This window comes from Pelobates fuscus, chromosome 7, assembly GCF_036172605.1.
Source record: "Pelobates fuscus isolate aPelFus1 chromosome 7, aPelFus1.pri, whole genome shotgun sequence".
NCBI lineage: Eukaryota > Metazoa > Chordata > Amphibia > Anura > Pelobatidae > Pelobates > Pelobates fuscus.
Genome location: NC_086323.1, coordinates 129411799 through 129483887, shown reverse-complemented (window position 1 = coordinate 129483887; position 72089 = coordinate 129411799). Strand labels below are relative to the sequence as shown.

The window sequence follows — 72089 nt, the reverse complement described above, 5'->3', positions numbered from 1 at the left end:
CCACAGACACGCATGAATTGAGGAAAGTCTCCAAGCAATAAGTCTCTGGAACCAATAAGTATTGCAGTTAGCATGTTAATCTCCTATGTTAAAATTAGTGTAGGACCCACCGATATTGGGGTACTGTGATGTAGTGATGGGCTTAACACAATATGGCCATATGATGTAACTGAATCCCCATATTTGATTGCTAAGAAAGGGAATTTTAAGTAGTCTTGTAAAATTTAAAGCTAGATTTTATTTATTTTATTTTATTTTTTGTGTGTGTACTCTTTCTTAAACTGTATATGAAATAGTGGTAGAAGGAGAATAATGTGGATGTATGTGAAGTGGGGAAAATGTGGTAGAATACAGGGAACATATACTTAACACTGCTATACATAACTAGTGGAATGGTAGAACTAATACAACAAACAAGTAGAAAACTACATGTGACAAATAAGTGAATGTAAATCCAATACTCAGATGCATTGTGTCACTACTGTCTGGTATCCCTGATATCAGTCAGATAACAATGCCATAGATTATATATAACTTTATAAACCATAGATTTATATATAACACCTGTACGAGGTGATTCTCGTACAGTGAAGGGTAAACAGTGTAGTGGATTGGGTTTGGATCTCAAATTTAGAGTCTATCCCCTTTTAACCCATTATAGGTATGTTTTGATTGGAAGTGAAGTATTCAAGAGAACAGAGGATCTGGAGTATGTAGTTTTCATCACATTAACTAAGTTATATGACCATTTGGTCAAATAATCAAAAATATTGGCCTAATATCTTAATATGGGCAGCTAGGTAAGCCAAGTCATTATTGTTGGCCATCACAATATATGCTTCTTGTCTTCTCTGCCACTAATAGGATTCCAATTATCCAGTGACATTATGTTGTGAATGATATCCTATGTGTCTTAATTGAAAAATATGCTAACTTCCATAAAAATGTCTTGTCACCTGTTAACACAACTCAAAAAGTACAATCGCTTCAATTTTTTTAGTGAGAACCACGTCCTACACTAGCGCGCTTTTTAATCTTTAAAAACATTTTTTTATATATATATTTAGAGTGTATACATGTTTAAAAGAAATGGCAATCTACCATACTCCTAAAGAGTTAGCCGGGCTCTTTAAGTATAATGTGCCATCCTGGCCTAAACGGCACTGTTTTCTGCTCCTGACTCTGTATGCGTTAGCACCACCTCAGGAGTGAAATTCTTTGGATTCTTCTCACTTGCAACTCACCACCTATGTGCACTACTGTATAATGAATTTTACCTTGTAACTCAATACAATTTTGCAGGACAACCTAGAGTTTGCTTACTTACAGATTGCCTTTAAATAAATGTTTATCAAAATTATTTGCAGGACATTCATTGGGAAACTGGGAGAAAAACCTAATATTTTTGTCCCTCCCTGTGCTTCAATTGCCTGTCTGTATGTGTGTCTTTTCCTTTCTGTGTCTGTCTGTGATTGTCTGTGCTTGTAAGTCAGCGAATGGCCCTGTTCTCTTGAACGCAATGATGATAATAAATGCCTGAGATTATTTAAAACAAAGTTAGAACAAAGGCTAGTTAAAAATATATTTTTCACTTTATTTGAAACCTAAAAAAAAATGTGAACGTATAATCAGGCAACAAAAATGGTATGTTGTTTTTATCAGCAACATCATAATTTGGGGTATTTTTCGTATTAATTGGAATCGATGAACAACCATCCTGCAATGACAGGGGGAAGGTTTAACAGTTAGTTAATACTAGTTTCCAGGTGTTACAAAATATTGTAAACATGTTTTTTGTATTTTAGCTATAATTTACCGGTAATCTTCACATTGCACATGCATGCACATGATTTCGTAACACTAATTAAACTATACTGTTGGAAACTGTTACCTTGTTGATTACGCAACGCATTATAAAATGTCAGGTAATGTATATGATTACTGAGACCACATGTCCATTAGAATGTTTTTTAGATTGCATGTCTTGGCTCTGGCATGAATGCAGACCTCAGTTCATGGAACATTTGTACAGTAAATTCTTTCTCTTCCTTAAGGAGTACAAAATGAAAAAAAAAATGGCAAAATTACTTCTCACTTTCATGTGGTTTAAGGCTTTGCTCATTTCAGGACAACATAGGCACATGAAAGCAGACTGCTTTTATTTAAACATCATACTTTAAGAGGATGTTAAATTCATAGGAAATAAACTCAACAACTATTGCACAACAGTTCTTTGTAAAAGTGCCAAGGATTTGGCAACATATGTTTTATTTACTTGTATTTTATTTAAAATATGTGCATATATAAATATATAAATATTGTAACAGAATGCAGTAGTATAGTCCACGATCTCCGTTGGTATCACAGGTAATCCACAGTCAGAGTTAGAAAGCAAGGCAATATTCCCAATCCTCCCAATAACCGGACAAAACACAGTTTGGGAGTCAACTAACTTGCTTTATTCACAGACTTCCATATTTATGCAGTTCCCCTTGCAAGGGGTTTCCTTACAGATGTTACAGGGGATTTCTCCCATCAGGCAGTTTAATTATCCCAACAGGCATTGCTGCACGAGAGGGATACTCCCACTAAAATGGACGATTAAGTGGATTATCCCCTCGTGCAGCAAAACTGACAATTCACATAAAAATCTGTATTTCGCATAATATTACTCACTTTCATACGAACAACCGTTCGGTAGATAGCTGGGGTCTGCGGGCACATTTAGTGAGAATACCGCTCAGATCCCAGCTAAACTAACCGAACGCCGCACAAAATACACTTAAACATCGAGTTCGGTCTGAAACTACCGAACATCGATGGGGAACCGAATGTGGTGAGAGCGGAACTCCCGAAAGCTCTGGAAGTCCAGCGGTGTTCGGATCATTGAGTAGCCGTTTTCAGTTCCAGGCTCTCGACGACCGAACACCGCTGCAGAGACAAAGGATCCAAGATGGCCGACCGCCGCATGGTCGGTAGTCGAACGACGGCCACCTAGGAGAGCCTTTAATTACCGATTGCAACATTGTTGCAATCGGTTAATGAGTGCCACACGACTCTAAGTGTGTGGTCCACCTGGGGAGCCCGTATTCGTTTGGCGAACGGCCCGGATAGCCGCGGTTCGTCAAACGAAGTGTTTGCATGCTGGTAGCTTACGGCTGCCAGCATGCGAACGGCCATAATATAATACATACACACAAAATATACACAGTACCACATGCAGCCTACGGACAACCTTTATATAATATAGTCCAGAAGTGGCTAGGTTTGCCACAATGCTCCCCCAGAACAAAGCCGGCATACACAGTCTGATCCCAATGGATCGGCTTGGGGATGTCCGGGAGAGTACTCACAGATCACTTTTCAAGTTCAGTTTGACTGGATAACCCGTCGGCGTTACCATTTTGTTTCCCTGGGCGGTAGTGTATGGTGAAGTCGAAGGGCTGCAGCGCCAAGCTCCAGCGCAGCAGCCTGGCATTGTCCCCAGCCACACGGTTCAGCCACACCAACGGGTTGTGATCTGTGAGTAAGGAAAAAGGTTGTCCATACAAATACGGCTGTAGCTTTTTAAGGGACCACACCACGGCCAGGCATTCTTTCTCAATGGCGGCGTAGCTCACTTCACGGGGCAACAACTTTCGGCTCAAGTAAGCTACGGGATGTTCTCCGCCATCTGCTCCCACTTGGCTCAGTACTGCCCCCAATCCAAACATTGAAGCGTCTGTGTGGACAAGAAATCTTTTAGTTGGATCAGGAGCAGTTAGTACAGGAGCCTTAGTCAAAGCAGTCTTGAGTTGTTGGAATGCCTGCTCACACTCTGGGGCCCAGACAACCAGTCGGGGGAGGTTCTTGCGGGTCAAGTCCGTCAGGGGTTTGGCCAGGGCACTGTAGTTAGGTACGAACTTTCTATAATACCCTGCAGTACCTAGAAAAGCTAACACCTGGGTTTTGGTCCTTGGGGTGGGCCACTTTGCCACGGCCTCAATCTTGGCTGGCTCGGGTTTTTGTTGCCCACACCCCACTGGGTGCCCCAAATACTGCACTTCGGCCATCCCTATGTGGCACTTACTGGGCTTTAAGGTTAACCCTGCCTCCCCAATACGATCTAAAATGGCCCCGATATGGCGTAGGTGTTCCTCCCAGGTCTGGCTAAATATGGCTATGTCATCTAAGTACGCACAGGCATATTCTTGAAAGCCGTCCAGTAGCCGATCTACCATCCGCTGAAAGGTAGCCGGAGCGTTTTTCATTCCGAATGGCATGACTCTGAACTGATACAGGCCAAACGGAGTGACAAACGGCGACTTGGGGATGGCATCATCGGCTAGGGGAATTTGCCAGTATCCCTTACACAAATCAATGGTAGTGAGATACTGGCCCCGTGCCATCTTATCCAACAGCTCGTCTATTCGGGGCATCGGGTAGGCATCCGACACCGTTTTGTCGTTTAGCCTCCGGTAGTCGACACAGAACCGGGTCGTGCCGTCCTTTTTAGGTACCAATACTACCGGCGATGCCCAGGGGCTATCGGAGGGTTCGATAACCCCTAGCTGTAACATCTCGTCTAACTCTGCCTTCATATGGCTCCTGACTGCCTCGGGGACCCGATATGGGGCCTGTCGCATAGGTAGCTGTCCCGGGGTTTCAACTCGGTGAGTGGCCAGCGGAGTGTACCCAGGCAAATTGGAGAAGGTAGCCCCTTTGGCTACAATCAGCTCTTGTACCTGTGCACGCTCCTGAGAGCTTAGCCGCTCCCCCAGCTGAACCCCCCGGGAGGGCTCTATCGGCTCTTCTGGTTCTAACAGGTCAGGTAGGGTAAATTCTCCTGATCCTCCGAGGCTGAGGCGCAGATCGCCGTCACATCCTCTATCCTCTCATGGTAGGGTTTGAGCATGTTCACGTGGAGCATGCGTCTCTTCCCTACCCCTGAGCAGGGGCCAATCACATAGGTGGTGTCGCATCTCTGCTCCACTACCTGGTATGGGCCTTGCCAGATGGCCTGCAGCTTGTCTGTGCGGACGGGTTTTAAAATCAAAACCTTCTGTCCCACCTGAAAGCTGCGGTCTCTGGCTCCCCTATCGTACCAGTGGCGCTGGCGTTGCTGGGCCGCCTGAAGGTTGGTGCGCACGGTCTGAGTCAGCGCCTCCAGACGGTCCCGGAACTCCAGTACGTATGATACAATAGGGGTCCCCTCGGTGCTACTCTCTCCTTCCCAGTGTTCCCTAATTAGATTCAAGGGTCCCCGCACCCTCCTCCCAAACAGTAATTCAAACGGGGAGAATCCTGTCGATTCCTGGGGAACCTCTCTATATGCAAAGAGCAGGTGAGGTAGAAACCTCTCCCAGTCTTTGTGGGTTTCCCCAAACGTCCGAAGCATCTGCTTCAGTGTACCGTTGAACCTCTCGCATAGTCCATTGGACTGGGGGTGGTAGGCGGAATTGACTATTGGCTTAATGCCACATACTTTCCACATATGTTGGGTGACTTCGGCAGTGAATTGGGTGCCCCGGTCAGATATTATTTCTTGGGGAAACCCCACCCTGGAAAATACCTTCATTAAGGCCTCAGCTACGGTTTCAGCGTGAATGTTAGTGAGAGCTACAGCCTCGGGGTACCTGGTGGCGTAGTCTACTATAGTTAAGATATACTTTTTCCCATAGGGGCTGGGCTTTGGCAGGGGCCCCACTATGTCTACGGCTACCCTGCTGAAGGGCTCTGCAATAATGGGTAGGGGACATAGCTTGGCCTTGTGGCGGTCACCTCGTTTACCTACTCGCTGGCAAACGTCACAGGAGGTGCAATACTGTCGCACGTCCTTAGAAATTCCGGGCCAGAAGAAAGCATGCGTTAGGCGATATCTGGTACGGGTCATCCCTAGGTGTCCGGACAAGGGAATATCATGAGCAATCCTAAGTAGCTCCTGCCTATATTTCTGGGGTACCACTAACTGTTTTGTTGTCATTGTGACGGACCCTCCCACTTCCCTCTCCGCGATGCGGTATAATAACCCTTTCTCCCACGTGTACCGCTCCCCCTCTAGCCCTGTCTGGTCAGTGTGTACCCGGTCCCGATATACTTGTAGGGTGGGGTCTGTCTTTACCTCTGCCGCAAAGGTAGTCAGGGTATCCCAGGACATGTGAGTCGAGTGGGGGGTATGGTCTCTTACCTGAGCCTCAGAGTGTATTGGTGGAGCCGTGGTGCGAGCCTGCTGCCGGGTAGTCACTGGATGGGCTTCCTGGTATGGAGCCTGGGGTACAAAAGCAGAAGTCATCTGGCCCAAGTCATTCCCCAGTACAACGGGTAAATTTTGCATAAGCCCCACTTCCACAGTTCCCTCTCCCACACCCCAATCCAAATGTACCTTGGCAGTGGGTAGCCGGTATACTGCTCCCCCTGCCACTCGTACTGCCACTGATCCGCCAGTGTGGGTTGAACCTGGGACTAAATGCGGTGCAACCAAAGTTAGAGTGGCCCCTGAATCTCGGAGCCCTTGTACCTCCTTCCCTTCCAGGGTCACTAGCTGGCGATGATGTTGCCGGTTGTCGGTGGCTCGGACCGACATCACCTCGTGGAGTACTCCTAGAGGCTCTTCGGTCTGGGCGCTCAACATTTCCTGGGTGGCCGGTGCTACTTGATAGTGATGAGCAGTAGCCCTTGGTGCCAAATTTTGTCGCACCTGGTTCCACGCTTGTCTGCTCCGGTTTTGCGTGCACTCTCGGGAGATATGTCCCCACTGTTTGCAGGTGTGACATTGGATATTAGCCCGGCCCATCGGGAGGGGGGTGGTGGATTACTTGGTGTGGACCTGGACAGGGGTTCTGTGGGGCCGGCAGGAGAAAAATTACTGGGTGGCCCGGTGAGTCGAGGGTAAGTTTTACTTTGGAGTCCGTGATGCCTCCTGGCATCAAAATGCTGATCAGCTAGTCGAGCCGCTTCGGTTAGGGTGAGTGGTTTTCGATCTCTCACCCATTCTTGTGCCTCTGGGGACAAGCCATTAAAGAATTGCTCCAGCAGCATTAACTGCCGCAATTCTTCCATAGTGGTAGCGTTGCTGGCTTGTATCCAGCCTTGTGATGCTTGATCCAGCTTGTGCGCCCACTCTGCATGGGAATCTTTTTCGGGTTTGCGCAAGCCTCTGAACTTGCGCCGGTACGCCTCTGGGGTGATGGCATACCTCTCTAAGATCGCCCTTTTTACTTTTGGGTAAGCTTTGCTGTCCTCTCGGGGCACAGCGCGGTAGGCTTCGGCCGCCCTACCCGATGATTTGCCTGCCAGTAGGGGTACCCATACTGCGGGTTCCAAGTCGTGTAAGTCACACAGCCTCTCGAAATCTTGTAAATACCCGTCAATCTCATCTTTTTCTTCACAAAACACTTTAAATGCGTGATGTGGGATTTTGGGTTTTACCTGTCCGTATATGGAGGCAGTAACAGACTCTGCCCTGGGCGGTGTCTCCGGGGTGCGGTTCGCCATCAGATAATCATGCACATCCGACATCAGCACAGTCAATATATCCAAGGGTACTGGTTGTGGTAAAAACTCCACCCTGGTTCTCAGCTCTCTCTGGTATGGGGTCTCTTCCATGGCTGGTGGAGGTGTAGCGCTGCGGGCTCTGTCTCCCTCCATCAGTTCAGCGATCAGCACAGCTTTGGATTTGTTGCTGGCTATCTGTCAGGGTACCTGAAGTCTCTACCTCTGAGAGAGGTAGAGACTTAGAAGTTTATCCGTCCGGACGGCATGTCTCCTCGGCCTCCCGCGGTTCACTCGGTCTTGCTAACGCCGGCCGCGAGGGAGTCACTTCCTTTTATAACAGGAGGACCGGAGGTAGACGTCATGACGCCAACCCGGAACGTCCTGTCACTCAAATCTCGGGAGACGAATCAGGACTCGCCGGAGGCGTGTCTTCTCTCCCTAGCCAGGATACTTAACAGTGGCTTTCTCATTCACTCATTGCCCTGTCGTGGTTCTAGTCCGCCTAGTCACACAGTGCTTTGTTATTCACTTGTCTTTTGGTTCTGACCCGGCTCTGTTGTTTACTCTCCTGCCTTTCTGTTATCCTTGACCCGGCTTGTCTCTCGCTTACCTGTCCTCTCGTTCCCTCGACCTCGGCTTGTCTCTGACCATTCTATTGTAGTTATACGTTAAGTCCGGCCATTCTAAGGACCGGTATACGTATCTGCTACTCTTTGTACTCTGCGTGTTGGATCCCTGACCCGATCCTGACATTACGACAGGGCCATGGATCCTGCAGGTACAAATTGTCAGCTTGGTTCTCCTGATCCTAGGTTTGACGCCATGGATCATAGGATGGATCAGATGGCTCTAGCACTACAGGCGCTGCTGTCTCGCCCTATTAATCCACCTGAGGAGATGCGTAATACGTCTGCTTCTTCTGTGGGTTCGGGGTTAGAGGTAGCTACTGTAGGTGCTTCTTCCCGAGTTACTCCACCTGTACGTTATGCTGGTTCTCCTGAGAGGTGTCGTGGCTTTTTGAACCAGATCAGTATTCATTTCGAGCTACAGCCCCGTTCATACCCTACTGATAGGGCAAAAGTGGGATTTATTATTACCTTACTCATTGAGAAAGCTCTGAGATGGGCTAATCCGTTGTGGGAGAATGATAATCCATTAGTCTATAACTATAATTCCTTTGTAGCTGCTTTTAAAAGAACTTTTGATCCTCCTGGCAGGAGGGCCAATGCAGCCAGATTACTGTTGCGCCTTAGACAAGACAACCAAACACTTGTGGATTATGCACTAGAGTTCAGGTCTTTGGCGGCAGAGGTAAAATGGAATGAACAGGCCTATATAGACGTATTCTTAAATGGATTATCTGATGTAATACTTGATGAGGTAGCGACCAGAGAGCTTCCCGAGAACCTGGAGGACTTAATTTCCTTTATCTCTCGTATTGACGAACGTCTAAGGGAGAGACAGAATACTCGAGATAGAACCGCTAAATCTTCCTCTAGACTAGCACCATCATTTCAAATTTCTGAAACCAAAAATCCACAGGTTTCAGAACCTATGCAGTTAGGCCTTACTCGTCTCTCAGAGGAGGAGAGACAGTACAGGAGAAGAGAGGGACTGTGTATGTATTGTGGGGCCAGAGGTCATGTACGTTTGAGCTGTCCCAGCCGTCCGGGAAACGCTTGCACCTAAGTTTCTCTAGAGGACAGACCTTGGGTGTTTCGATTTTGTCCTCTACTCATAACTACAAAGAACATAGACTCCTATTACCGGTCTCTTTAACTTGGGAGAAGGGAACTTTAGAGACTATGGCATTGATAGACTCCGGCGCTGCTGAGAGTTTTATCGACCAAAAGTCTCTCACCAAACACACTATCCCATCCCAGTTAAGGAAGACACCCTTGGCTGTTGAAGCCATTGATGGTAGACCTTTAGTTGAGCCTGTGATTTTCCGGGAGACCACACCTCTTTACTTAACTACTGGTATTCTACACAAGGAGGAAATATCCCTACTACTCATTTCATCCCCTTCTGTTCCCATAGTCCTGGGATACTCCTGGCTTAAGAGACATAACCCCGTTATAGATTGGAGATCAGGGGAAATAGTTTCGTGGGGTCAGAATTGTCAAGAGAATTGTTTAAAGAAAGTGTCACCTCTTTGTAGTGTCAACTCACTTAATAACGCTACCGACTCTACCAAAGTACAGATACCGTCCTTGTATCAAGATTTAAAGGCAGTATTTGACAAAAGAAAGGCTGATACCTTACCACCACATAGGCCTTTTGATTGCAAAATTAATTTACTTTCTGGTACCATGCCCCCCAGGGGTCATGTATACCCTTTGTCTACGAATGAAAACTTAGTTCTAGAAGAGTATATTCGTGAAAACCTAGACAAGGGGTTCATTAGAAGATCCTCCTCTCCTGCTGGGGCTGGATTCTTTTTTGTTAAAAAGAAGGATGGTTCTTTAAGACCTTGCATTGACTACCGAGGCCTTAACAAGATAACCATCAGAAATGTATATCCGATTCCCTTGATCACCGAGCTTTTTGATCGATTAAAAAGTTCTAAAATTTTCACTAAGTTAGACCTTAGAGGTGCTTATAATTTGGTGAGAATCCACGACGGTGACGAGTGGAAAACTGCATTCAATACTCGATATGGGCACTATGAGTATACTGTAATGCCTTTTGGTCTCTGCAATGCTCCGGCGGTATTTCAGGACCTTATTAATGAGGTTCTTAGGGAGTTTCAAGATGACTGTGTGATTGTATACCTTGATGATATACTTATACATTCCAGGGATATTGAGACTCACCACGGGCAAGTCAGAAGGGTTTTGCACAAACTTCTTCAGCATGGCTTATACTGCAAACTAGAGAAATGCAGCTTTGACCAATCCCAAACTACCTTTCTTGGTTATGTGATTTCTGGGGAAGGGTTTGAAATGGACCCGGAGAAGCTCCAATCCATATTAGAGTGGCCTTTACCTAAGGGTCTCAAGGCTATCCAGAGATTCATTGGTTTCTCTAATTACTACAGACGTTTCATTAAGGGATACTCCTCTATCATTGCTCCCATCACCAATATGACCAAACAAGGGGCTGAGACTAAGAATTGGTCTACTGAAGCACTTCTGGCTTTTAAGACACTCAAGGAGCTGTTTGCTTCCGCACCAATTTTAGTTCACCCTGATACTACTCTACCTTTCCTACTCGAAGTTGACGCTTCTGAGACAGGTATAGGTGCTGTTCTGTCCCAAAGGTTGGGTGTAGATAAACCATTACATCCTTGTGGATACTTTTCCAAAAAATTGTCAGGTACTGAAAGCAGATATGACATTGGTGACAGGGAACTACTAGCGGTTATAATGGCCTTGAAGGAGTGGAGACATTTATTGGAGGGTACTTTGCATCCTGTTACTATTTTGACAGATCATAAAAACTTATCCTATATTGGAGAGGCTAAACGACTATCATCTAGACAGGTTCGTTGGTCCATATTTCTCACTCACTTCAACTACGTACTCACATATAGGCCAGGTTCTAAGAATTCTAAAGCCGACGCCTTATCCCGCCAATATGAACCTGCTGCCGTATCTGAGCCGGTTTTGTCCTCTATAGTACCCAAGTGTAACATTATCGCTAACACTACTCTCAAGGTTCATTCTCCGCTACTTGATCAGATAAGGAACTTGCAGCATCTGGCACCTAGACTGACTCCGGCTTCCAGACTTTTCGTCCCTCCTGAACTCCAATTGGAGCTCTTACAGTGTCTTCACGAGAGTAAGGTGGCTGGTCATCCGGGTGTTCGCAAGACGTATTCTTTGATCTCCAAGGATTTCTGGTGGCCGTCGTTACGGAAGGATATTAAGGATTTTATCGGGGTTTGTGTGGTCTGTACTAAAACTAAACTACCGCATTCGCTTCCTTGTGGCCTTCTACAACCTCTGGAAATTCCTGACAAACCTTGGTCCTGTGTGGCAATGGACTTTATTGTGGATCTGCCTGTTTCTAAAAAGCACACTGTTATCCTCACCGTAGTCGATAGGTTTACCAAGATGGCACATTTCGTACCTTTGCCTAAACTCCCGACTTCCCCTGAATTGGCGGAGGTCTTTGCTAAAGAGATTTTTCGCTTGCATGGGATTCCTTCGGAGATCACTTCTGATAGAGGCTCCCAATTTGTTTCACGTTTTTGGAGGTCGTTCTGTTCTCAATTAGGCATCAAATTGAATTTTTCGTCCGCCTATCATCCTCAGTCTAACGGAGCTGCTGAACGAACCAACCAGAAGATTGAGCAATACTTACGTTGTTTTGTTTCCGAACACCAGGACGATTGGGTCGGTTTGATTCCTTGGGCGGAGTTTGCGCACAACAATCTCGTTTGTGACTCTACGCATTCAAGCCCCTTCTTCATGAACTATGGCTTTCATCCATCTATTCTTCCCCCGGTTTCTCCTTCCCAAGGAGTGCCGTCGGTTGATGTCCATGTGGCCAATTTGAGGAAGTTGTGGGATCAGACTCGACAGATTCTTCTACACAATTCTGTACTGGTTAAGAAACATGCTGACAAACGTAGAAGGGCGGCTCCGAATTTTGTTCCAGGCGATAGAGTGTGGTTGAGTACTAGGAATATTCGTCTTAAAGTTCCTTCCATGAAATTCGCTCCTCGTTATATTGGTCCCTACAGGATCTTGACTCGAATTAACCCAGTGGCATATCGTCTAGCTCTCCCAGCTACTTTACGCATCCCGAATTCCTTTCACGTGTCATTGCTGAAACCTCTAATCTGTAACAGATTCTCCTCCACAATCGCCCCTCCGCGCCCTGTTCAGGTGGAGGGTCAGGAGGAATATGAGGTTAACTCCATTATTGATTCTCGTGTCTCCCGGGGGCGAGTACAATATTTAGTTGACTGGAAGGGATATGGTCCTGAGGAGAGGAGTTGGGTACCACAAGAGGATGTTCATGCTCCTCGTCTTCGCAGGGCATTTCACTCCCGCTTTCCATCTCGCCCCGGCTCCTTCCGCCCGGTGGGCGTATCTGAGAGGGGGGGTACTGTCAGGGTACCTGAAGTCTCTACCTCTGAGAGAGGTAGAGACTTAGAAGTTTATCCGTCCGGACGGCATGTCTCCTCGGCCTCCCGCGGTTCACTCGGTCTTGCTAACGCCGGCCGCGAGGGAGTCACTTCCTTTTATAACAGGAGGACCGGAGGTAGACGTCATGACGCCAACCCGGAACGTCCTGTCACTCAAATCTCGGGAGACGAATCAGGACTCGCCGGAGGCGTGTCTTCTCTCCCTAGCCAGGATACTTAACAGTGGCTTTCTCATTCACTCATTGCCCTGTCGTGGTTCTAGTCCGCCTAGTCACACAGTGCTTTGTTATTCACTTGTCTTTTGGTTCTGACCCGGCTCTGTTGTTTACTCTCCTGCCTTTCTGTTATCCTTGACCCGGCTTGTCTCTCGCTTACCTGTCCTCTCGTTCCCTCGACCTCGGCTTGTCTCTGACCATTCTATTGTAGTTATACGTTAAGTCCGGCCATTCTAAGGACCGGTATACGTATCTGCTACTCTTTGTACTCTGCGTGTTGGATCCCTGACCCGATCCTGACACTATCTTACCCCTGGCTTCCAGTAGCTCCTTTAAAGTCTGCCGTTTCAGTACGGTATAATCAATCTCCATACGAATTGCCCTTACTTTCCTTGTTCGGTAGTTTCAGTTTACACGAAAACTGCTTTTCGGCTGTAAGGTTGGATCCCGTCGCTTGCCACCAATTGTAACGGAATGCAGTAGTATAGTCCACGATCTCCGTTGGTATCACAGGTAATCCACAGTCAGAGTTAGAAAGCAAGGCAATATTCCCAATCCTCCCAATAACCGGACGAAACACAGTTTGGGAGTCAACTAACTTGCTTTATTCACAGACTTCCATATTTATGCAGTTCCCCTTGCAAGGGGTTTCCTTACAGATGTTACAGGGGATTTCTCCCATCAGGCAGTGTAATTATCCCAACAGGCATTGCTGCACGAGAGGGATACTCCCACTAAAATGGACGATTAAGTGGATTATCCCCTCGTGCAGCAAAACTGACAATTCACATAAAAATCTGTATTTTGCATAATATTACTCACTTTCATACGAACAACCGTTCGGTAGATAGCTGGGGTCTGCGGGCACATTTAGTGAGAATACCGCTCAGATCCCAGCTAAACTAACCGAACGCCGCACAAAATACACTTAAACATCGAGTTCGGTCTGAAACTACCGAACATCGATGGGGAACCGAATGTGGTGAGAGCGGAACTCCCGAACGCTCTGGAAGTCCAGCGGTGTTCGGATCATTGAGTAGCCGTTTTCAGTTCCAGGCTCTCGACGACCGAACACCGCTGCAGAGACAAAGGATCCAAGATGGCCGACCGCCGCATGGTCGGTAGTCGAACGACGGACACCTAGGAGAGCCTTTAATTACCGATTGCAACATTGTTGCAATCGGTTAATGAGTGCCACACGACTCTAAGTGTGTGGTCCACCTGGGGAGCCTGTATTCGTTTGGCGAACGGCCCGGATAGCCGCGGTTCGTCAAACGAAGTGTTTGCATGCTGGTAGCTTACGGCTGCCAGCATGTGAACGGCCATAATATAATACATACACACAAAATATACACAGTACCACATACAGCCTACGGACAACCTTTATATAATATAGTCCAGAAGTGGCTAGGTTTGCCACACATATATATATATATATATATATATATGAAACCAGGGGGCTGCACTCACCTGAACATGACATGCATAAATAGGGTGCTGTTGAGGCCAATTCATACAATACAAGATCCAGCACACTCACCCATCCACTAAACAGCAACTTCAAAGCTCACAGGTTTTTTAAAAAATTTGTAACGCTTAATCTAGGCACAAATAATGGGGGCTTAGTTACAGTATATGATCATAAATTGCATAAGCCTGCCACAACGTCAATGTACCCAGGGCTGGCCTTAGGGGTGTGCGAGCTGTACGGCCGCCCAGGGCGCCATGGAGCATGGGGCGGCTACTCACACATTGCCAGCTACCCGGGTGGAGAATTTCATTATTCTCCACCCAGGATAAAAAAAAAACATTGCTGCGGGGGCGGTGCTTAGCGTGCGGTGGGCGGGGTGGGGCTAGACATGCCGGGTAATTGCTGCATGGGAAGCAGGAAGGAGTCCCTGCTTTCCCAACAACCAGAATCCAGGAGTTGCACTACTTCCACCTCCATAATGAACAGAGGTAACTATGTGTGACTGTCTGCCTGTGTGTGTGTGTGACTGTCTGCCTGTGTGTGTGTGTGACTGTCTGCCTGTGTGTGTGTGTGTCTGTCTGTCTGTGTGTGTGTCTGTGTCTCTGTGTGTGTGTGTGTGTGTGTGTGTGTGAGAGACTGTCTGCCTGTGTGTGTCTGCCTGTGTGTGACTGTGTATGTGTGTGTTTGACTGTCTGCCTGTGTGTGTGTCTTTGTGTGTGTGTGTGTGTGTGTGTGTGACTGTCTGCCTATGTGTGTGTGTGTGTGACTGTCTGCCTCTGTGTGTGCCTCTGTGTGTGTGACTGTCTGCCTGTGTGTGTGTGACTGTCTGTCCGTGTGTGTGTGGCTGTCTGCATGTAATGGTGTGTGTGACACTGTATGTGTGGCTGTATGTACATGACTGTCCATCTGTACTTGTGTGTGTGTTTGTAATTGTCTGCCTGTAACTCTGTGTGTTATGAATTAATCATTATTAATTTAATAAATCCCCTATACAATCACTACACTTCTATACACACATTATACATGGATGACAGGGGAGAGGGGGGCGCTGCGAAGAATGTACCCTACTCGGACAGCCTAATGTCTGCTCTTATGAGATTTTCTAAGTAAAAAAAAAAAAACTAATAACATCTGTGAGCTTTGAAGTTGCTGTTTAGTGGTTGAGTGAGTGCGCTGTATCTTGTGTATTGTATAAATTGGCCCCAGCAGCACCCCATTTATGCATGTTTAGGTGAGTGAAGCTCCCTGGTTTTATATGTATATATATATATATATATATATATATATATGTCTATATATATATATATATATATATATATATATCAGAAATAGAGTCTGCTGCCAAGCAAATGTTGTTGAGGCAAAGTTAGGCAAAGAAACCCACGGACGACAGCAGGCCTGAACTGGTACACCTTTAGTGCCAGAGATGCTAGGGCCATATCGTCACACACATATATATATAAATATATGCGAGTCTAGGCCAACTCCTTGGTTTTGCACCCCTCCCTACAACAGGTGCCTCATTCCAGGTCCCTATTTAGCCTTGTACTGCAGAGAGCCCTAGATGGAAATGTGTTCCCCAAGTAAGTGGGTTAATCTCATAGGAGCAGACATCAGGCTGATAGAGTAGGACCTACCAAAGATGGGGTACATTGATGTTGTTTTGTGTAAGACTTATGCAATGATATTCATATACTGTAACTAAACCACCATTTATAAAAAAATAAATAAAATAAAAAACTCATAAAATCTGTGACTTTTAAAGTTGCTGTTTAGTGGATGAGTGAGTGGGTGAGTGTGCTAGATATTGTGTAATATATATAAAGCAATTGAAAATGTTAGGATATACAAAACTGGAGAGAGAAAATCTCCCACCAAATTTGTAGTGGTTGTGGGGTAATACAGGGCCTAACCCAGAGAAAGGAGATAATAGAGAGGGCTTGAAAACAGGTCTGCAAGGAGGCACACCTGGTTCCAGTCCTATTACCCTAATGGAAATTACTAAGTAAAGGTAATTGGCATATAGTGCCTAATTTACATAAGCATAGAATATAAAAAAAACTTTATTGTCCAATATTGGATAAACACATCTAAATATCCCAGACACCAAAAAAATGTTTCGACCCAGGAGGGTCGAAACGTTGATTTTGGCGATCATGGCGAGGCCTGTTCTGAGTGGAACCTGTCCCGTGAAACTGCTGTATGGTCTTGCCCACTGTGCTGCAGCTTAGTTTCAGGGTCTTGGCAATCTTCTTATGGCTTAGGCCATCTTTATGTAGAGCAACAATTCTTTTTTTCAGATCCTCAGAGAATTCTTTGCCATGAGGTGCCATGTTGAACTTCCAGTGACCAGTATAAGAGAGTGTGAGAGCGATAACATCAAATTTAACACACCTGCTCCCCATTTACACCTGAGACCTTGTAACACTAACGAGTCACATGACACCAGGCAGGAAAAATTACTAATTGGGTCCAATTTGGACATTTCCACTTAGGGGTGTACTCACTTTTGTTGCCAACGATTTAGACATTAATGGCTGTGTGTTGAGTTATTTTGAGGGGGACAGTAAATTTACAGTGTTATACAGGCTGTACACTTACTACTTTACATTGTATCAGAGTGTCAGTATTGTCACATGAAAAGATATAAAAATATTTAATAAATTATAAATATGAATTATAATAAAATATTTACAAAAATATGAGGGGTGTACTCACTTTTGTGAGATACTGTATATGTCATTATAAATGTATATTTATGCTTTTTTATATGATTATGAGCTTGTATTATCTATATATTTGGGAATCTGCCTGACCAAAGCAACCCCCTGCAGTGAATCTGTAAATCCTGTGATTGCAGTGTTATCGTGATCACATGACTCGAATTGGCGGGATTGGCTGCACTGCCTCGGTTGTCAGGCAGTCCCCGCGATCACACTTGCCGTAGAGGGCAAGTATCCTGGCTGCTGGGAGAGAAAGCTGAACATTAGGGTGTGCACTGCCATCCTAACAGTGTTAAAGCCCTCCTTTTTGTAGGATGGCATAGTATGTCCTTCGTTGGGAAGGGGTTCATGTGAAGGACTGAAGTAGGTATGGTTATTTATGTGGGGAGGTGGTGGCTAGGGGCTTGAGAACACCTTGCCATTTGACATAAATATAAAGGGGTTAATGGAGCCATCATCAAGGTTAGGTGACTGGGCATCTTCTAAACCCAGTGTCTGAAAGAGTGAACCCCCTTAGGGGGAATCAACAAGATGAGGAGATAGGAGATTTCCAGGCACTATGTGTGTTAGATTATGAGGGGCTTATAATCTCTTCTTAATTATACCTCAGAACATTCAGCAGAACTGTATAGATTGAGAAGTGGGATGAGAACATGTACAATGCAGTGGTACTGGCTACAGCTCAGATGACGCAATTTATATCTCCACTGTATGGAATTTACACCATTAAATAAAACATTGAGAATCACCTATAAACTGTGTTAACCTTCTTGCAATGTTCTGTTTTCTTTTCAATTTATTTAAAAGATTTAGCAAATTAACCCCTTAACACCGCAGCCAAATGTACAAGTTGTGAACGAAACAAAACGTAAACAAAACCTGGCATTTGCGCTATATGTCTGTCCAACCGTAATTCACCTCTTTCATATTAAATGCACCCCCCCTTATTATATATCATTTTATTCAGGGGAAACAGGGCTTTCATTTAATATCAAATATTTAGCTATGAAACATAATTTAATATGAAAAAAATGGGAGAAAATAAGATTTTTTTTTTATTTTTTTCGTTCTACATGACATTTTAACTGTCAATGTCATAATACTGTTTGCTTTTACTGCAATAAAATACACATATTTGTATTCAGCAAAGTCTCACATGTAAAACAGTACCCCCTATGTACAGGTTTTATGGTGTTTTGGGAAGTTACAGGGTCAAATATAGCGTGTTACATTTGAAATTGAAATTCGCCAGATTGGTTACGTTGCCTTTGAGACTGTATAGTAGCCCAGGAAATAAATTTACACCCATAATGGCATGCCATTTGCAATAGTAGACGACCCAAGGTATTGCAAATAAGCGATGTCCAGTCTTTTTAAGTTCAGATTTGAATGTGCTTTTGAGGTCTATGAGCAGATTGTGCAGAGTGTCGTTAGTGACAGGCGTTTGCATATTGCCTGTAGTGAGGGTAGGCTCACCTGCATCTGCACATGAGGCTGGGGACTCCGGCCTGTCGGCGCCATCTTGGATGTCTGCTCCGGTGTTCGGCATCGAAGTTAGCTGCATCTGGAGCGTTTTCTGCTTGTATTTTTTGAGCTGCTTGGTGGACATCGCTGTTCTGCGTTGAAATATCGTTTCAGCCGGGTTTGAGGGTAGGAAAGTCGCTGTAAATCACGCTGTGTGCACTTGCTGGCGGGAGAGCTCCGGGTTCAGGCGACCTCTCTCATCCGTCGCTCGGCCACGCCCCCCGTCCAGTCTTTTTTAGTAGCCATTTGGTCACAAACACTGGCCAAAGTTAGCGTTCGTATTTGTTTGTGTGTGAAAAATGCAAAAAACGCCAATTTTGGCCAGTGTTTGTGACTAAGTGGCTACTAAAAAAGACTGGACATACCCCATTTGCAATACCTTTGGTTGTCTACTATTGCAAATGGTATGCCATCATAGGGGTATTTTTCATTCTTGGGCTACCATAGGGTCATAAAGGCAACGTAAGCAATCTGGCGAATTTTAATGTGAAAAAAATTAAACACAAGCCTTATATTTGACGCTGTAATTTTTGAAAACACCATAAAACCTGTACATGAGGGGTACTGTTGTACTCAGGAGACTTCGCTGAACACAAATATTTGTGATTCAAAACAGTAAAAAGTATTGCAGCAATAATATCGTCCGTGTAAGTGCTGTTTGTGCGTGAAAAATGCAAAAACGTCACTTTTACTGGCGATATCATGGTTGTAATACATTTTACTGTTTTGAAACACTAATATTTGTGTTCAGCGAAGTCTCCCGAGTAAAACAGTACCCCCCATGTACAGGTTTTATGGTGTCTTGGAAAGTTATAGGGTTAAATATAGTGCTAGCAAATTAAATTCCCTATACTTTCGGCATGGGTGGTCAGGCAGGTCCCGCTAATTGTAATTAATTAGGATACCTAATTATGTAAAATTATTACATAAATATATGTGTAGAATTAATATATGTATATATATACATATGTGTATATATACGTATATATATATATTTTTTTTTTTAATATTTTTATTTATATATAGGTATATATATAGTGATATATACGTATATATTTATGTATATAGATATATATATTATTTCGTTCTACGTGTATTTTGATATAAATATATATATATATTAATATCACAATACAGTTAGAACGAAATAAAACACATCTATATATTTTTTAATATTTAATTTTTAATTTTTTTTTTTTTTACGTATTTACATATTTATTTTTTTATATTATTTATAAATATATATATAACAATAATTATATATATATTTAATCAGTATCAGTCTACGTGTAATTTGATATTAATATATATATATAATTATATATATATTAATATTAAAATACACCTAGACGGTGTATGTGTGTGTATGTATATGTGTATATATATACTTAGATCATATATATATAATATATATATATATATGATCTAAGTATAAATTTTTTTTTTTACACTTTTAACATTATTTTTATTTGATTTTCAGCCAGCAGGGGGACCAACTGTCATTACAGTTGGTCCCCCTGCTGGCAATACAGAAGCCAGCTATACCAGCCATGTGATTGTGAGGTCCTCGCAAGGACCTCACTCTCACATGACCGGGAGGGACCGGAGGAGGAAGATGTGCCGCGGGGGGGGCTCCCTGGGAGTCCCCCCAACCGCGATCGCCGGCGACCGGGTAAGTTACTAAAAACCGGAGGGCGTACTATTACGCCCTGCGGCGTTTAGAGCCGCTTTTAAAAGGACGTAATAGTACGCCCTCCGGTCTTAAGGGGTTAAATAATAATCCAGTTCAGACAAGGCAAACCAGAACAAACATTTCAAATGAGTAGGAAAAATAACAAATAGATTTATTTCTTCTTTTATCTGCACGCTTTTTGCCAGGACAGAGTTCCTGGCCCCCGCTCCACTGCACTCTTGCTTCGCACACCCACGCCGCGCTCCCTCTCTCTGCATTGAGTGCCAGCTCGGAGCACATCCCCCTGTTCCACGTGGCAGACCTGCTCACCGCCGCTGACTAGCCGCAGTGATGTGCCAGTATGCCAGACGGAACAGGAGCGTCCTATGGCACACCCTCTTCCAAAACAACCCTTTCTTAAAGGAATAGAAGGCGGAACTGACAAAAGGGTGTATTCAGGAGGTGGAGAGGAAGTAAGTAACATACCTCCCTTTTCCTATTTAAACTCCACTTCTGCGAAGACTCATTGCTCAGTTATACTGTGCTCCTGCGGTGCTCATAGCTCCAGTGCCTGTCCTGCTGTTTTTCCTGATTCTGACCCATGCCTTATTCCTGACTACGATACTGTGCGGCCTGTCCTGACCTTTTAGCTTACCTGACCACTCTTCGTCTGAACCTGTTGTACTGCGAACCTGCCTTTTTCTGCATTGTGAGCTTCATCTACTAAACAACGCCCATTACAGCTTATGACAAAGAGCAAAAGGATGATAGAGCTGCCGCCAAGTTGAAGGATTAATAGGACTGGACTTTTACATTTAAAAAAAAAAAAAAATTTCATACCTTGGAAATACATATTTGTTAAATATAGTGATAAGTACACATAAATGTATCTTCGGAAGAGACATTACCCCATTAAGGGAAGAAGGGTACGATAAGTTTGGGTTTACTTTTTTTATTTTATTTTCCATTATTTGAAAATGGCCACATATAAGGGTCTTTTTGTGTTTTGTTTTGTGTTTGCTTTTTAACTTTCTAATCTATTTAATACACATATAAATACACATCTAAAGACATAAATGAACATCCCAGCATAGAAGTATAGAAACAGCTTGACAAGGTTAACAAAATATATTAAACACTCAACAGAATTCTTACTAAATCTGATGAAAACTCGTACATGGTGTACACTAGACTCAGTAAAGATACTTTTCAGCGTGATAATTTCCCTATAAGATTTGCACAAAGGAATATTATGTTTAAACACACTGCACTGGTATAAACACCAGCCAACAGATTTGCATTTCAGCAGTTTCTGAGACAAGGTAAACAGGTTCTCTCTTTTCATATTGCTTCTAATTTGTTCCATGTGAACCTTCCACTTCAATATCCTTGTCCAAGAAGGGAGGGAGGCGGAGGAGTGCCTCATATTTGTTATACGAATTATAAGGAGACCATTCTGTTGAGTGCTGTCAGTGACCCCCCAAGACCCAGTGCCTGTGCCAGAAATGGATAGGAGTCATCCAATTTGAAGCACAGGAACAGACTCTTGGACATGTTTTCCTCAAAGTGGAGGCACAAGGAAAGTGGGTGATGTATAAATCATGCGAGATTAATAAATAAATACAGATCTTACTTACAACCAGGGGATGTGACAAATGTGCGGTGAGATGACTCAGAGCCATAAGCCAGAGAAGATGCTCACTTACAGTACTGTTGCAAATACATCAACCTTTGAACAAAGTTCAGGTCTATTAAAGGGGACCTACCCCTCTCATGCACTATCTATCTATCTATCTATCTATCGTACACAATTCTAAGTGGAGCAGTCCTCATTGGAAACCATTGGAAAGTTTCTACATCCACTTTTAGAACTTTATTCTCTTCAAGGAGAAGACCAAAAGCACAGGCTTGGGTCACCCTGGGTGACCCAGATACATTTAATATTTTTTTTGACATGTTTTGACTATTTAGTGTTTGATGCTGCTCCTCTACTATTGGATATTTTTTTATTGATATCCTGGCTCACATAATTGTTAGGGTTTGTGTAGATAGGCAAGGATATGGATTCAAGAGTGAAGCCAAAAGCCTTCATTTTGCTTTGGGCTCAAACTACAGATTTTTTTTTTGATTTTTTTTTAGATTTTTTTTTTTAAGCTAACAACATCCCTGTGAATGTAATGTTTTTATTGCATTCACTAGGAATGCGATTTAGGGTTGACCTAGATACGTACTGAGAAACTAATGTAAGATGAAAGGTCCCCAACTACATGTAGTTCAAAATGAATAAATGGAACTGAACATAAATGTCAAATATTCTGAAAGCCTTTGAAAGCTTGAAGGTAAATACTTTCTCTACAATGGCCATATTTGTCATTCACACGGGGAACAGGAGAAAGTTCAATCACAGGAGCACTCACCACTTTTACAATAAGCTATACCTCAGCTCGAAGAACTTTATCTCTTCCATATCCCTGGTCCATGCCAGGGATAGGCGACCTTTGGCACTCCATAATCCTCTTACAGCCATACTGATGTCAAGGGAGATGTATTTCACAACATCTGAGTACCTAAGGTTGCCTACCACTGGTCTATGTCACCAGTCTTGTTGGTTCAGAGGCATAATTGAGGGTCAGGAGAGTTTTGTGTAAAGGTAAAGATTTAGCAGCCAATTAAGTTTACAAGCCAGATGTGTCTAAGCAAACTAGGCAAAAACAGGTGGTATTTTGGGACTAAATGAGGAACAGTCACCATGGAAACAAACAGAATGCCTCACAGAATTTAGCCCTTTGCACCCAAAATATCACCTGCTTGCCTTCATAAACCTTCTCCCAAATTTTCAAAACACAAGAGTCAGTAATGACGAGTTCTGTTGCTGAATCATAACAGGCAGTTTGCAAGCATTATTAAAGGAGTTAAAAATACCTATTTTTGTAGGTTTTATTAATTTCCAATCAATATAAGTGTATTTTTTTTTAAATTCAAGATGCATTTTATTTTAAAAGTCCTTTTGTTGTCAGGAAATCTTTTCTAATGTAATCTAACTGTCAAGTACCAAATTTATAAGCGTTAATTTTTTTTAAACAGGACAGAAAGTATAGATAGCATCAATTCACAAGATGTCTATATCTATTAAGAGTTAGCAGTCAGGAAATTAGTAGTCATAAGACAAAGTTCTGCAAATGTATTTATCCAATCATGAATACTGTTAAAATGTTGATCCACTGCTTGGATCCTACTAGACTTGTGCACAGTGGACAAATTCTGTTTGGCCAAATCATTGCATTCAAAATTTAATTCAGGTAGTATGATAATTGGCGGTTCAGCTCATCCATAAATCGGCATACAAAATATTCTGAAAAACAATTTGGATCATCTAAAGTTGATTAGAAATGGGCCAAGAAGTGTACTACAAAATAGTCACATAGTATAAATATAATGGATATATTTTGCAGTTAACTAACAGGTGCATTTTCACACCATTTAGTTAAAAGATCAAATGAGAAAAAATAACCAAAAGAGTGAAAAAGAGGAGACGCCATAAAAAAAAACTAAAAAAACTATATGTTTATATTTTTTATATTTATTTATTTTTTGTGCCTTACCATTTATATATATATATATATATATAAATATATATATATTTAAATATTTTTATTCTTATTTTTTTTACGGATCACACTATGTTTTCTGTATTTTTTTGTGTTTTACTTTAGGTATCCTGTAGTAGCCATATTTAAAAGCATATGTTTGTATTTATTTTTGCTTATTGTGTCGCAAGGTTCACTCCCTTGCTGGTATATTTATTTATCTTTTTTGATGTTTTATTTAGTGTTTTGGGGGAAAGTACGCTTATAAACTAGTTTGACACATTTGTCATCACTATTTGAAGCGACTTACACACTCTTTTGTTTCTTTGACATACCAGCTGAGCTCTGCAGAAGTGAATGCGACAGAATCTCTATAATTAACAGTTCAGTCTGTAAAAATGCATGTTTGCTGTCAGGGCCTTACATAAGGCAATAACTCTAACTTCAGTGCTCAAACTACTCTGTGTATGATTTGATTGAAAACAAGTGGAAAACCAACTTCTACGTGAGCCTCATGGGAAATATAGTCCAAAATCTCTGAAGTGGTCTCTGAAATCCTCACATACAGATGTGTCCAGCTTTTTAGTGGTGGTGTCTGCTTATCAAACATACTATAGATTTGGGAGCCAAACCCCCTTAGAATCAATCGCATTGTTCACATTTTATAATGTGGGTTGTTGATGATGTTGATGACACTAGATGAAGAGGTGGGAATCTATTTGAGGGTTGCATTTGACCTGATCGGCACAATAATGAGCACAATATGAGCACAATAATGCCAATTCTTGTTATCTCAGAAAAACAGTTGAATGCCATACAATGCTATGCAGCTCTGCATGTAAAATCAATAAAAGTAAAAAATATAAAACAGTGAGAGAGCATCACATGGCTTTTTTTAAAGACATTCCTGCATTAACTATATAACCCTCCCTTAAACCTTGTGATTCTGTTTCTTATCTTATCCTCAGTGTGACATTGAAATGGAATGAGTCACATCTCGTGAACAGAGAACAACTTCTCACCAGATTCATATGTTTCCATTCAGTAACTTAATGCCAAAGTCGGAGGACACTTGCCAGAGATTTATTGGATCAGATTGGGACAGCTGGTGTAATTTATATGTTATCACGAATATGTTAATACAATAAAACATGCAAGTGTATATAGAACGTATAACTGTTTATTCCTAAATAGATATTTGAGGTAGATAAATGTATGGTTTTTAGAGACAAACAAATATTGTAATGATCTAATCTCTAAACTAAATGCATACAAACAACTTTAAACTATTTTTTATTTAATATTAATGTATTAATAGCAGTATAAAATATACTTGTATACTTGCTTTTCTCCTAGTACTTGTTATAAGTGTTGCGCCGCATGCTTTAAAACAACACTCCAAACACACTCTGGGCACCAACACAACTCAAGTGCATTTTATAAATGGTGGTCTCCTATTCACGCTGCATGTTCCAATTAGGAAGACATTTTGTGAACGGAAGAGGCATGGCTAAGGAGGTGGGATTATGCTTGGTATTTTTAAGCAAAACAAAACAGATGGGAACAGTGCATGTATATGATGCCTAAATATAAATTCACTTAAGTTGTGTTAGCAGCCAGAGGGTGCTTTAATGGGACCCTTTAAGGACCAGTGATGGAATTATTTCATTAAGGTTGTCCTTCCCAGGACCCATGACAGTGTAATTCCATCATGCAGTATTTTACCAGCAGGGACCATTTAATGACTGGTAACAGAGGAACTCCAGATATCATTTGAAACCTTGGGCTCTCCTCTGTCAGCTGTGGCCAGAAGTGATGGCCTCATGTTGACTGATGAGCTGTATGTAGAGCTCAAATGTTCACGCTGCATTCAGCTCTTTAAATGGGGGTTTAAATCCCCCAATGCTACAACTTGGTTTGAGCAAGTTTAAATCCATGCTCACACCAACGAGACCCTGGAGTTCTTTTTCTATCAGTATATTCAGAGAACATGTACTATTGAGTCCTTACACCCTGAGCCTACTTTTGTGGTCACCAGTTTCTAAGTGAATTTGTTATGTTCTGCTAATCTATTTGTTTATTATATAATACAACACTATGAGTTTATTTATTCATTGTAGATAGGTTGATGCTATTTGAAGCCCATTAGAAGGGTAACCTTTATTATGCAACTAATGCAGCGATGACGCTGAAGTTCAACCAAGAGCATGGCCGTCCCCTTTGTCTTGAGATGGAGGCTAACAAACTCTCTCTACATTTAATTCAAGATATTTTATGGTTGCTTCCGTCTCAGCGCACAAGGTTGGGGGACAAGTTTCTTACGACCAAAACCACTATTAAGGCTTGGCATAAACTATACCCAAAAATTCAACCTTCCGCTGTCTGGTCTAGAGCACTCCTCAAGCTGTATTAAAATTGACCATTCCTGAATTGGATGCAGAACATTGGTCCGCCCACTCTATTAAGTGTATTAACGACCTGTTTTTGTCCATTTTTGACACCCCTGCACATACGAATTTGGTTGAAAAGATTAGTGAGCATTTGGGGATTTCTGACCAGGATTTGAGTTCTAGAAAATTGAAATGATAAAATTTAGAAAAGGTTTATATCTCAGATCCTGGCCGGAAACTAACCCTTTCCATGTGTTATGCCTTTTTTGCGGGTGAGGTAGGTGTAAAACTACCATATATGACAAAGTGGGAGAGTGATCTGAATGAGGTATTCACAGGGGAAGATTGGCATTTATCATTATTAGCATTGAAAGGTGTTACCTGTTGTATTTCACATTTGGAAACCCATTTGAAATTAATTTACCGTTGGTATTTCTCCCCTTTAAAATGTTCAGATTACACCTCTCCACATCTAATTTATGTTGGAGAGGCTGTGGACTGGTACTTTATATTAATATTATTATCATTACTGGTATTTATATAGCGCCAGCATATTCCGTAGCGCTTTACAATATTATCAAAGGGGAAGATTTAACAATAAATGAGACAATTACAAAAACTTACAGGAACAAAAGGTTGAAGAGGGCCCTGCTCAAACTAGCTTACAGTCTATAGGAGGTGGGGCGTAAAACCAAACAGGACAGGAGGTAGCAATCAAACAAGGTGGAGTGAAGCAGAGCTGGAGGAGAGAATAGAGTGCTGCCCTTTAGGCGAGAGCAAGGGAACAGGTATGTGAGGTAGAGGTTTCTCTGGGAGGCCATAAGCTTTCCTAAAGAGATGGGTTTTGAGGCACTTTTTAAATGATTGAAGAGTAGGGGAGAGCTTGATGGTCGTAGGCAGGCTATTCCAAAGGAAAGGAGCCACCCGCGAGAAGTCCTGCAAGTGTGAGTTGGCTGTACGGGTGCGAGCAGCAGACAGGAGAAGGTCATGGGCAGAGCGGAGAGACCGAGAAGTGGCATACCTGTGGACCAGTGAAGGAATCTAGAATTGGTCAGTGCTTTATATGTGTGGATTATACCTTGAATCGACTCCTATAGAATACAGGAAGCCAATGTAAGGACTGACAGAGGGGAGAGGTGTGAGAAAAGCGACAGGAGAGGAAAATCAGTCTAGCTGCAGCATTCATTAAAGACTGTAACAATACGGCTTGTGGGAAGATCTACTAGGGGAGAGTTACAATAATCCATGCGAGAGATTACTAGAGCATGGACAAGCTCCTTAGTAGCATCTTGTGTAAGAAAGGGGCGGATGCAGGCTATGTTTTTAAGGTTATGCAGTTAGCAACAGGTTCTGGAAGACTGTTCAGGGGAAACAGTCTTCCAGAAGGCTACCTGTTGCAAAGGGCAGTGGAACAGCTGATTGAACTCTGGGTGCTTTGCTGGGCTCGGACCAAGAGCCTACAGTCCTGTGATGTGATAAAAAAAGAACGTCGATGATTGTTATCTCTTACAAAAGATGAATGTTTGAAATATGTGAAGGAGGCTACACCTGGACCTGGAACTTAAGAGTGTAAGAAGAACCTTCTATATTGAAGAATTCATTCCGTACCTAATTTAGGATGATGTGCCTGATATTCCCTTACTTCTTGTGAGTTCTCCTCATTACATTGCATGTCCTTACCTCAGTATACACTGATCATACTATGTTCAGTTTGTATTTCTTATAGACACCACAGACTACGTTTTCATAAAACAAGGTTGTATTATCATTCCATTGTTTACACCTTGGGAATTCACACTCTGATCCTTTGCATTCCTACCCATTTGTATGTTCCACTATTTTTCGGTATTCCAGAGTGCGCACTATTTAGTAGGTTTGCTATACATCTGCTTCCAGTGGTTATTCCTTTGCATGTTATATACATTCATTTATTTTTATTTAAAAAAATTTTATGGATGTGAAATTTATTAATTTTCCTGCAGTTTTTATTTCTTTTTAGTTTTTCTATTTTTTCTTTGATTCTGATCTTAATGCTGTTACATATATTATTGGCATGTTTTCATACTAAAAATGCTTTTTCTTTGTCATATCAATGTCCACATATTATACTGCTTACACATTATTGGTGGTTTAAATGTTGACAAACAGGTATAATTATTGTTAGTTTTATTATTATTTCTTAAAAACAATTAAAAAAACATTTGAAAGAATGGTAACTTTTTGGGGGGGTTTATGTTATTGTTATTCTCTTAATGGTGCTATGGGTGACACAGAGCAAAACCATATTATTATTATTGCCATTTATATAGCGCCAACAGATTCCGTAGCGCTTTACAATATTTTGAGAGGGGGGATGTAACAATAAATAAGACAATTACAAGAAATCTTACAGGAACAATAGGTTGAAGAGGACCCTGCTCAAATGAGCTTACAGTCTATAGGTGTGTGTTTTGTTGTGATAGTGTCACTAAAACTCCTATTATTTATTTTATGGTTCAATCCCTGCTCACACCAGGGCGACCCAGGTATCAATCAATACCTGGTTCTCCCCTCTGTTAGTTGGAACCATAAATATTGGCCACAGACTGATTGAAGAGCTGTACGTAGTGCTCAAAGTGAGCTCTCCATACAGACTTTTAATTCAATTGAGAGCACAGCAGCTGAGTGACCTACTTCTACTACTTTTATTATTTTGTCATGAATATGCACTTTTCAGTGCATTTTTTTTTTGGACTTAATTTTGAAGTTTACAAGTTTGCAAATGCCAACTTACAGAATAAACCACTTTAATTCCTACATCTGTATACGGATTGTAAACACATTAGTGGCTTTTAATTGAATAGAATGATCTCACGTGACTTTAAAATTTGATAACTATGGTGGCAAACATCATACTTTGGAAAGAAACACCAGACTTTGTATATAGTGGTCACTGGCTCTTGTACCTGTACCTGTTCTGGGAGATAAACATACTGCAGCCACAACCTTACCATTTCCTATACTGCCTGTAGAAGTCTTATTGCTGGTCTGCAGCCAGTTATAGACCATGTGTTGTCCATGCTTCTGAGAGTGGTTTGTTATTTCCTGCCAGAGGAAAGGATGTGTTTAGACAAAGAGATGAAGCTAAGGAATGGGAGGTGGAAGCAAAAAGAGGAGTGGAGAAGAGCTAAATGAATAAATAGGGATGTCAACTCAGTTCAGATAACTCCAGATTTTCTCACCAGGTGAAGATAGTTGGTAAGCATGACATGATATTCCTTTTATATAAAGTTAGCAATTTTTCTTGGACTTATATGGACATTAAGGACCATGCTTTATTGCGTGCAATTTGTGTATTGTTTAGCCATTTTGATCCTCTTCACATTTTAGAGTATAGGTAGACGTGTAGATAACATGCACAATGTGCAGTGGAATCAAGAACATTCCACTTATTCCCATAATAATTGCTTCACTTCTTAAAACTTTGCCCTAGAAACACTCACAATTATTTTGAGACAGATATATAGTAGAAAAGTAGTAATTATATAAAGCAAAATAAATAAATAACTGCTTATTGAGAACTGAATGTTTTTAGCTTAGAGTAAACTGAAACAGCAGTCGAAGACAGGTTTTACTTTTCTTCAAACAATAAAAATAACTTACCCCAGGCAATATATCTAATGGAATTAAACTGCAATTTCCTACATGGAAATGGTCTGTAAAACCCAGTAGATGATTCAGATATCCTCATAGAAAATTGTCTTTTTTTTTTTTGTTTTTTATTAAGGATTTTTGTTCACATACATGCATGACTTTTACATTCTAAGGTAAAGGTTGAGTGAGTTGCGACCTTTTAAGATCATCAGTCATAAAGTATCAAACATAAACATTTTGTACTTAAGTCACAATCCATTTCACAATTATTTTTAATTACATGTTGCGAGTTTTTAATTTAACTTTGGGGAGGTAAACCTGCATGGGGTGAGAGGGGGAGGGAGAGTGAGGAGGTAGGTGGGTGGATGGTGCCCTGGGTTGCATTCTCTTAAGAAGGGGTTGGATCTCACTGTACCCTGGATATTGCGGCTGTTAATGTGTCTGTTGTGCGTGTTAGTGTGCGCGTTTGGCGCTGGCAATTGTTACATTTCGCTTTAAAGAGCTGGGTGGTCATTGTTGTGAATTTTATACCTAGGAAGGTAAGGTGATCTGTTCTCCAGTCATATGGGAATTTGGACTTTAAGATTTTCAACTCGTCGTTATGCACATGGCCTGTGTTTTGGTGACATTTAATTTACAGTAAGAACATTTACTATAAGCGTCTAATGTGGCTGTGAACTGTTGTAGGGAAGTCGCTGGGTTGGTTAATATTAGTAATACGTCGTCGGCAAATAGTGTAAGTTTGTATTCTGTTTGTTTTACTCGTATTCCTTGTATATGTGGGTTGTTGCGGACTAGGGTAGTCAGAGGTTCCAGTGCTAGTATGTATAGTAGGGGGGACAGGGGGCATCCCTGCCGTGACCCATTGGAGATGGTTAGCGGGTCAGAGATGAATCCGCTTGTGGTGACTCTGGCGGAGGTGTTACTGTAAAGTGTGGATACTGCTGCCAGGAATTGCGGAGGGAAATGGAATTTGCGCAGGACCTCCATGAGGAAGGACCAGTTTAGCCTATCAAAGGCCTTTTCTGCATCCAGGGAGAGGAACACGCTACTCCCCCCCCCCCCCCCCCCCCCCGGATGCAGTGCATCAGGTCCAGCACCTTCCTGGTTCCGTCCGCCCCTTGTCTACCTTTCACAAATCCCACCTGGTCGTCATGTATTATGGTATTGTATTCTTTCACATCTCTGTGGAGGGATGCCATGGACGTTTGCCATAATGTCATTAGTTTCCTGGATAATTCCTCCAGGGCTGAAAATTGTCTGTTTTAAAATCAAAATATATTACTTAACTGATGTTGTTGGGATGAATTCACTTCCACCACTTGTCTATGTGATTAATTTAATAATGGGGAATATTATCCTGTATACAAAAACACATTGAAAGTGTAGTCAGAGGGATACTATTTGTTTTTAATAAAGTTAATTTTTTCCAGATTACTATATAGCAAGTAGGAGAGAACTATATAGTTCTTAACATTTCCCCTCTTCTGTCAGTACCTAGAGGCTCGTAGGAATTGTAGTTTGCAAGTATCTAATGGGTTTCCATGTTTAAGGTACCTTAAGAACTGTATTGGGAGCAGAGAAGGATCCCATAGGCACTAGGCAGGTTCCAGTTTGGGGCACCACCTTCATTCTTAACATAGGGATGGTAAATGGGGCCAAACAAATTCATAGTTCTGGGGGCCCTTTCTGACCCTTGGGCCCTATGGGGCTGCCTAAGGTTGACTTATGATTAATCCTGCTGCCTTGATTGTGACGTTCTTTATGGTCTCCATGCTAAATCTTATGCATGGTCCTTAAACCCATCTTCCAAAACCCAATTATTTCATAACCTAAAGATCTGAAAGGATTAGGAGGTAGGTGCTCCAGCCAAGTTTGTATAGTCCATTATCCCACCCTCCAAACTAACCTACTTCAAAACTTACCTCATGGTTAATCTTACAAGAAAAGTTAGGAGGCATTGGCAGAGAAGCAAACTGTGAGTGTTTCTCCCATAAAACCAAATGTTTTCCCTATAGTGAATGACACTGCCCTTGCAGCCATTAGCAGTATGTTATTTATTTAATATAATGAAAGAACACATTAGTGCAAGAGACGCTGCTATCTGGTTGCATACATTATATCTGGGCATGAGATGTTGCTTACACCGGCACTGCACATGTTCTAGTGTTTTTTCTTTATTCACATGTGTGAGTAATTAGAGAGAGCTATGATACATGAACACATCTGCCAATTCTCTCTCTGAATGCAGTAGGAGATATCAAGAATTAGAATTAAAAAAAGAAAACTCTAAACAGAATATAAGGTTTACTTTGCTAGCCTGGTATAGTAAATTCTCTTATTATAATCCTGTATGTATCATAAGAATTTATTGAGAGCAAGATATGTGTGTTAGGTGAGGATAAAGGGGATAAATATACAGACGTAGACTGTGATGATAAGTCCTCTGAATTTTAAGCATTGGAATTTCAGAATTTAGAATGTTAGAATATTGTTAGCCACATCCCAATCATTCTTGTATTACATTACTATTTTAGCTTACCAGTTATCCTGAGGAACCAATATCCTACATCCATCTTCAAACCCCCACCCTTTTGTTTTTGTTTTTACTTATTTATATAGTTTTTTTTTAAAAAAAAATAATGTGTCATCTTAATGTAATCCCTTAAATGTGCACTCTAAGCACCTACAAAAATTAGTGAAATGTGTAGGTTAGATACGTTTTTGACAGACAGTTTTTTAAATTAATCTTTTTGTGTAAAAAAAATAAAAAGTTTTTCTACATAAGTTCACCTATCCAAATTACACAACTATTATCCACGATTTCATAGGTTTCTGTTAGTTGCACTTCATTTGTTAGCTTTTTGCTGTACAAAAGACAATTACTACTCCCAGAAACCTGTGCTTTGCCACAAAGAAAACTATGGTAGAAAGCTATGGTAGGATTGCATTGGTTAAATCACTTTGTGGTTTGCTACAAGCTCACTGCAGATGCTGACATTTTTTTAGAATTGCAGCAAAATCAGGAAAGTTATGTTATGCATTAAATGGGACAAATCGAGTCTAGAGTGCCCGTTAACAGGCAGGTTTCTTTTAGCTCTAGCTCTCTATCTTCTCTTTCAATATTATTTAGATTCTTTCTAAACTGTTACAGAAAAAAACCTGTTGTGTGACATAAGCATGTTTCAATGGGAAAATCACATTGATTAATATTTTTTTTGGCTTGTCCCCTTATGAATAAATAAATTCATAGTATTGAGAACCCGAGTCAATGGCTGGCTGAGTATCATGGGAAATATATATTTCAAGGACATTTGTGGTATCTTGATTTGCTATATCTATTCATCATTGCTCTCTTATCTAAAAGTAAAATTCAACAAAATCCACATGTGGATTAGATTAAAATTACCATAATGCATCCCACAGGTGTTCAAATGTTTCAAAAAATTTGGAAACAATATTAAATTCCCAGTCAAATTTTCATCTGATGATGGATGTATTCCAAGAGAACAAGTTCCACCTACTTCTTTTGTCTTTCCAATGTCAGTTTATGCTTGCTATTGCCCACCTAATTCCCCACCACTGCCCTGTTTGATATGCATAAACCTTGCCAACGCATAACTCTCTAAATTCCAGCTGCCTCCCATCCCAGACGTGGACATTGCTATTAAACACTACTCTGTTATACATAAGAGCTGCTCTCTTTTCCAGCTAAGTTTCCATCTGCTCTAAAACCAAGGAGAGACATACAAACACAGCTCAGCAAGAGGACAGCATGAAGTCTCTTCCGATTCTCGTGTTCCTGTCACTGGCAGCAGTGGTGGCCCTTGCCTATGGTATGACGAATTTACTTAAATGAAATTAATACTTTAGGAAAATTATTTTTTTTTTAAATTCTGAATAAAGCACCTTTATGCTTCATATTATTCGCTAGTAAAAAAAAGTAACCTTGTTTACCTTTTTTTTTTTTTTACTTATGTAAGGGGAAAACATAGTCTGCGTATTTATACAATATACTAGTATTTTTCAAGTATGCAGACTATGTTGTCCCCTTTTATAATACCATGAATATAAGGAATATACAAGAAGTTTATTATTTTCAAGTAATTAAATGCTGCATTTAAAAGTCTACTTTTATGGAATGTAATAATGAAATAGGTGGATCCAAAATGATAACCTTAGAAAGGCAGTTCAAAAACAATGTATTTATAATTATCTCAAAAATGTCAGTTTATATTTATTTTTTAAATTGTGTTTCTGTAAGTTAATTTTTTCACATATAATTTTAATAAATATAATGAAATTGTCAGTTATTATAATGAGCGTGTACCATGAAAGGACCAAAGTTTAAATAACATATTAGGCTCTTCTCTTGTTTGACACTCAGAAACAATGAGAGGAATATTGTTAATAGATAAGCAATACAGTAAGATTGCCAATATGTATCATAAACCTTTAGTAAAAAAGCAAACACATTTGATTTTACAATGAAATATCTTCTAAATTGTTTTTTTTTGGGGGGGGGGGGAAAGGGGGGGTTGCATTCTTCTATTTTCTATTAAATGCAGACACTGGGACTAGAAGACATATTTTGCAACTTTAACAAATGTATCAAAAATTCTATAGTTATTCAAAACTTGAGTGACTCATAAAACCATTCACTATATTTAATTTATTTTTTTTTAATTGAGAATTATGTATTGTTATTTTATCACATTATTGCTAGATTTTACTGTGACAGAGATTGATAATAGCCCCTTTCAATCTTATAAGAAGATACTGCACATTTTCACTGCCTCGGGTTTCAATAGTTTCCATGAAGTCCACAGTTTTCAACGAGGAAGAAACAAACATGATTTCTTAAATCTAGATTTTGGAAGTCTGGAAATTAAAAACATAAAGTGTTTATTTACTTTTTAAAAGATGATAATGATAATGAATTCCTTACACAAAAATCCAGAAAATGTCATAGAGCCATCAACATAATATCTAAAGTTTTATCTGCAAGCACAGGGCTATTGTGATGGAGAGGCCTCGGAATGTGAAATGGGGCAATGCATGGGAAATAAGCAAGGAAATTGATCCTGGTGGGTGTCGCAATGAGGAATTTGTTGCTAAAGGACAGCAGGGATAATTCACTTGCCATTTTAGTAAAATCACCATGAGATCTATTTTTATTTTATTTTTTTCATTTCATTATTTATTATTTTTCGAAAATTTATCACAATAGACAATAAAAGACTTACATTTAAAAAGTATAAACAAAAGACAATAGAACAATAAATACATTCCAACAGTTCTAGCACTCTAAGATACCAATTTTTTTTATTTATTACCCTTAATTATCACCTTATTTATAAATAAGACGACATACCAAATTTAGTATCTTCACTTCGACTTGAAATAACATTAAATAGCTATTCACTGTCTATGACAAACCATGTAAACATAAAAACAAACAAACAGAAAGTCATACTGTGCCGAGATCTATAAATCCTGACAGATAATGCCTTACTATAGGGCTTGATATTTTCCTCTTTTCTTTTCCCTTTTCTGCTACTTTCTCTCTTTTCTTTAATAAAATTTACGCTATAAATAGCCAAAAGACGGCTTTATATAGAGATGCAAAATATAGAAACGTTACAAACTTATGAACATATCAACAGTGTTAGCTCTCTAAGATGTAGTTATTAAGACATTTTTTCTAATCTGTCTCTGTATTCATTAGTTATTTGTCATACTAAGTTTATCATCTTTGATTCTTCTCAAAATGTTTTTATTAATATTCACTAGTTGTATTTAACAGTAATGTCCAATATACATACTGTACTAAGACCGAATAATATAACTATGAGATCTATTAACACATACATAGCCCTTCCACTTCCACTAAATATTTTATTTGTTGCAGCTATGTTGCACATTTCCCAACAGTTCAGATTCAGTTGCACACTCAACATTGTGGGCCCCTATTCTGCTGGCCCATGTTCACCTTCTGGTGTACCATTTTTTTTTTATTCTTACTAATAAGCCCAACACAAATACAACAATAGGTGTGTCTGGGCTGCACAAACGGAACTCAGGGCATTCGGCCCAATCAAGAAAGTATTGAGGTGACTGCACTTGGCGTCACAGGCAGAGAAGAATTAAGCTCCTACAGGGCCATTGGAAGTTTACTCCTTTGGGGAAGACTCTTCACTTTTGGTATAGTGAATGGAGCCAAGATTGGCCAAGTATCTTCATGATTTCTCCTAGTCTAGCCTCAGAGCCTTAGGCGGCTGTCTTTAGATTTGCATTCATAGTTTCAAATGCTGGGAAGTATACACTTGAAAGAGTGAAGTTTTTGCTGGGTTGTTAAGCAGGGAATGTTTTAACAGTTAGGCTCTCTCATGCCTTTTGTAATTATGTTAAAACACTAAACCAGCTTGTGCTGTTTTTAATAATAGATGCCCTGGCCCCTTATTTTGTCTTCAGTGGGTCTTTCATTTGTATTTATGGTCTGGGCTAAGTTTTATATAGGCCTTCCTCTGAGATCTAGCACCATTCTTATGATGATACACAAGTATTATTAGAGTTCTTTGCAAAAGGGCAGTGGACACAAAAGTGACTGTTGCACTTTAGAAGAGGTAAAATTAATTAATTGCTTGCTTTTAATTTGTGATCAAACTCAAATTTAAATTAGATCAGTGAACTAACATGTGACATGAAGTGTAGCTTCTATTGTACTGACAGATACTTGTAAATTATGTATTTAGTAGATTGTAGTAAATTGACGAGTGAGTTACAAAATGGAGACCAAAATAGCCAAGGTTTATAAAAATGGACAACTGTTTTGAAGATGTTTTGATACTTGGACATCTTGGCCTAACTTTTGAAACTCTGTAATAAAGTTTGTTTAGTAAAAAAAAAAAAAAACCTAATATGTATTTGCTATAAAATCATAGTTCATACACATTTTGAGAGATACTGAGTGGCATATCTCCAAACATTGACATCCCGTACAGCAGGATGCCCTTGGGAGGGAGGAAAGGAGGCGGACCAGTGCAAGTTGTGTCACTGGTGCTACTGAAAGGGGGTGGATCTGCCCATCAAAAAGGCATCAAAAGAATGGGCAGATCAGCCTGGCGTTTTAGGTCCTGCTCACTTTGCACCTCTAGGGAAAAGTTCCGTGGCAGAACACTAGGGAACAAAAGTATTTTATTTATTTATTTTAAATATATTGATACATATTTTTTATATATCATATATGTTTTGATATTTTATTATGTTAAGAAAATCATTTGAAAAGTTTATCCAAAATTAGTAAATTATTAGGAAAGTTTATCCAAAAATAATAAACTGAGGTTAAAGTTGGGACAACGGGACAGGACTATAAAATAGGGACTGTCCCACATAAATCAAGACTGTTGGGAGGCCTTGGGTAGTGATCTAGGCTTTAACACCTTTCTACATAAAATTAAAGATCATCATTGTGGTTGGATTCAGCCTGTGTATAATAATACAATAATTTCACAATTTAGGCCTATGTAGACAAATTATAAAAAAAGGTGAATTTGATAATTTCTCAATGCAGCTAAATGTCTGTTTAGTGAAATAATGTGTAATAGGTCAGCACATCCCCTCAGTGATTGTTTTTATGGTTTAATGCATTAAAATTAGTATTTCTATTTTCTATTTAGAATCCTATGAAAGCCATGAGTCCTTTGAACGATATGGTAAGAGGAAATCAGTTTATCTACAGATTATATGTCCTACAATTTGAGTACTTGCTACACCTGTTATTTAAAGATTTTACAGATTTAAGAAAGCACATGCCATAAGGGGTACTAACTGTCCAGAGTCTGTCATGTGTTTTATTATAAAAAAATGAAAAAAAATCATAATTCTTTCGACGTGTTTTTTTTTTCTTTTTGTTTTTTATTTTCTTCTATTTTTGTGGTTGTTGTGCAAATGTAGGTACTATATAATCCATGGGCTTCTCTTCTTAGAAGCACTAACAAACTTTTCCTGCAGTGTAATTTAATCAATGAATGTGAGAAAAATCAGGACAGGAGGAAGTATCAGAAGTTGATTAACACTGTGACTGCGCTTTAATATGCATTACGGAAGGAAGCAAATAAGGTTAAATTGTCTCCTAAACTAAGTTTAAAACCATATACAGTAGATCAAACAAACAACCATACATATAAAGTGAATTAGAAGAATTATTTAAAAAAAAAAAAAAAAATTAAAAAAAACTGATATGAATTAATAATTCATTTATATTGAATGATACTTATACAATATTACCTTGTAACCCTAACCACTTCCAAGCGGAAGGTAAGCAAACACCATACACTGTAAAAAAGTAAGAGGTTTAAAAGGACAAATAAGGCAACTATGCCAGATAATGGCATATTAAATAATATAATAATATATAAGGCAGTGACTCAAAAGCAATTAATCCTACCAAAAAGAAAAAAAAAGATAAACTTTTCAAAGCCTCGGCCATACGGATAATATGCAGCACTATGATACCACACTCTCGATGCCAAAAAACACATATGGTCCAAATGTGTAAAGAGGCTACCAAGTATTTCTGAGCAGACATATTTCATAATAGAAACCAAAGAAAACAGTTACTTATGTGCTATCCCAAAGCCCTTTGCATAATCAAATAACTGAAGGTTTTTAGTATCACTCCAATGGCCATTAGATTGTAAGCTCACCTTTCACGTCAAGGGGCAAACCTCTTAGGTGAGTCCTACAATAACAAATCAAATTGCTTCCGTCAGCTTCAGGTAGTTCTACTTGACCCTTTCCACAACAGTCTCATAAATATGAGAAAGCAGAAGAAGTGTAGAAGAGTTGTACAAGAGAAGGGGTTAAAGTGATTCTAGCATCTGAAATTGTCATTAGCATCATAAATTGTCATGAATGCAAAGTTATTTACATAACTTTGTTGGAAATGTTGTAAAATTATATTTCTAACAAAGTGATATTAAATTAATCTGACCAAGCTACAAATGTAAAGAGCAATTAAAGATAAGAATGCATTTAAGATTGGTGGTAGCCATCATGTAATTACATTAAAAACATATAATTTATAAGAATTTTCTTACATTGCTGATGTCTACAGTCAATCAGATCCTGGCATTATTTACAGTTGAGTTACATTCCACCACCCTGTGAAATGAAATGTTTAAACTGTCCGAATTTGGAGAATATCGTTTAAAAAAAAAAAAGGATATTTATGTTGGTTGAACATTATGTAAAACCCTATACAAGTTGTATAGAGTACTATACAGTGGTACTAATAATGTTTCTGATGACTGAGCCATTTTAATAAGTATGAATGCAGTTGCAGAAGCAATTGGCGATTTACAGTAGCTCAGAGACTTGCATGTATATGCAAAAAGGATCCAATTTCCATATTGCAGCAACTCTACAGATCTTGCACTCTCTAAATTCCAACACCTAAGCATCCAACTCCCACAAACCAATGACATGTTAGATTATGTAGATAATGCATTTTATTACAGTTTAATTTTATTCTGAAAGTGCATGCATTTTACATGTAATTATATTAATTAAAGAAATTTGATTTATTTCCAGACCCATTTTTAAACTCAAGGAATGCCAATTCATTTATGAATTCCCAGCACAGAAACATACGCATGAATGAAAGGTAAGGAGAGATTACTGATAAGTTAGTTTAATGACTCAGGAATATCTATTTATAATAGTTACCGTATATACTCGAGTATAACATTTTTTGTGCTGAAAAAAACCTCGGCTTATACTCGGCTTATACTCGAGTCAATAGTCTGTATTATGGCAATTTGCATTGCCATAATACAGACTGGGGCTGCAGAGATGTTACTTACCTCTCCTGCAGCTCCTGTCAGCTCCCTTCTCCTCTGCGCCGTCCGTTCAGCACCTCGGTCAGCTCCCAGTGTAAATCTCGCGAGAGGCAGACTTACAGTGTGAGCTCACAGAAGAGCTGACCGGACGGCGCGGAGGAGGAGAGAGCTGACAGGAGCTGCAGGACAGGTAAGTAACATCTCTGCAGCCCCCACAGCCCCCACTGAACTACCAGGGAAGGAGAGGGAGGGGGGACGAAAATTATTATAAATAATAATAAAATATAAATAATAAAGTAATATTAAAAAATAATAAAATAAAAAATAATAATAACAAAAATATTAATAAAACAAAAAAATTATTAAAATAATGTAAAAAAATTATAATAAAAATGCCCACCCCCCACCAAGGCTCTGCAACACACACACTGCATCACACACACTCACACTGCACTCATACACACACACTGCATTCATACACACACACTGCATTCATACACACACACACACTGCACTCATACACACACACACTGTACTCATACAAACACACACTGCACTCATACACACGCTGCACTCATACACACACTGCACTCATACACACACACTGCACTTATACACTGCACTCATACACACACTGCACTCATACACACACACTGCACTTATACACTGCACTCATACACACACTGCACTCATACACACACTGCATTCATACACACACTGCATTCATACACACACTGCATTCATACACACACTGCACTCATACACACACTGCACTCATACACACAATGCACTCATACACACAATGCACTCATACACACACACACTGCACTTATACACTGCACTCATACACACACTGCACTCATACACACACTGCATTCATACACACACTGCACTCATACACACACTGCACTCATACACACACACTGCACTCATACACACATACTGCATTCAGTATATACACACACACTGTAAATAAATATTCAATATAATTTTTTTAGGATCTACTTTTATTTAGAAATTTACCAGTAGCTGCTGCATTTCCCACCCTAGTCTTATACTCGAGTCAATAAGTTTTCCCAGTTTTTTGGGGTAAAATTAGGGGCCTCGGCTTATATTCGGGTCGGCTTATACTCGAGTATATACGGTAGCTGTTTCTGGTTCTTGCACTTTCCATGGAGCTACAAAATGTCATTTCTTGTGTCATCACTATACTGGAGACATTTCTATGAGTGCCTTAGATATGCTTCCTATTATCAAATCAAAATGGGCTAGGAGTAGAGATGGATGGATCATTTATTTGAAGAATATTGATAGCATGGGATTAGACTAAAAGTGTTGGATGTATTGGCAAAACAAGGACTCTTAAAAAAACATGAGAAGATCAACTTGCCAATGAGAAAAGAGTTGGAATAATTGCAGGTGACTTAAGGACAACCTTAATAAGATCTTGTAAGGCCTTGGAGTTAGGGGATAGGAAGGGGTTAGGTTGCATCTATAATATAGCTAGTACTGTGAATAAGTCATTTAGTATAATTAGTTCTTTAATGATTTCTCTAGAGTCCGTGAGCGCAATAAGAGCCCCCGGGAACGACAGCGCGAGACTTGTGAGGACTACAATCCTTGTGAACGATATGCAATGAGATTTGGCTTCGACGCTGCTTACAGACGATATTTTGGAAGGCCTAATGCAGAAAAATAAAATGATGAATCCATCCATGGTGAAGGCCAGAGTGATGGAGTTGAAAGTCTTGGTGTATTTTAATTAGGTGTACCGGGAGCCTACTGCATGCTGTTAACAGCTCAGCAAAGCCAGACAACTCTTTGGAAATAAATCCAGTATATATTCTGAGGTTGTCTCTGAAGCTAACATGGGTAAAAAGCTGTATTCACTGTTTCTTTTTGTATCACACACAGGTTATTGCTAGACACCATAACATGCTTTATTCACATGTCTTGTTTTAAAAAATAAAATGCTGCTTTTACACCTAGCGTTGGATACACAATGTGCCATTCGTTTGTATAAATAAAAATATGCACTGAAATTATAATGTATGCAGAAAGGAGATGTGCTTATATGTCATATATTTAAGCAAAGATTAAAAGTCACTTAATATAAATAGAGAGAATTTAAAAACACCAGTGTAGCAAGGTGACTTACGATGAAGGCTCTATTTGAAGGTTTTAAACCAAGTCATTGAGTTCTTTCAAATAGGTGATGCGGAGGCTCGGTCATAGGATTGGGCAAGTCTTTATCAGATCATCAGAGCATTAGTTTCTTGGATAGTGAATGAGGTAGCAGCATAGGAAACCCACATCAGCTTTTATTTTAGTCATGACAAATGTGTAAATATTATTTCTGTGGTGGTTGTGTCTTTGTTTTATGAAGGGGAAAAGCCTACACATGTATTACCTTGAGAAGGACTGTATATAACAAGAATAATCAAATTCAATTTAACTAGCAAAAAATCATAAATACACGTAGCAATGTGCCACTCTGAAAATTGGGCAATAAAAATAACATCCAGAACTCCCAAATTAGCCAATTTATAATCCTGGGATTTTGCCACTTCAATGGAATAAATGTGCCACTCTAATGCAAGGGTGTGGACCTACTTAATTTGATGTTCAAACATATAGCTAATAGGGACAGCTGACCTCTGATTAAAGGGACACTATAGTCACCAGAAAAACTAGAGCGTATTGAATTTGTTCTGGTGAGTAGAATCATTACCTTCAGGCTTTTTGCTGTAAACTCTGTCTTTTCAGAGAAAATGCAGTGTTCACATTACAGCCTAGTGATAACTTCACTGGCCACTCCTCAGAAGAGTGTTAGAGATCCTTCCTGGGTCGTGGCTGCCAAAAATGCATCCAAACATTCAGTATCTCCTCCCTCTGCATGCAGACACTGAACTTTCCTCACAGAGATTCATTGATTCAATTCATCTCTATGAGGAGATGCTGATTGGCCAGGACTATGTTTGAATTGTGCTGGCTCTGCCCCTGATATGCCATTTTGTCTGTCTCAGCCAATCCTATGGGGAAGCGCTGTGATTGGATCGGGCTACCACTTATGCTCATGTCAGCAGGCAGTGGGCAGGTCTAAAAGAAACAGGCACAAAATATGCAGCTGCAGACTTGAACACAAGTAAGTTTTACTATTTTTAGGGAGGCATGAGGGGGCCAGGAGGACTAGATGGTGGTTTTAACCCTATAGGGTCAGGAATACAGGTTTGTGTTACTGACCCTATAGTTCTCCTTTAAGTTCTATACCTGTGAGCCATTAAATATTGTACTCAATGGAACTACCAAAGACTTACTCTGCACACGAATAACTGTATACTAGCACTGAGTAGCTCAAACTGAGATCATACTCCCCTACAATACACCCAGAAGCCTTTGAAATTGTGAAGACTCCATTTCTATCCATAAAAAAATATTGCAATGTCTTTCAAGTAGTTTTAGGGGAGGGGTTCATTCATATGAATCAATAATGTGAATTTAAATAGCTGTTTAGATTTGGTAGAACCTATGATGGAGAGAATGAAACTAAATAATTGTTAATGATATGTTATTGGCATTATTGGCATAATGAAAAAAGCAGATTATAGAGAGCGCAAGAAAATTTAGTAGTATAGTGGATTTTCTAAGCAAATGCTTCAAATTACCATTATCCACAAGAAAAGATTAATATACAAAAAGCTGCTAGATACACCAAAAACCTTCACAAGTTTTAAAACATCATACACGACACAAATGGATAAAAACAGCATCAGCGCTTAGTTAATATACCCCTATTTTTTGTATAGGGGTTAACAAGAGAAATGTATTAAATAAAGAGTCCCAGTTGCAATCTTAATGGGGTGCTGTCAAATGTCCGCAGGGATTTGATAGTTGTAACAGTAATTGATGTAAAAAGCCTTTGTCTCTATATGTATCCAACCTTTAATGAAAAAGATACTTTCATAGCGTAATACAGTTACAACTTTTTATTTCCCATACGATAATCCCCCCATAAGTAGAACTCTTACAATAAATAATGGTGAAACTTATTTCTAAGGTTCACAATAAAAGCGTAGAAATGCAGAATATTAGTTGGTAGATGTAAGATTACCGCTCCGTGGATGTTAATTCCAGACCGGTCCTGTGCACTCGGATCGATCCTGACTGAGACGCCAACTAGCCGGTATTACTGCAGTCTCTCCAAATTCAAAAATCCCGCCAGAACACGATCTACGCGTTTCGCTCGTTCCAACAAGCTTTCTCAAGATACAGTGTTCTGGGGGATTGCAGTTACATATATATCTCTATCAATTAAAAAATTAAAAGGATAAAAAATATAATCTGGTGCATTTAAATTTAACCATGTATTCTCTGGTTCTTACTATATTTCCAGTCTCATAGCTATATATGATTATTTCGTTTTGATTAGTATAGATATGCACGATTAATATAGATATACACGATTGAAACATAAATTGTACAGCTTAAATCAATTTCTAAACATCCTAGATGGGTAATTCTAATAGATAATTCGAATCAACATAATCTTATGAGATTAGTGGAACAATTAGGTTCTAATGTTTTATACATTGAGAATTAAAAATTAGTTATTAACAATAACATATTAAGCATTCTATGTTCTTCTCTTTTGTCCTTCAATTAAAACAAATCTCCACATATAATAAGTAATAAAACAATCATGTAAATATCCGTAATTAATGTGAATAGAGTAAGGAGCACAACCATAAATCTTTATATATATGAAAAATCTTTATTAAATGGGTATATACTATAGGAATGTCTCTTTAAATTTTATCAACAAAGATACAAAGTCATACTATTGTAAACCATTTACCAGAAAAAAATTCTGGACATATATAAACGCGCAGTGCGTGATATATAAATGAAAGAAGTATCATGCAAACAGACCACTGTAATGCTAGTATAATCAAAAACCCAACCATATAAAAAAATGCAAAAAAACCATACCAAGTTCAGTGAGAAGCAGGGACAGAGTCAATAAAAAAAAAAAACAACGTTTCGGCAAGAAGCCTTTATCAAGGGAGCATGTTGAGAAACTGAGTTCTCCCCTTATATACCCACAAGAAACACCAACATTAAAATCACCTGAAAATAATGGGTGGCCACCCATAGTGATTGAGATCCTCCCAACCATCAAACACCTGTTTATGGTTACCAAGGAAACCAACTCAATAGTATATACACCTATCATACATACAACATACAACATCAAAAGAAATTGCAAATAAATATAATAATACAAATCAGATTAAAGACATCCAAATATACATGCATTAAAGACTGATATACTAAACAAGTAATATGTAACAGAACATCATATGATCATAAGTAACAATGTCAGAAATGAATCGTATTACAAATACCAAAATATTCAATTGACCAGACCAAAAATCATAACATAAGCAAAAGATAAGGCATATACTACATACAAATGGAAGAAAATACCCCACATAGATCAGGGACCAGCCGATCACGTTACTGAAAAGGATAAACTTCGATCCGTCCTAAGCGAAAACGAGGCGCGAGCAGCATCATGCGTTTCAGACTGCCGAACCCGGAAGTAGGCTAAGTGAAATGGAACGCATATGCGTTCCAATATATCCGGCAATCAAAGCCGGTCTACATCCTACGCAGGCGCTAAGCTACATTATTAAAGCCCTGATAAGCAACTATATCGTCCATGTGTAAAAAGGCAAAACAAATATAAATATGTATAAAATACCCAAGGAGCCTAATAAAGCTCCCATATGGGGCAAGAAAATTATATGAGAAAGTATATATAGAAAAGATGAATAAAAATGAAAAAGTAAATGAACACTAATGAAATACAACAAAGAGTACTGAAAATCAGTAATAAAGAAAGCTAATAGCCAACACCAGATGTAATATCAATAGGAATACCATCCTGATGATAAAGACATACAGTAATATATCCATTGATCAAAAATAGACACAATTAGTGCCAACATCCATATAATAATAGACGACCCAAATTATTAGAAAGACAAGGATGCATGCATATCTAGTCAATGCATCTCGAGTCGTATAAAGAGATACCAACTCTGTAATCACATCGAATAAGAGGCAATGAATGTTAGCTATATGCGTCTTTATAAACATGTATGTAAAGGCAATAGTCAGTTCACATACAAATACTAAGGACAGGCACACTAAGAAATATGTATAATAATTGCGTCGATAGAATTCTTCCCACACGAGAGGTAGACCAAAGAAGCCAAAGTCCGAAGATCTTCATGAAAGGTATGCGATCGATGGGGGCCACCCAAAAATGAAAAACCCAGCGCGAAAAAAAACTGGAAACAGAAATAGAAATAAAATCATTAATAATAAATCAAGAATCTGGCAAGTCACAGGCAGAAGTAATGAACTAAAAAAATAATAATGATCCCAATATAATCCAAGAAGTAATATCGCAACAAACGTAATCAAATTTTCATAACAAATTACCAAGTAACATATGACTATTTTACCTGAAAGGATTGAAATCACAATCTTCATTTAACCCATAAGGGAATAGTGTGTTCAAGCGATAGATCCACTGTAATTCCGCACGTTTAAGTGAGTCTGCAAGGGAACAGCCCGACAAGGGTGTCTTAATACGTTCAATGGCTTGAAAACGTAATTGCGCCACAGAATGGCCTAAATCAATAAAATGTTTTGCAAGCGATATATGCCGTTTCTTGGTGCGGATGGTGCTTTTGTGCTCACCAATCCGCACGGTCAAGGGTCTTGACGTTTGGCCCACATAGCCAAGACCACAAGGACATTTGATGAAGTAAACTACACGGTCAGTTTGACAATTGAAGAACTCCTTGATGGCAAACCCTTTACCTGTTCTGGGGTGTGTGAACTCAGGACCAGTGGTAACATTATTGCAATTAGCACAATGTCCACATCGGTGCATGCCCTTAATGGGTGCCAACCAAGTCATAGGTGGTTTGGAAGCCATCTTAGTTCTAGAAGATGATAGCAAGTTTTTAATATTTCTAGATCTCTTATAGGCCATCAATGGTCTCTCTCTGAAGAGATCAGCAATCGCTGGATCGCTCTGCAAGACATGCCAGTGTTTATTGATAACATGTTTAACATGCCCCGACTTGGTAGAGTATGTAGTGACACATGGAATACGATCGGGCCTTTTTCTCTTGCTCTTACCCTGGGTTCTCAATAAAGAAGCCCTCTCCCGGTCTTTCACTTTGGCCAATGATTCTTGTAAGGAAGTTTCCTCATAACCACGTGAACGAAAATCTTCCAACATTCTCCTCGCCTGGGTATCAAAATCAGCTTCTTGTGAAACAATCTGTCTAACACGTAGTAGTTGACTAAAAGGAAGACTTTGAATCATGCTGGTAGGATGAAACGAGTTTGCCTGTAGAAATGTAACTTTATCAGTAGGCTTTCGAAACAGATCAAAACATAGACCATCTTTGATTTTACTCACCCGGACATCCAAGAAATGTATGCTGTTGGTATCATGCTCCAAAGTAAATTTGATGCTTGGCACACATTGATCAAGATCCGTTTTAAATGATAGAAGATGTGCCTCTGAGCCATTCCAAAGAAAAAAAAACATCATCGATGTAACGAAACCACACCGATACAAATCTGAATAAAGAATGTGTATAAACGAAGTCTCTCTCAAACTTGGCCATGTACAGGTTGGCGTATGATGGAGCCATATTGGCCCCCATCGCCGTACCCTGTATCTGCAGAAAAAAATCATTTCCAAAAGTGAAATAATTACATGACAATACCACATCAAGTAGCTGCAAAATGAATCCATACAAATGGGAATTCAATCCTAATCTATACAAAGCCTGTGCCGTAGCATCCATGCCGCCCCTGTGTGGAATGGATGTATACAAACTGCATACATCCATCGTGCACAGAAGTGTGTCTCTGCAAGAGGATCCCACACTATCCAATTTGCTAAGAAAGTCACTGGTATCCCGAATATAGGATCTCATCTGTACCACCAACACTTGGAGATAAGCATCAACATATTGGGCCAAGGGCTGTAGCAGCGAACCACAACCGGACACAATCGGCCTACCCAGAGGATTCACAAGATCCTTGTGAATCTTAGGGAGCAAATACAAAAAGGGTACCCGAGGTGTAACTGTATTTAAAAACTCAAAGATCTTTTTATTAATAACACCCTTGTTCAAAGCCTCAAGAGTGATGACCCCAATCCTTTCCTGAAACTCTTTCGTTGGATCACCCACAAGTCTGCTGTAATGAATCTGGTTGGATAACTGTGTCATGGCCTCAGTATTATATTTGTCGGTATCCATAACCACAATGGCCCCACCCTTGTCCGCAGCTCGGACAAGGATGGAGTCATCGTTCCCAAGAGCTCCAACCGCCCTCCATTCATTTGACGTCAAGTTAGACGAGCCTCTCCTGGACCAATTAATTTTGGAAATCTCCAATTGACATAATTTGATGAAGGTTTCTACTGTGGAATTAGTAGCAGGTGGAGTAAACTTACTTTTATTTTTACATTTGGATAAGTCCACAGCATTAACCCCAATTTCAACTTCAGCTTCAACTTCATCCATTTGAATCTCCATAGGTGAATTATCCCCTGCAAAGAAAGCTTTTAAGCGTGAGGAACGAAAAAAATTAGTACAATTCTATATCTAAGTTCAATTTGTCACCCTCAAATGAAGGGACAAAACCAAGGCCCTTATTCAGTACCGAGATCTCACTTACTGATAAAATCCTCCTAGAAATATTCACCACTAATGTCTCCATGTTCTCCTCTCCCTCTCCGGATACCTCCGAGGGGGATGGTTTGCTACGGCGTCTCTTGCCTCTCCTGATCTTGTGCCTCCTCAAGGTATGTTTTTTTTGCATTTTTTTATATGGTTGGGTTTTTGATTATACTAGCATTACAGTGGTCTGTTTGCATGATACTTCTTTCATTTATATATCACGCACTGCGCGTTTATATATGTCCAGAATTTATTTCTGGTAAATGGTTTACAATAGTATGACTTTGTATCTTTGTTGATAAAATTTAAAGAGACATTCCTATAGTATATACCCATTTAATAAAGATTTTTCATATATATAAAGATTTATGGTTGTGCTCCTTACTCTATTCACATTGTTATGTATTTTGGGTTCTTTAGGGGATAGAACCTTATGTGGGTGAGCACCCAGCATTTACTTATTTAGCCTTATCTTGGGGCTAGCTTGTCGTTTAGTCGAGTGTGCCCACCTCGTCTCATTTGCAATATTCGTAATTAAAACATGAGTAATAAAACTTATATCAGCTTATACACATGATGGGTGGTTAGTTCCGTTGAACAAATTAGAATCAACTTGATTCTCCATAATTAATTGGACAGTTAGGTTCCAATCTTAAATACAGTTAGGGAAACTCATAAGCGATTCATATTATTATAATTTTTCATCAGTTCAAACATAATTAGAGACATCAGTCATAAATTGGTATATCCTAGATGAATTTTTGAATTATAATGAGTAGTTAATTATGTCTAGTTCTTTACATCAGCCCGGTCTTATACATCTAGCAGGGCAATTAAGCTCCGATCTTTTGTAAAATAAAAATAATAAACGATGTACAATTTATGTTTCAATCGTGTATATCTATATTAATCGTGCATATCTATACTAATCAAAACGAAATAATCATTTATAGCTATGAGACTGGAAATATAGTAAGAACCAGAGAATACATGGTTAAATTTAAATGCACCAGATGATATTTTTTATCCTTTTAATTTTTTAATTGATAGAGATATATATGTAACTGCAATCCCCCAGAACACTGTATCTTGAGAAAGCTCGTTTGAATGAGCGAAACGCGTAGATCGTGTTCTGGTGGGATTTTTGAATTTGGAGAGACTGCAGTAATACCGGCTAGTTGGCGTCTCAGTGAGGATCGATCCGAGTGCACAGGACCGGTCTGGAATTAACATCCACAGAGCGGTAATCTTACATCTACCAACTAATATTCTGCATTTCTACGCTTTTATTGTGAACCTTAGAAATATGTTTCACCATTATTTATTGTAAGAGTTCTACTTATGGGGGGATTATCGTATGGGAAATAAAAAGTTGTAACTGTATTATGCTATGAAAGTATCGTTTTTTATTAAAGGTTGGATACATATAGAGACAAAGGCTTTTTACATCAATTACTGTTACAACTATCAAATCCCTGCGGACATTTGAAAGCACCCCATTAAGATTGCAACTGGGACTCTTTATTTAATATATTTCTCTTGTTGACCCCTATACAAAAAATAGGGATATATTAACTAAGCGCTGATACTGTTTTTATCCATTATTGGCATAATAATGTTAATGTATTCTTTACCAATGTCTTCCAAAACTTCTAGATGTGGGACAAATGCATGGATATCTGTGACCACAGCAGGCACCCAATCAGGGATTATTATTTATTATATCATTAGAGTCCCACGGATTTAGCATAATTTCCAAACAACTTAATTAGTTGGACTAGTTTCAAATGTTGGGCCTATACCTGTCTGGTAAGAGGACTCTTGACCAAGTCCTTGTTTTACTGTGTAATGTCAAAGCAGGCACAGTGCATAAACAAATTAGCAATGTTTTGTAGGCAAGTGTATCTGTAATGTCAATGATTATGGGTGGATGTCTTCCTCTATGTAATACTATATTTACCAAGCAGACAAATGTGTCTTAGTAACCTAATAAGACTTAAGTATGCTGACAATACTACAAGGCCAATAATAACTATTGACTTTTTTTCTAAGTGGATTCAAACACTTAGTGTATACTCTCCTATAAAACCAAATCGACAGCTCATCACAGATGTGGCTATACTGACTCTGTTAGGAATAAAACATGCTGCCCCAAGGTTTGAACAAGTGTTACAGTGGGTAAAAAAATCCAATTATGCTATGTCACCAACTTATTTACCGGTCATCTTTCCTATTCATTTCGCAACACCCAAAAGCTATTTGATTTATAATTCTTATACCATGTCCATGTCTGGGGTGCTTAAAGCATATTTGTAATAATAGTAATCACTGAGTGTACACTTTTCAATACATTATATTTCAAGGAAATGCAAAGTGCTTGCTCATGGTCCTTCTGGAAAACAGACATCAAAATTCCAATTGTTAAAAAACCAATAAATATCTTATAACCTATCAAAGGCACGGGAACTTTCAATATCCCGTCCAAAGATGAACTGACCTCAAAAGAATGTTGGCAGTGTAAATGCAGAAAACAGAAGCAATGTTATGTAATAAAGCATCTTATAAGACGGCAGACTTCAATCTAGACGATAATAGGGGCTATAAAAACGAGAAAAGGAGTCTCAGAACTGAGGAGGAAAAATCGAGGATCTTAAATAACAAGTTGAGAAAAAAATGGAAAATAAAAGAATGAAGGTTTTGATTCTACTGTTGCTGACATTATCTGCTTACTGCTTTGATAAAGATGGTAAGTCATTCAAATTCAGTGATTTCTCAATTAAATGTTACCAAATCTCTGCGTAATAAACATGACATATGATAGGTGATGCACTGCAGACATTTTCTCAATAATTTGTTATAACAAACAACTGGAAGCTTATGTGTTTTTCAACTCCCAATATTTTTAGACAACCAGAAGTTTCGAGCAGGATTATTCACTAACAGTGTGTAACTAAAACACTAACTAAAACCAATGTGCAAATTTAAAACCAAAATAACCATACTGGAATTAAGATTGCAAAGGAGGAATTTTCTGGCTTAGTTAAGTTTGCCTAATTTTAGCAAATTCCTTTTGCAATTCAATTCATTGTTTAGTGAGCAGACCACTTAGTTTGACGCAGTTGTGTTAAGAATATAATGGCCTGTTATTTGCTCTATAAATAGTATAAAATGACTCACTTGACATGAGTAACAGCTAGAGACTTTCAAATGTATCTTGATTGGGCTGGTTGCATTTCTGGCAGAGATATGTGACTTTTATTTCTAGATAACAGTTTGAAATCATATTTTAAGATGGGGTGAGAGAATGCCTGTGGTCAGTTGCATTTCTAGCCAATGACTCTTCAATACTTATGTCACATATTGCAAACAATTACTTGTGTCATATACGAAAATAAACAGCTCCCGAAAGAACAAAAAGAAAATAAAAAAATACAAAAAAAAATAGTAACAGGGGATGTAATCCAAAGAAATAGTAATAAACACTGCCATTTCTGTTGTCAGAATTTTACTTGGCTATCATGGACTCTGTAATCACGAGATTCCAAAAGGAAACCAGAATCTTTTTGAAGTACAAAAACAGAGATGGGAACTACACAGGAACCAGTTTGATTCTATCTTTATGAAACGCTAAAAAGTAACAGAGCTGCTTCAAGCTATATGCATAGTACATGTAAATAGCACCACCATGTGGCAGTAAAATAGAATACAGCATTGTTGAGTAGAAAATGTACTGCTCACGGTGCCTAGAGAGATATCAGCTATGCCTCACTGATGATGCCCAACAAGGCTGAAACGATCGTCTGGGGTTGCTGTATCTCTCGTGCAGAGAGAGCTGGCCTGTATTTTGGATCTGTTCTGCCCATTTGGGTGGAATCAGTCTAAGATGCATGGTCTGGTTTTCTTTGTAATGGCACAAGATGAGCTAAAACCAGCTTGAGAACTGAGCGGGGATCCACCGAAGGGCAGGCTAATTGAGCTGTTGTCCAACCTCAGCACTCACTTGCGACTTGTTTTTTTGCTCTCCTTAAGCTTAAAGGTTAATCCAGACGTAGACCCCTTGCTCACGGTGCCTAGAGAGATATCAGCTATGCCTCACTGATGATGCCCAACAAGGCTGAAACGATCGTCTGGGGTTGCTGTATCTCTCGTGCAGAGAGAGCTGGCCTGTATTTTGGATCTGTTCTGCCCTTTTGGGTGGAATCAGTCTAAGATGCATGGTCTGGTTTTCTTTGTAATGGCACAAGATGAGCTAAAACCAGCTTGAGAACTGAGCGGGAATCCACCGAAGGGCAGGCTAATTGAGCTGTTGTCCGTCCTCAGCACTCACTTGCGACTTGTTTTTTTGCTCTCCTTAGAAAATGTACTGTCTTCACATATAACAGTTTTTCAATATGATGGGAGGTGCATATGCAGAGCCCCATCTCTGTGAGTGATGTTGCTGCAGATAAGCACATTATCTTGTACTTAATACTTGAGAGACTCGCAGGTCTCATATGCGCATTATAATCCCTGGAATGACAGACACGCAGGTCTCAGTTATTTTAGGTAACAAAACAGGGGGAGGACGCGGACGAGGGGGGTATGCTGCGAAACGAGCCACCTCGTTGGCTCCTTTGTAAGGGACGACCTACTGTATGGTGCTGTACTAGGGATTGAGTTTGCTGGCAAAACCGGTTCTCGCTGTGATCAGCAACCATTGTGCCCAAATGTCCATGTATTTTTGTGTCTTGTCTTCTGACTTCATGTGTAGGTCCTCTATAGCCTTCAGGTCCTCCAGCTGAGTGAACCAGACAGCCAGTGTGGGGGTTCTTGACTTTTCCAGAAATGGGGTATGGTCTGTTTGGCTACGTTAAGGATTCTTATTGGGATGTTTTTTTTGTATCCAGTACTCGGTGTCGTTGTGTGATATAAAAGCATTGCGGCAGGTTCAAAGGGGGGTGGCTCGTCTGTGAATTCTCTCAACATCCTGTGGATTTCCTCCAAAACGGCTGGATTTTATTGCACTCCCACCATATATGCAGAGCCGTCCCAACCTCAGTGCCACACCTCCAGCATTGTGTGGGGTGATCTGGGTTCAACATGTCAGGAGTGCAGTACCAGTTAGTGAGCAATTTGTAGGCCGTCTCCTGTTTTAATATAGATGGAACACCTGTAGCATAATTTCAGGTAGCATATTTTCTCCCATTCCCCGTATCCGAACCTATGGTTCAGGGACTACTCCCAATTCCCCATAAATGTTGGTGATTCGAGTGGAATGAGCATTTGCAGCATGGAGTATAAGAAGGGCACGCCATGAGGGAGCGGCTCTGGATCAATGCACGTCTGTTTAAACAGTGAGGGCGTGCATTTCAGTGCTTGTCCATGTGGTCATGTTTTGATTAACTTTGTCAGCTGGTGGTTTTTGAATATTCGTATTAAGGTCAGGGGGGGCTTCCCTTAAGAGGTCGGAGAGGGTTCTCATCCCTGTCTCAGGGTGTATGTGGCGTAGTCTGCGCAGTGTGTCGGGGAAGAAGTCTTTAAATGCGCTATGGTCGAGGCCCGGTGGAAAAGTTGTGTTGTGTGTTAATGGGAGTAGTGGTGGTGGGTAGTAGGTAAGGCCACTCTTTCCCGCTATCCTGTGCCAGACCTGTTGTGTGGAATGGGTAAATAAGGACCCTTCAGGCAACCATGGAATCAGGGCCACTGGTGTGCCTATATCTGCCTCCTCCACTGTTTTCCATAGCTTTTTCACTTTACTTTTAGACCATTCTACAATTCGAAGGAGATGGCATGCGACATAGTAGAGAAAGAAATCTGGAAATGCCAGACCCCCATCTGATCAATGTGAATTTGAATGCAACAAAACCCATAGAAAAACTACTACACAATAGCAAATAGTCAGGGTTATTGATGTGAAATGTTATGCAACAGTAATATTTTAATGAGTTTTTGTGATCCTTTTAAAATCCCATATTTCATGGCTATATTGGCATTTTATGAGCTTTTCGTAAGGATAGTGATCTGGGAACCCTTACGTGATTCATGCTCATTTGCGACAGATCACTAGAAGCAATTATTTCCATTAGAGATTTTGTGGATTGTATATTCAAGTTCAGTCAACCACTAACTGATCTTGAGTAGAGTTGCATTCCACTAGTGCTGATTACCATAGGTTTACATATGCTGTAGATCTCAACTCCCACCAACCTCAGTCTATTGTGGTGCAATAAGAATACACAACATCCGATACTAAAATTGATAAAGCGTTAGTTAATTAGATCAATTAAACCATTGTTATCTTATCGCCTCTGCTCTGTCCCTTGTTCCTATGATGGGTAACATTTAGAAGTCTGAATTCATCTTCCACCTGCTGCTGTTCTGTATAGTAGCCAACTCACCCAAATCAGCCAGCTTGGGATGTCTATTTCTGTTGCCGCATTCAGTTTGCAGTTAAGATGGCTACTTTACATCCCCAGCATCTCTCACTGCCAGAACATCCCTACTTGATTGAAGAAAGATGTATATAAAACGCAGCTCAATTAGCAAGAATAAATATATTGTAAACAGTTAAGGAACAAGCACTAATCACCTCTCTTTGTGTGTCTTACATCTGTGAGAAGACTGAAGCAACTCACAAAAAGAAATCTAAAGATGGTGTATAAGAGGAATAAAAAGATTCCATACATACATAGAAAGCAACAAACAAAAACAAGAACTGCATAATTTAGGGATATGGAAGTCCTTGCCAGATGCCCAGGACATATAGATCCAGGTGCCAGGCAGGCGATTTATTCTTCTTTTAGCCTTCCTAATGACAAGCAGATCCAATTTGGCACTTAATATATATGTGTGGGATAACGAGTGCCAATACCACCATCTTCTTGTCCACAGCAGGCATGGTCTAAGTCATAGTGCCAAAATCCAAGGAAGTCAAGCTTCCATAAGAGGTGTGATTTTGTATGGTCCCGTCTGGATGGATGGATACGTAATTCTAAAATATGTGAGCATTCCATTGGTTATTAATCACAGTGCCACAATTTTACTGAAAAAAATACAGTATTTGAGTAATTTATCTGCTTATTTTTTTCTTTATACTATACATCCAGGTTACACTGTTTGGCGGGTGGTATCCACAAACAACTGAGCTGCAGCAGCTTTCCAAGTCAGGGATTTTACAAGGATTTAAAGCTGGGGTTCAACATGGGGGTTCCTCATGTCCCAACAGGAACAACCGTTAAAGTGGCACTGTCATCCTCTCTGAAAAAAATGTATTTCATTTAGATAGAATCTTTATGAAATACTCATTTTGACTATGGTGAAAGTTCACTGAAATTCCAACCTGGTCAAGAGATATACTCAGACAAAGTGTCAGGAGCTGAAGAGGACACAGTGGAGAAAGATGGTGGTGCCTGTGAGGGACAGGTTCAGATAACTAAATCTCATCTTTACCTGCTCCCCCAGTCAATGCACCCCCAGCGGCGATGTCAACGTCAAGGGGTCTTTGCGAATTCCGCAAAGTTCCCAGACAGTGAAGGTGCTGCTTTAATTTAAAAAGCATACTAGCACCACTGATCTGTCAAAATTGAAATAGTAGCTACATAATAGCATATGACATGTAAAACAGAAAAAAGCAATAGTTGGTGACTTGCAGGAATGGTCCCACAATCTGTTCATGGATACCTGTACAATGGACTTCACATGCTGTATTTGTTTCATTTACAGATGTCAAAACTTGGGTTCAGGATTCCCAGAAGGATCAAATTCAAATTCACAAAGGTTAGTGTGCTCACACACACACACACACACACATATATATATATATATATATATATATATATATGCCTTTATATATAAAGACTAATGATGGGTTGCAGTTGCACTCAGAGGTCTTTCAAAAAACAACAAAGTGTTTAATAAATAATCAAACAAAATTACTCAAGTCTCAAGATCACAGTGTAATACAATAAACCACTATTATAAATATGTATTAGAAAGGTAAAAATATAGGTATATAGGTAAAAAGTGTAAAAAAACATACCAATATAATTATTACATATATAATAGTGGTGTATTGTATTACACTGTGATCTTGAGAAAAGTGTCAGGATCGGGACAGGGATCCAACACGCAGAGTACAAACAGGTACAGGATACGTATACCGGACCTTAGAATGGGCGGACTAACGTACGGAGAATATAGAGAATAGTCAAAGACAAGCCGAGGTCGAGGGAACGAGAAGACAGGTAAGCGAGGAACAAGCCGGGTCAAGGGTAACAGAGATAAACAGAGTAAGTCAAACAAGCCGGGTCAGAACCAAAGGGATAACAGAAATACAAGAGCACTGTGTGACTAGGCAGACTAGAACCACGACAGGGCAATGAGCAAATGGGAGAAGCAAGTTTAAATACCCTGGCTCGGAAGGGTAGACACGCCTCCGACGAGTCCTGATTAGTCTCTGAAGGATTGAGTGACAGGTCATTCCGGGTTGGCGTCATGACGTCGGTTTCCGGACGTCATGCTAGAAAAGGAAGTGAGTCCCTCGCGGCCGGCGTTTACGTGACCGGATGGACCGCGAGGAACAGAGGAAACAGCCCGTCCGGACGGATGGACGTCTAAGTCTCTACCTCTCTCGGAGGTAGAGACTTCAGGTACCCTGACAGTACCCCCCCTCTCAGATACGCCCACCGGGCGGAAGGAACCGGGACGAGATGGGAAGCGGGAGTGAAACGCCCTGCAGAGACGAGGAGCATGAACATCCTCCTGAGGTACCCAACTCCTCTCCTCAGGACCATATCGCTTCCAATCGACCAGATATTGTACTCTCCCCCGGGAGATTCGAGAATTGATAATAGAGTTAACCTCATACTCCTCCTGACCCTCCACCTGAACAGAGCGAGGAGAGGATGATGTGGAGGAAAATCTGTTACAGACTAGTGGTTTCAACAATGAAACATGAAATGAGTTAGGGATGCGTAAGGCAGTTGGAAGAGCTAGACGATACGCAACTGGGTTAATGCGAGTTAGCACCCTGTAAGGTCCAATATAACGAGGAGCGAACTTCATGGAAGGCACTTTTAAACGGATGTTTCTTGTACTCAACCATACTCTATCACCTGGAACAAACACCGGAGCCGCCCTTCTACGTTTATCAGCGTGTTTCTTAACCAGCATAGAATTGTGCAGAAGAATCTGTCGAGTCTGATCCCACAACTTCCTCAAATTGGCAACATGAACATCAACCGACGGCACCCCCTGGGAAGAAGAAGCCGAAGGGAGAATAGATGGATGAAAGCCATAATTCATGAAGAAGGGGCTTGAACGAGTAGAATCACAAACGAGATTGTTGTGTGCAAACTCCGCCCAAGGAATCAAACCAACCCAATCGTCCTGGTGTTCGGAAACAAAACAACGTAAATATTGTTCAATCTTTTGGTTGGTGCGTTCAGCAGCTCCGTTAGACTGAGGATGATAGGCAGAAGAGAAATTCAATTTGATACCCAGTTGAGAGCAGAAGGACCTCCAAAAACGGGAAACAAATTGGGAACCTCTGTCAGATACAATTTGGGAGGGTATCCCATGTAATCGAAAAATCTCCCTTGCGAATATCTCCGCCAATTCGGGAGAAGACGGGAGTTTAGGCAGAGGAACGAAGTGAGCCATCTTGGTGAATCTGTCAACCACGGTGAGGATAACAGTCTGTTTTTTAGAGATAGGTAAATCGACAATAAAGTCCATAGCCAAACAGGACCATGGCTTCTCTGGAACCTCTAAGGGGTGCAGAAATCCACAGGGAAGGGTATGAGGTTGCTTGGTCTTAGTACAAACCTCACATGCACCGATGAAATCTTTAATATCCTTCCGTAAATCAGGCCACCAGAAGTCCTTAGAGATCAAAGCACATGTCTTGCGAATACCAGGATGTCCAGCCACCTTGCTGTTGTGGAAACATTGCAACAGTTACAGTTGTAGAACAGGAGGAACGAAACGTCGACCTTCAGGAGTCTGTTTAGGAGCTAGACGTTGCAGTTTAATGATCTCGGCAAGTAACGGAGAGTGAATCCTGAGATTCGTGTTGACGATAATATTGCATTTCGGAACTATAGAGGAAAGAACCGGTTCAGATATAGTAGAAGGTTCATATTGGCGAGACAAAGCATCGGCTTTGGAGTTCTTAGAACCAGGTCTATAAGTAAGCACATAATTGAAGTGGGTCAGGAATAAGGACCAACGAGCTTGTCTGGCGGACAGTCGCTTAGCTTCCCCAATATAAGACAAGTTCTTGTGATCCTTTAAAATAGTAACAGGATGTAAGGTCCCCTCCAATAAATGTCTCCACTCCTTTAAGGCCATAATGACCGCTAAGAGTTCCCTGTCGCCAATGTCATATCTACTTTCAGGACCAGACAGTTTCTTAGAAAAAAAACCCTAACCTTTGCGACAGAACAGCCCCTACGCCTGTCTCAGAGGCATCGACCTCGAGTAGGAACGGCAGAGTCGTATCAGGATGGACTAGAATTGGAGCAGAAGCAAAAAGATCCTTGAGAGTCTTGAAAGCAGCGAGAGCTTCATTAGACCAAGTCTTAGTGTCAACCCCCTGTCTGGTCATATTGGTAATAGGTGCAATAATAGAAGAGTATCCCTTAATGAAGCGCCTATAATAATTGGAGAAACCAATAAACCTCTGAATAGCCTTGAGTCCCTTAGGCAAAGGCCACTCTAAAATGGACTGGAGTTTGTCAGGGTCCATCTTAAAGCCTTCCCCAGAAATCACGTATCCAAGAAAGTCTATCTGAGACTGGTCAAAGCTACATTTCTCCAATTTACAGTATAAGCCATGTTGCAGGAGTTTGTGTAATACCTTTCTGACCTGTCTGTGGTGGGTCTCAACCTCTCTAGAGTGTATCAGTATGTCATCCAGGTATACAATAACACAATCATGTTGAAATTCCCTAAGAACCTCATTAATCAAATCCTGAAATACTGCAGGTGCGTTACAAAGACCAAAAGGCATGACCGTGTATTCATAATGCCCATAACGGGTATTGAACGCTGTCATCCACTCGTGTCCTTGCTGGATTCTCACCAAGTTATATGCCCCTCTGAGGTCCAACTTGGTGAAAATTTTAGAGCCTTTCAGACGATCAAACAGCTCGGTAATCAAGGGAATCGGATAGGCATTTCTGATGGTTATCTTATTCAAACCTCGGTAATCAATGCAAGGTCTTAGTGAACCATCCTTCTTTTTAACAAAAAAAAAACCAGCCCCGGCAGGAGAAGAAGATCTCCTAATGAATCCCTTGTCTAGATTCTCCCGAATATACTCCTCTAGAACTGAATTCTCCTTAGTGGATAGGGGGTATACATTGCCCCTCAGAGGCATGGTACCAGGTAGTAAGTTAATTTTACAATCAAAGGTCCTGTGTGGAGGTAGAGTGTCAGCATTCTTTTTGTCGAATACTGCTTTTAAGTCTAGGTACAGGGGCGGTATCTGTATCTCTGTAGACTGGGTAGAACTACCTGGTGTGTTAATTACACCCAATGGGGAAACCCTCCGTAAACAATTCTCCTGGCAACCCTGGACCCATGAGAGTATCTCCCCTAACTCCCAATCAATAATAGGGTTATGTCTTTTTAACCATGGGTAACCCAGGACTATGAGAACAGAAGGGGTGAAATAAGCATAAGCGATAAGTTTTCCTCGTGTAAGATACCAACAGTTAAGCTAACTGGGATGGTCTCACGAGAGATAACAGGCTCAAGTAAAGGTCTACCATCTATGGCCTCAACGGCCAAGGGTGTATCCCTTAACTGGGATGGGATAGTGTGTTTAGTAGCAAAGGCTTGATCGATAAAATTCTCAGCAGCACCGGAATCTATCAAAGCCATGGTCCTTAGTACTCCCCTTTCCCAAGTTAAAGAAACTGGTAGCAGAAGCCTGTGATCTTCCAAGGCCTGTCCTCTAGAGAAACTTAGGTGCGAGCGTTTCCCGAACGATTAGGACAATTCAGGCGTAGGTGACCTCTGACTCCACAATACATGCATAATCCCTCCCTTCTCCTGTACTGCCTCTCCTCCTCTGAGAGGCGAGTATTGCCTATCTGCATAGGTTCAGGACATAGTGAGGTAGTGGAATCAGGACTTTGAAATGCGAGAGCTAAATTAAATGAAGGTCTAAGGTTCCTCTCTCGAGTGTTCTGTCTCTCTCTTAAACGCTCATCAATACGAGAAATGAATGAAATTAAATCCTCCAAATTTTCAGGAAGCTCTCTAGTAGCAACCTCGTCGAGGATTACATCTGATAGCCCACTCAAAAATACATCTATATATGCCTGCTCGTTCCACTTAACTTCTGCCGCCAAAGACCTGAACTCTAGTGCATAATCCACAAGAGTTCGGTTCTCTTGTCTCAGGCGCAACAGTAATCTGGCTGCATTGACCTTTCTACCAGGAGGGTCAAAAGTTCTTCTAAAGGCAGCTACAAAGGCATTATAATTATATACCAAAGGGTTATCATTCTCCCATAATGGGTTGGCCCATCTCAGAGCTTTCTCAATGAGTAAGGTGATAATAAATCCAACCTTCGCCCTATCTGTAGGATAGGAGCGAGGTTGTAATTCAAAGTGGATACTGATCTGGTTAAGGAAACCACGACACTTCTCAGGTGAGCCACCATAACGTACTGGTGGTGTAATACGGGAAGAGGCACCTACAGTGGCTACCTCTAGGCCTGAGCTCACAGGAGAAATAGAAGTAGTACGCGTCTCCTCTGGCGGGTTATTAGCACGAGACAATAACGCCTGTAGTGCTAGCGCCATCTGATCCATTCTGTGCTCCATGGCTTCGAACCTAGGATCAGAAGGACCAAGCTGACTGTTTGTACTTGCAGGATCCATTGGCCCTGTCGTAATGTCAGGATCGGGACAGGGATCCAACACACAGAGTACAAACAGGTACAGGATACGTATACCGGACCTTAGAATGGCCGGACTAACGTACGGAGAATATAGAGAATAGTCAAAGACAAGCCGAGGTCGAGGGAACGAGAAGACAGGTAAGCGAGGAACAAGCCGGGTCAAGGGTAACAGAGATAAACAGAGTAAGTCAAACAAGCCGGGTCAGAACCAAAGGGATAACAGAAATACAAGAGCACTGTGTGACTAGGCAGACTAGAACCACGACAGGGCAATGAGCAAATGGGAGAAGCAAGTTTAAATACCCTGGCTCGGAAGGGTAGACACGCCTCCGACGAGTCCTGATTAGTCTCTGAAGGATTGAGTGACAGGTCGTTCCGGGTTGGCGTCATGACGTCGGTTTCCGGACGTCATGCTAGAAAAGGAAGTGAGTCCCTCGCGGCCGGCGTTTACGTGACCGGATGGACCGCGAGGAACAGAGGAAACAGCCCGTCCGGACGGATGGACGTCTAAGTCTCTACCTCTCTCGGAGGTAGAGACTTCAGGTACCCTGACAAAAAGTCCGAATGGGACGAAATGTTGATCAGACACTTATGTAATATTTTTTGTTGATTTAGTAAACACTTTCTTGTTTTTTGGAAGACGTCTGAGTACAACCCTTCATTAGCCTTTATATATTCAACACAGGTTTTTGACAACTAGGTAGTATTCATTCATATTTTTCATTAAGGGTGAGTGCCAAGTGACTTGGGATAAATATATTAAGCCAACCAATCAAAGCACTCTGATTCAAATTGTATGGTGTGGGAAGGCTTGAAAAGTCTCCGTGGAGCCCTTGGTGGGTGAAATTTTTAAATTTTTAAATTTTATTTTATTAATACGACAGGCTTTATGAAGTTTTATTTGGCCTTTTTGGGGGCTATAAAAAGAAGATTTTAGAAAAAAAGAAGACATCTAATGGTATGCATATTATTTTTACATTTTCAGGTATTTCGTTTATTGCTCCTCCTTCACTATTGTTATGGTAAGGAGGGTAGGTAGGTTTAAATTTTATTAAGGGATGGTGAGGGGCTTGGGGACCCCTAGTCAGTCCACCAGTGACTTGGGGATCCCTAGTCAATTGGGGATTATGTTAGCAATTAGCCCCCACCTTTAGCCAATGGGTGGTGGTTAAGGGGGACAGTTGGTCCCCTCCATGTGCCTTAGGACACTGTGTCCCCTCTGTTAATTATTTTAAGAGATACCCCACCAGTGGCTGCTCACTGTTAAGTAGACATGCCCTTAGTTGCGTCATAGCGAGTAGGGGCAGAATGGAGGTTTTAATTATTGATCCCCATAGAGTGAGGGGAGGCATGGGGGTTAGGAAGTGGCGGGCAGAACAGCTCTCTGCCTCTTCTATTTTTACATATTACAAAAATGAATTTGGCCATGGTAGTGCTGCTTTAAGTTAACAGGGACCTAAAGAATAATGTCCAATAGAGTATTATACATAGAAAAACCACATGTTAAAAACAAAGGGTTGGATTAACCCTTAAAGTCATTCAGAGTGCAAGCCATCATCACTTCTTCATGATCCTAAGAACTGTGAAGATTTGAAAAGGGACTTGCATAATTTGGGCCACTATAGACAAGCTTGAAAAAAAAGACAAAGAATGTTACTAGTTGAACTATTTTGTATTAGTATTTGCAATTTTCCTGTCAGTATTCCCAGTGATGGTAAATAAAATACAAAGCCTTTACACTTGATGTAATTTGTTTATTTATTCATCCCCACGATAGATATCAAGATACCACGAAGAGTTGCCCATGCTGTGATAAGAAGACAGAAACGATCCTATGATTACTATGAAAGGTCATATAATCAAATACGCTATTACTACTGTTTAGTACTAATGTTGACCTGCCATGAATTGTGCAGATGTCAAAGTTTATTCAGTTAAAAGGATAGTCTATGCACCATACCCAATCTTGTTAAGCTTACAATAAAAAATGTCTATAGGTGGTAACCCACAATTTTTTTCAAACTGTTTAGGAAGAATGGTTCTTAGCACCTAGAAGCCAACCAAAGCTGCACTGATCATGTAAACTTATACTTCCAGAAAAATTCTGATAATGCATAAGTCTAAATTCTACATGGACGATGTAGCTGATGAGGGGGAGAAATCTGGGTCCCATTCAGAAACCAAAGTTTTTGCAAACCAATCCAAAACAGTTTTAAAAAAACATGTCGAGCAGAGCCAACAGATTATATGCACCATAACAACTACTAGGGCAGAACATCCATAGTCGCAAAGTTCGCAAGTGTCCCAGACGGACCTAATGGGTATCCAGTTGTTTTCCTGCTGGGTCACTCTTTCCAGGGTATGGCCAATGAAGTGCAGGGAAACCGCGAGGAAGCAGATTGCCCATTGCATTTGGCAACCTGTTGCTTTAGTTCTGTCATCTTGCATCTGCTGCACTGTAACACCCTCCAGTGTGGCATCACTGTCGCTCATTTTATTTATATATATATACACATACACACATATACTTTGTGACACAATCATTAAAGGGCTGGAATACATTTTTTTCAATTTTTGTTTTATATTTATAGTCTCACAGGTGTTGGACCACTGCCAATTGGCTGCTACCTGGTTCAGTCTCCTGTTCCAGCTTCCAGCCCTCCCAGTTGTCCTAAGCATGTAGCCCATGGGCCAGCAAAGCTAAGGGAGTGGGCCTTGACAGAGCTAGGAGACAGGCATAGAGAGGGGTGGTTGCTTAAGGATTAAGCTAGTCGTGGAGGGCTTTCACTGGAGTCATATAAGAGGAGCAGACATTTTAGCTTAGGGGCTATTTTAATTATCCATACTTACCAGTTGTTGCCCCACCCACCCTCCCTGCAGTGTTTTGGGTTGAGGTGTTTTTTTTCCCCGTTTGGTCACGGCGGCGGGGGCTGGATAATAAATCGGGGGTAGGTAGGATTGGTAGCTGGTATGTTTGAAGCACGGTTACAATATTCACATGGTTGAATTTGTTATTTGGTTGGTTGAGGCCCATTGGTGGCTTTTCAACCTGGGGTGTAGGGGTATCTCGGTATACCCCTATAATGTCACAATCATTTGAATATGATGCCTGTTGTGGCTCTGCTTTATGTTATGCTATTTATATATTGTTATATGGTTATTTATGTTATTATGTTATGTGTCATTGCCAAGGGGTATAGTAGTGGTAACTTTTGGGATAACTATGTTTACATGATATAAATATTGTGTTAGTTTGGCAATGACCCATTTTGTGTGATTTAAATATTTCATATATATATATTATTATTATTAAAGCTGTGATATTTAATTCCACTTTAACTTTGGTGTCGGTGTCCCTTTTTTGGGGAGGGATGTAGGGTATAACGTTAATTGACAAATGTCACAAAGATGACTATGCGCATGTCAAGCCCCCCACACTGTCTGTGCCCTTATTTATGTGTGGTGTGAAGCAGTCATGTGCAGAAACCTGCCGGACCATGACAGATCCACATTCAATCATACTCCGCAAACTCCACACATACACTCAGTCAACTCCACACTAGTTTACTCCACACATCTATCTCAAGTGTATTGCTCAGGGGGGAGAAAGGTAGGGCATTAAGGAGAGGCGGGCGAGGGGGGCTTTCTTTAATTCTGTGATACTTATAGTTCACTTCACCAGCATAGCTTTAAGGGTTATTTACTTTAGGGTTATTCACTGAAGTCTGAATTTCATCTTAGTACAACTGACTGATTCTCCATAGAAGAAGTGAACAGTGCCCAGTAGACCACAAGTAAGAAGTCAAACCATTACCCAAAATGTTAGCTACTTACATTAGGGGAACGCCAGGGATCTTCATTCTCTGTTAAACTGCATGAAAATGTTTTAACACTGAATGAGAAGACAGCAGCAGGAGAGTTCAGGGACTATAAATAATTCAATGAACTAAAATGGTTATAGTGCCTACAGTGTTCCTTGAAAAGGAATATGGGCTCAGGCACAATTACTTTTTGCCTTGATCTATCAGCAAATGGATTGTGATTCTGATTAGTTATTTTTATTTTGTTTTATGGCAGGTGGTATCCAAGAGTGAAAAGTCCACTAGAGTTGAAGATGGAGCAATGTGAAAATTATTGGCCTTGTGACCATATGTCCGAATTGGTTGGCTTCTATCAGGCCTATCAGCAATATTTTGGCCCTGTCTGAGAGAAGCATTTCAAAAGAATGGATTGACAGTGTGAATGCTCTGACACTACCCCCTATCCCAATCTTCTACATATTACCGTGCTTCATATGAAACAATCACAATATATCTACAAGCATTTTATATACACCAAACAGCAGCATTGAAATGTTTAAAAATAATTTATTTAGTATACCACAACAGCTTGTATGGTATATCACATGCGTACATTGAGAATCTAATGGAGTCAAGTTTTATATCACTATATTAATGTTCAAGCTGGCAAAATGTAAAGACAGTGGGACTGTAATGCTCAAATTTGATTGTGCCCCTGACTTGGTGGGTTCTGCCCACTTACAGCCATGTAATAAACCTCTGTTTCAATTAGATATTATGCACTAATTAGTAACATAAAACCAAAGATACATGTACAACAACCACTTTAGGGCATCTAAGATCTGATGATCAAATGTAATTCCTAAAGTTAATGTAAAAAATCCTCTTACCACAGTTTATGCATTTCTTTTTTTTTTTTATTCTTTATTTAGGTCGTGCGTGAGGTAACAGACAGATTCGCACAGCCATAACAGCTGGTGCCATCAGAACAATAGACATTTGTTAACATTGGTATGGCTTGTAATACATTGCACATTTTGTGGGTTTTTTTGAGTGGTAGAGGATTAAACCAGTAGCTGGAAGTAAATGCTCAGATTAGCTATAGTAAACTGTCATCCATAGTAAATACCTAGGTAAGCTGATGTTAAGTAAGACATAGAGTAAGCCCTTGTGTGGTTGTGGCATAGTTTATACAGTGGTACAATTAATGTGCATTGTGCTATTTAGTATTACACCTGGCTATGGCGGTATGCGTCGTGGGGGCCATTATAAAATTAAGTCAGGTGGGGGGGAGAAATTATTATGGTTGATGGACCATCGGGTCACTGGTGTACATAAGGCACATTTTGCATAACCAGTTATACTAACATCTAGAACTACAGAACATTTTGTCGTAACCGAGCTGAAACATTAAGATTTAAACATATTTTGAGCATAAATTTCAGTGAGGTCAGCGCAATAATAAATCTATGAGCTATGCCATGAATGTAGTTAATAAATGGTAGTGCTAGTAGCTAATATACATGTGATAAACATGTTGTAGCGTTTAGTTGCGTGTTTGAGTAATACGATATAAGTGTTAGTAATGCCAGCGAGAAATTAAAATAATATAATGTAATGTAGCCTTGAGCCTCAACCGAGCAAGCAACGATGGGTATTCCAGTTGTGGTTCACACATTTTTTAACAGCATAGAAAGCATAGTGCCAGAGTTGCCTCACCGGCTGCATGCATAAGTTAGCAAGCTAGTAAATTAGATCAGCTATACATCTGTCAGGATACTTATACTGACTCTGCGCTTTGCTGCCTGATAGCAGGCTTGGAAGATGAAAATGAAAGCAAAAACGAAAATCATAGTTAAAATAGGTTAGTTGGGAGAGACAGTGAGAGGTACAATGAAATTTGCTTAAAAACTTCTGCATTTTTGGGCTAAACTAGCACTAACTGATATATAAAAAATAGGAACTAACTCAGGTGCAGGCATAAATTGAGTGCACACATTGTGTTTGGCCTTGTGCGCAGCGTCCATTGTAAGGGACACGAAGTTCTAGCTGTGTGGTCTAACCGATCCCCATCATCAGTAGAGCTGGTGCCCGGAGTAGCAGACGGTGGGGGTCTCCCCAGTTAGTGCCCTTCCAATTCCCAGCTGGGATGTAGTCGGAGAGTTCAGTATCATAAGTCCCCTGTCTTGTGACCAGCATGTCGTGGGCTTGTTGTCCCCGGTGGGGATTGTGAAGGTTGTGGTCGCTGGGATCCTCTGCCGGGGAAGATTGGTGAGTGTGGGGATGTCCCCCATCGAGCCACAGCACATTTAGGTAGTGGTACTGGGTAGAGTCGTGTCTGGAAGTCTGAGGGCCTCCGCTGAGATGTCTTCGCGCAGGAGAAGTAGTGGTTACCTTGAGTGGAGGGGGGCTTTGTGTGGGTAGACCTGGGGTTGGTTGTTTTTTGGTTAGGTGACTCACCGCTGGTCTGTTGCTGACCCGCTGAGACCTGAGTCGTGTCTCCCGCCTCCTCCTCCCAGCCTTCCATGCTGCAACTTGGCCCCGTCGTGGAGCCGCGGGCTGTGGCTTGATGACCTGTGGGGTTGTTGGTGATTGCACCTCTGCTGGAGTGCTCCTGTGGACCGATAGCTTGGCCCAAAAGTTAGCAAGCAGGCGGTCCAGCCGTTCAGAGAGTGGTGGCAGTGGGGATCTGCGATCTCGCTGGCACGTGGCATCCGCCATGATAAGCAGTGCTGGATCGGCAGTGCAGGTAAGCCAAGGGTGGTGCCGTGCTCCTGTGTTGTGGGCTGTTTGCCGGGATATCCCTCTCCGGCGGGGGGGGGGGGGGGAGAGAGTGTGCCGGGGAGACCTCCACGTTAGTAGGCTGCAGTCAGCAGAGGGATCGGCCGCTACCCCCGTGCCGTCTGAGTAGGCCGCTTGTAGGCCTCAGGTCAATCCCCGGGATGTCTCGCTGTTTTTGGCCGCAGTCTTGCTTTTGCACTGCCTCTGTGATGAGCCCTCTTCTCTGAGGTTGAAAAACAGGCAGTTTTAGGGCTTAATGTGGTTATTTATGCTTAATTCAGGCTTTTTTAGTGTGGAGCCCATCTGATGTGCGGCCGTTCAGCTCCGCCAGTTTATGCATTTCTAATGTGTCTATACCCAGAAAATTAAGTATCTTTAAAAAAAATGTCCTAAATTTTTTACATTTAGAATTTTTTATTTTCAAACAAAACGAATAAAAAAAGAGGGGAAAGGTCAACATGACCAGTACAGTATTTCATTTGACATTACATAATGCACGTTACATTGTTGGAAACATAATATCAAACATTCCAGTATGCATTTGTCCTTCCCTGTGCATATCCTATCCTGACCCTGTGGTCCTATTATTTAAACTCTTGCTTGGGTTTTGGCCTGGGTTGTTTCAGTGATATGTGCGGTGCACTCTGGAGCTATGGGTGCGTTGGTGTAGTATGTTTGCCTGTACTGGTCTTCTGGGTCTAGTGACGCAACAAGGGAAGCCATGGTTTCCACATTTGTACTGTCTTATTTGTTTTTATGTATGAGTCCGAGGCGAGAACCTTGTATCTATAATATTGGTAGATTTTGCTCACTAACTCTTTTCGGGAGGGGCAATTTGACTTTTTCCAGTTCTGGACTAGTAGGTGTCTCGCCGCTAAAATAATGAGGGAAGCTATTTGTTTTGTTTCCTTTTTCCATTGGGATGGGAATAGGAGTAAGAACGTTAGAGATGGTGTAACAGGCGCTGAGTGGTTTAGTATTTTGTTCAAAAGTTGTAGAACGTGTGACCATAGAGGTCTAATCTCCTCACATTCCCACCAGTGTGTCATATTGCCCTCTTTTGATTTACATCTGTAACAAACGGAATTCACAGTAGGATAAATCTGATGGAGCCTTTGTGGAGTGAGGTACCATCTGTATATTACCTTTTTGTGGGCCTCCACGTGGGAGAAGCATGATGTAATGCCCCTAAGGGCGTTTAGCGCCTGAAGCCATTGCTCATCAGTAAGTTTGGGTAAGCCTTCTTTTTCCCACTGTGTTACTGTCAGGGTGGCGGTCTGATGCCCGGGACCCAGACACAGTGTCCCGGCGACGGCGCATGGACCGGGACCCAATATGCCTGATGTTAAGTGGGAGTCTTCAGCGTGGAGGTGGATTGGCAGGGTCTGGTGCAGGGTAACCGCACGCCCCCTGGTGTTGAGCACCAGCGTTTGTGCAGCCACATACTAAGACCCTGAATCAGCTTAAGCGGATACCAGGAACTAGGAGCAAGGAAATTAGCAGACCTTCCAGGAGCTGAATAGGGAGGCTCTGCAGCAAGATTGTATCCAGTACTAGAAACAAGGCAAGACTAGAGATAGGCACCAAACAAGAAAACAAGACAGAACTAGTAGAACCCAGAACCAGAGAAGGATAGTAAGCTAAACCCAGAACATATACACAAGACATGAGGAGAAATAACTAAGTACTACATATGAAAATCATGGGGATTTAGTCACACTATATGATCATACATTGCATAAGCCTGCCAACAACACCAATGTACCCCATATCTGGCAGGTCCTACACTGCCTAATGTATGCTAAAACAACCAAAAGACATATATAGCACTTACCTGCAAGAAAGGGCAGAAGCGGGGCGGAGTTTGCCGCCGAGCCGAGCGGACGCACCTGCCACGAGCTCCGAACCGGCAGGCAGAATCCGGGGGTTACAACGCAGGCTACCAAGCCCACACTCACCAGAGGGTGCATCACTCACGTCGGGGGTGCCCCGCTGAGCAAATCAACACCACCCTGGTGTCTGCAGACCCCGGGAACGCAGAGATCTCAATGCGGCCTACTGGGGCTGAGGCAGGGGGGAGACGGCCGCTCCCCTCTCGGCCAGAGCCCACAAGCGATCTTACCTCAGAGTACCCCCCCCCCCTCTGGACCGGTGGGGGACATCCCGGTCCCCTCTGGACGCATGGACCAGCATGGAACATGAGCATACCAGCCACGAGAAATGAAGGGGCAACAGACCCACGAGTTGCAGCCAATATGGCCGCCCGACCTAAGAGGAGAAAGCGGAGCACATGCCCAGAGGTGCACACATCCCCAATAGAGATATTTGACAGGACCTGCGCTGGCCTCAGGGCAGCACTGCAAAGTCGAGGGGTGACTCTCCGCCAAGCGGATCTAATGGTGGCCTCCTGGATACGACCAGCAGCGCGACGCAGGTACTACAAGCAGGCACACCGAGCATCCAAGATGGCCGTCAGGAACCATAGACACCGGAGGGCCTCGCGGCAGGACTCGGCACCAGGCCTCTCGGGCTCACGCATCCATCTGCAGACAAGCAATACCAAGACCACAAACCCAGCGACGCACACAAATAAAGCGCCTGACCTTAAGCCCGGCTATCAGTGCAGCACCAGGCGCCTCTTCCCAACAGCGGCCACAACACAAGCGACTGTGAGACAGCACACCAAAAAGAGACGCACTAAAGCGGACTCCCGAAACGGAGATACAGGGATGGCCTCCAGGTCGGGCATCGGCTGAGGCAATATGGACAGATACGTGGTGAGGCTCACGGCCCAAGACCCTGCACACAATGCAGAGACTCTCTCCTCCCAAAGCTCACCGCATGTCAGACTCATTACACCTGTTTACTTACACTTAGCACTACTCTGCCCCATTTTGATTTTGATTTTCATTTGTTTGTTGTTTATTGCGCAAAATAGGCATGTACCATCAATGCTGGTTTGCATTACATCACATAATGCTGCTTCCTCTAGCTTTTCATAGCACACTAAATGCAAACCGCATATTTATAAACGTAAGCACAACTAATATAATTATAAGTGACGCTACCCTAGCAGGTTATAACATATAAGCGAATTGTCTAACTTCCACAGGTACATATGTACTAGCTAACGGTTGTCACTAGCGTTGTATTACACTACCTGTACTATCTATGTTGATTCTCACATAATTCACACATGAACCAAGCCTGTTTGTATAATATATTTACATTTCGACTGTTGCTTTAACGTTACATTAATTAAGCATGATAAAACAAAAAAAATTGTGCCAGTTAATCGTATACCCCGCATGTTAAGCGTGGGAAATCCCTGAGGATTGCTTTTGGGGCACCTCAAGCTTACCTGTCTTATTTTCGTGCACTACAAAAATAAAGAATTAAAAAAAAAAAAAAAAAGAAAGGGCAGAAGCATTAAGGAGCTGCCTGCAGGAACACTGAAACAGAGTGAATGATGGAAAACAAACGGGTGTGGCAACATAAAACAAACATTTAAATGAAACCTGGAGACTGGGAATCCCAGGGATGGATTACAGGAATGAACCCAGAAATCCCAGCATAAAGAAAACCAGACATAGAATAGAAAACCAAAAACCAAGAAAAACTAAACAAGAATTGTAACAAGAGTACTGGATACTAGAAGCCAAGGCCAGACATCTCCACAGAACAGAGCAGGACGTGACAGTTACGTAGTTGAAAGAGTGAGGTGGTGTTCTGTCTGTTATTGTTTTGTAACATATAGATATTGATTTGGGTTTAAGCGGTGCAGAGTTGCATCTAGAGAGGACAGCTATTGCGTTGATCTTAACTTGTGGCGTAGTCTGGAGTCTTAGCGTCACCTTAGTATGTACAATGCTTTTCAATTGTAGGTATTGGAAAATTAGAGAATTAGGTAGGTTGTATTGTGTCTGTAGATCTGGGAATGCCCTGATTTTGTTGTGCTGGCTTAGATCTTTGATGTGTTTAATACCATATGCGGACCAAGCTTTTAATGATAACCATGGGGTCAACCTCTCTAGTGCTTTAATTGGGGCGTATGTGCAAAATTTCCCTTTTTTAACATTGGTTAATACTCTATCCCAAAATGTCAATGTTAAAGTAGTGGTGGGGTATAGTGCTAACTTTGGCAGTCTGTATATTTTCGGAGACCACATTATCTGAAGCATGGAGTGTGGGTGTACTTTGTCATACTC

General features: G+C 40.8%; 2 protein-coding genes across 5 annotated transcripts; both read left to right on the top strand.

Moving 5' to 3' along the window:
* Nucleotides 1-29312: 29312 nt before the first annotated feature.
* On the top strand, nt 29313-41617 carry MGP (matrix Gla protein). 3 transcript variants are annotated; one of them, XM_063427495.1, is made up of 5 exons: nt 29313-29390; nt 33498-33622; nt 37466-37501; nt 39381-39453; nt 41186-41617. In XM_063427495.1, exons 2-5 carry the CDS (start codon nt 33562-33564, stop codon nt 41325-41327), a joined length of 312 nt encoding a protein of 103 aa, XP_063283565.1. In that variant the 5' UTR covers nt 29313-29390; nt 33498-33561; the 3' UTR covers nt 41328-41617. The 3 variants fall into 3 exon arrangements, with proteins under 3 accessions (XP_063283565.1, XP_063283563.1, XP_063283562.1); XM_063427493.1 differs by having other exon boundaries at nt 29376-29390; nt 33423-33622; XM_063427492.1 differs by lacking the exon at nt 29313-29390 and having other exon boundaries at nt 33393-33622.
* Nucleotides 41618-50988: 9371 nt separating this feature from the next.
* LOC134568816 (osteocalcin-like) lies at nt 50989-65623 on the top strand. 2 transcript variants are annotated; one of them, XM_063427490.1, is made up of 4 exons: nt 50989-51154; nt 56110-56163; nt 63078-63150; nt 65378-65623. In XM_063427490.1, the coding sequence occupies exons 1-4, from the start codon at nt 51082-51084 to the stop codon at nt 65505-65507; spliced, it is 330 nt and encodes a 109-aa protein (XP_063283560.1). In that variant the 5' UTR covers nt 50989-51081; the 3' UTR covers nt 65508-65623. The 2 variants fall into 2 exon arrangements, with proteins under 2 accessions (XP_063283560.1, XP_063283561.1); XM_063427491.1 differs by lacking the exon at nt 56110-56163.
* Nucleotides 65624-72089: the final 6466 nt, after the last annotated feature.

What these genes read in the sequence shown, in the direction of transcription:
- LOC134568816 (XM_063427490.1), top strand. Translation starts at nt 51,082, where the DNA reads ATGGAAAATAAAAGAATGAAGGTTTTGATTCTACTGTTGCTGACATTA. An exon ending in TCAAATTCAAATTCACAAAG is followed by an intron (nt 56,164 to 63,077) that starts GTTAGTGTGCTC and finishes TCCCCACGATAG; the next exon opens with ATATCAAGATACCACGAAGA. An exon ending in TCCTATGATTACTATGAAAG is followed by an intron (nt 63,151 to 65,377) that starts GTCATATAATCA and finishes GTTTTATGGCAG; the next exon opens with GTGGTATCCAAGAGTGAAAA.
- MGP (XM_063427495.1), top strand. Translation starts at nt 33,562, where the DNA reads ATGAAGTCTCTTCCGATTCTCGTGTTCCTGTCACTGGCAGCAGTGGTG. An exon ending in AGTGGTGGCCCTTGCCTATG is followed by an intron (nt 33,623 to 37,465) that starts GTATGACGAATT and finishes TTTTCTATTTAG; the next exon opens with AATCCTATGAAAGCCATGAG. An exon ending in AACATACGCATGAATGAAAG is followed by an intron (nt 39,454 to 41,185) that starts GTAAGGAGAGAT and finishes TGATTTCTCTAG; the next exon opens with AGTCCGTGAGCGCAATAAGA.